At 39.0% G+C, this 72089-nt stretch overlaps 1 protein-coding gene across 1 annotated transcript; it reads right to left on the minus strand.

Moving 5' to 3' along the window:
• Window positions 1-554: 554 nt before the first annotated feature.
• On the minus strand, window positions 555-50737 carry DEUP1 (deuterosome assembly protein 1). Its single transcript, XM_054812710.1, has 14 exons — window positions 50681-50737; window positions 49552-49616; window positions 42306-42477; window positions 40860-40955; window positions 35339-35473; window positions 32318-32431; window positions 23680-23892; window positions 19370-19515; window positions 18640-18745; window positions 16919-17116; window positions 15799-15885; window positions 13083-13282; window positions 6738-7038; window positions 555-751 (listed from the first exon to the last, which is right to left on the minus strand). The coding sequence occupies exons 2-14, from the start codon at window positions 49593-49595 to the stop codon at window positions 581-583; spliced, it is 1983 nt and encodes a 660-aa protein (XP_054668685.1). The 5' UTR covers window positions 49596-49616; window positions 50681-50737; the 3' UTR covers window positions 555-580.
• Window positions 50738-72089: the final 21352 nt, after the last annotated feature.

Genomic DNA, 72089 nt, shown 5'->3' on the forward strand with positions numbered 1-72089 from the left:
ATACAGGTGGCTTCAATATGTGTGCTTTGTCTATTTGTGTTCCTCTCGTGGACCTGCATGGCTTAGAGTGTAAGAGCGAGCTCAAACTTCTCATTTCAAGAGTCCCAAGAGCTGTTTCTATAGCCAAGAATAACCAGAGCATAGATAAGCTCTTTATGCTAACAGCTATAACATGGCTAAAGGCCCCTGTTATTCTTGTTCCGTGCAATCTAGAGAATTTCTCTTGGCTGATTATATTTTCAAGGGAATAATTCCACTTATTAGCCCTCTGTACATCACAGAATTGAAAGTATCTTTCTTAATTTACAGTGCTGCGACAGGGTCTCTGCTGCACACAGCTTAACTATGCAAAACCAACCTGTATATTTTAGAATATGTTTAGAGTACGATATTTTGTAATATAGTCCAGTTACAATATACCTGAATCCGTACGATAATGATTATCTTATTGAAACCTTGGCGTTAAAAATACACACTATTGGCAATGTGCCTAAATATATTAAGCAGCTAGTTGCAGATTTTAGTTCTGAGAAACTCATGGGTGATTACTTGGTTTTATTTTCTTAATTGTGTGTCTGGCTTAAGTATGCCTGCTTTGCTGTATCCTGGCATATTTTTTTAGAGTATTTTCAGAATGTCTTTGCAGTTCTTCAAGGTGTGAATTTAAACGTTCTTCAAACTCTCTTGTATGTTTCTCTTCCTCTTGAAGAAACTTTTCTGTTGTTGCAAGGAAGGACATCTCAGGGGGAGACTGAGCAATGAATAGAAAAATCACAGTTAGTAAAAAACAGAAAGTACTACAACGTGTTTGCATTACCAAAATTTACATTTGAAAAACATTTTAACCTATAGCAGCTAATAACACTGCGACATGTTATATCTCTCCAAGAAAACATGAATTTGGGTGTACATTTTTAAAAGCATTCAGGTGCCTAAATGACATAATGTGAACATGATGTTTGAATACCTGCAATATTCACAACATTAGGATGTAGATTTGCCATTAAAATTTTAAATATACCATTAGACAGAATTAAGCTGCTTCAGAAATTCCAAAATCTTTGGATCACATAATGGTTATGTTAGTCACTTGAATAATTTAGACCAGGACAGAGGACAATAATCTGGTTTTTGGAATTACAGAATATAACTAGTGTCGGGTACAGCTGATTGCCTCTGTAATTTTAGCTCTCTGCTTTCTGAGGAAAGGAAGAAAACCTATGCTCATTTCAGTACTATCAACTTCAAGCCCTGACATTCTGGAGAATGTACTAAATTTTATTTGCTGCAAGTAGTTCACTGAAAAATCTTCTTTCCATTTAATGAGCATTTCATAGACTGAGACATAAACCCTACCAGAATCTGTTTTAAAATGGTTGTCATGGGATGCAGAGTTGTATAAAGCAAAGGACATTGAGTGAGTCTTTGCTGGAACAAGTTCTAAATTTTTAAGCAGCAATCTTTGTTAATTCTTTTTGCTAATACTTAAGATGGATTCATTCAAATGTCTTTATCAAAAGCAATATGAAATACTTCTTTGCCTAAAAATATTATTCTTGTTTAAATAAATTCAATGTTTATTTGTATAGATAAATACAATTTTATGACATGAATTTTTAACAGTCGACTGAGAAAAAACAATATAGGAACTGTATTACTGAGTAAGAGAAAGATAATTTTCTGTCTTTATATGATCATGTATTGAGAAAGATAATTGGCATTTATTATCTTAATTAAACCATATGTTAAATAGTTTTAATAACCGAGTTATTAGTCTAGAATCTCTGGTTTTGTTTTTCCTGGAATGTAAAAAAGAGAGTTTATCTGTCAGCACATCAAAAAGGAATGGCTTCCACTGATTTAAATATTCAGATGTTTTGTGGAAAAGGCCAGTTCTATTACACCCGTAAATTTTTATTCTAGGCTCCATAGTATCAGGATAGGGTATTCCCTATTTCCACGGCAACTAGAGCCAGATTTGGTCTTTGCTTTCAGCCTGGTTTAAAACTGCCCTTTAGCAGCTTTTCAGGCCAAGAGATACTAACTAGAGAAATGCTTTAAAGCACTATTCTATTCAAGCTCTTTGCAGCAGACCTTGAGACGAAATTTAGAGATTTCCTATAGGAAACCCCTTTTCTTTTCAAAGTACAGCAAGTAAGTGATAGGCAGAAATAAATTCTGAATGTAATACCATCCTCCTAGAGTGAGACAGGCTTTCTGATGTATAGGGCTCCTAAAATGAAATTCACAGATAAAGCAGAATCTTCCTTTTCTCAGTCCCTCCAAATTAGTGTTTTAACAGGGCAGGGAAGAAAAAGTGACTTAACTTGCCATGTAGGAATAAGGAACCCAAAGGTATTGGATCACTTCATGCCACAACACTCTTCGATCAATCCCTGCACTGGCAGGGATAAAAAAGAAAGTTAATGTTCCAATGTTTGAGAAACTCTGGAGGGAGATCACCTGCCTTCTGGTTTTCCTCACAAACGCATGATTTCCAATCCATAAATCATTATTTTCATATGAAGAGTTGTTCCTGAGATTTTGAATACCATGGCTACATGCACATTTATTCCTTCATGGGCTAGGTCGCAAATATATCTCCTTGTGACATTAGGATTCAATGATAGAGTTGGCAGTACTATTTTGAGGTATTTGAAGAAGGCTTTTATGAAGAAGACATTGGATTTGGATGCTTTACTTAAAGAATCACCATGTGTTTTGCTTATTGAATACCAGCTCTAAAATCACGGATTCAATACTGAGTAAATAAAATACTTTGTGAGCAGCATAAGAAACTGGGAAAATGTGAATTTGAAATATGAATTTAATAGGTGTCATCACCTTGAGAAAAAAAGTCATGTCGGGCTTTTCCATATGGACAGCAGATTTACATGACTGCTAGCCTTCAGAAATGTTCTATCAAGTTATGAGAGATTCTCAGAGATTCATTACAACGTTGTTTACAATTGCTGACTTGTCATTACAAACATATTGACCTTATGATCAAGCTATCTTCCTAAAATGCTAGTGTCCTTTGCTTCAACTGGTACTTACTTTGATGCGTTTTTTTCTTGAAATACACTGTAAACTCCAAATGAGACATTTCTGAATTTCCTCAGAGTTGAGAGAAGAATGTTTATCACTTAGAATAGCAGATTGTGGTTCCCTACAGCTGCTTATCCAAGGGTCAGACATGACTGACCATCATTTTAGATAGGTCCCTAATGCACTGGGTTTTATGCAGTTAGAGAGAAGGTTGTATCTAAACAGGTCTAAAAGGCAACATTTCTTGTTAGCAACTAAGCTTTGCTTTCCAAGCCTCTGGTCTGTTCTTTCACTATATTCTTTATCGTCTTTACTTTCAGTGCCTGAGGAAGAAAAACCATAAAGAAACTGCTTTAATCCATGTCTCAGATGAGATTCATGGTTCCTAGTTTTGAATTTCTTTTCCTCAGATAACACTTTATGTCTTTCGGTTTTCTAACTGGAGCTGGATAGAAATGGGTTCATTGGTAAACATTCAACCTAACTTGTTTGGGTAGTTAAACAACAAGGACTCTACTTTTTCATTTCTACAGTGTCAGCTGATCCCACATCTCTTTGGTGTAGTCCAGTAATGAGAATCACCTTTTTGCCTCATCATTTGCTGGAAATGAAGGACTGCACCTGATAGAGATGCATGTTTCCACATATGAAATGTGTGCTAAATATGTCTTCTCCTTAAGCAAGAACTACTCAAAGTGCTTATGAATTAACTCTGGATTGCCAGGGAGAAGCATTTCAGGAAGCTAGGTCTATTCTCTCTCACAGACTACCTAATTAATTTGCCTAGAGTTAATCTCTTCCTTGCCTCATGAATTGTCCCAGCATTCTTGGATGCACCTTCAGCAGGGCAGCAAGGAAGCTTTAACACTTGGGATATTCTAACATTTAGTGGTCAAGTCATGACTGGTCAAATCCCAGAGTGTTAAAGTCTTCTCATATTTAGCCCCTTCTACATTCCAGGACAGTTGTTTTAATACTAAGACTAGAAATTGGTCTGGCTAATTTTAGTCTCAGTCTGACTAAATTTGGAGGCTTTTGGGGGTAGTTTCCTCTAACCTTACACTGTAATACATCTTAGGTAGCAGGTATAGATGTCTGTCTTCAATATGCTTCTGCTGAATACATGAAAATAAAAATTGAGATGCCTAGGAAATTTCCAAGCCATACAGGAAGGTTTTTAGAGGGCCAAAGTACCTAACCAGCTAGGTAATAGTAATACCTAAGAGAGAGAGGCATGGACCACAGCATGCCTCAGGGTAGGATCAAGACTGTCAAAATCATTCTTATCATGTCCAGTGGTAGAATTTCCACAACTTTCAGTTGCAATCTGTTTATTAAGCAATTTCCCACCCTTAATGTTAGAAAGTTTCCTAATACATAATTTAAATTTTCCTTGCTACAGCTTAAGTCTTTCTTGTCTTTCCAAGTCCTGAAAGCAAGAACAGATAATGTGTGTCCATCATCTGAACAGAAACATGAGAAGGCATTTGTAACTAAAAGTTGAAGATCCAGACTGGGAAGCACAACGTACATAACTGCTTGCTCCAGCTGAAATGGAGAAATTGTGTAGAAATGGACTATTCTGAAGTGGCAAATAATCTTATTCGCTATTTTTTTTAATTTATTTTCTGAAGCTGGGCATTGGACTGTTGTATGGAATAGTCTTCCCAGAGACTGGGAATGGATCAGGCAACCATTTTCTGAAGTTGTTCATTTCAGAAAGAGAATACAGCCCAATGTACTGTTCAGAGAAAGAGTATTTCCCTAGATTTGGAAAGCCTTGAAACAACAATTTTGGGGGTTATGGGAATTTCCAGTAAATCCCAGTTGAGCTTTCTAGTTTACTCTAAGGCAAGAGTGGCTTACTCTACACATGCAACCTCTAAGTAAGAATGTGAAAGGGCAGAGGTGCCAGTGGAACATTTACTGTGGTATCACCCAATGTCGGTCTGAGTGATGATTTAATTTTGGTGATCTTCTGGACTTGTACCTGCTTCAATGCCACTGATTTGGACTTAGACTCTGTATGAGAAATATCCCTTGCTTAATAGTTTCATTATGCACTTTGCCCACACACCAGCTGGAAAGTGTTTTCCTTGTAATCTAGTCAACTGCCTTGGCATTGACCCTGTCCTGACTGCCAGGTGGGAAATAGTTTCCCTGCACCTTGCAAAAGTGTCTCAGAATGGACATTTTCCCTGGTCTGGATGGAAACAGAAGCTTTGTGGTCTGCTGTCTCTGTCTGACACTTCTGACAGAAGAGAGGAGGAGAATTGGTGTTTACTAGACTTTCCTGAAGAAGTCCAGACAATTTTTTTTGCAATTAGCAGTTTAAAGAGGAAAACTCCCGAGACATGAGAAACCAAAAGCCATTTACTTAAAATTCCTGTGAATTCCTAAGAATGTAAGAATTGCAATGAGGTCAAACACCCGGCACTGTGTGGTTCTCACTGTTCTCTGACTATTAGGACACAGCTGCTGGGCCCACGGTCAGCAAAGGGCTGTGCTGCAATAAAATCCTTGCTTCCCAGGCAGGCCATCACTATGGTCCTATCTACAGTGAAGACGGTCTTCCAGCAGCCACATCTCTGACAGGAAAGGATGTGCGTCCATCCCTGAAGTGGACAGCAGAACTGGTGTACAACAACCACAAACTGCTTGAAGATGATTGTTGGTGTCATGATGCCTCTCTGCTTCTACTTGAGGTGACAAGTGGCAAGCAAATTGCCTGTTGGTTCCCCCAGTAAATGCTGAAGTCTTCCCTCTTCTCTCTCCGCAGGCTCAGCCACACACCTGCAGTTCAGGATCCCCTGGGTACAAAGATGCACGTATCACAGCTGGACAGTGAGATGGCCGCAGTCCGTTCCTTACTAATCTTTTAGTTCCATTATTTAATGATGGTGTGGTTTGCGTGGTTTGAGGTCTGGAAAATAAGTGCTAAGTTTTCAAGTGGAAAAAAATAGTGGCCTGTAGTGGAGGCCTAAGGAAGAATAGAAGATACTAAGGAAGAGGATAAACTCAAATTTAAAGAGAGATCTAAAGTAAAAGAATTATGGAAAGTTTTTCCTAAGAAGTTGCCCTGGGCCAAGTGGGATTTATCGCACTTGTCATGGAGGGTGGTAATCTCCAGCCTATGAAGACTAAAAGGAAGAATGCTGCACTATTACTCTTTCATTTCAAGAAAAATAAGGATTACAGCAGTTAGAATTTCTGTTCCTTTTCAAATACAATAGCTAACACACAGAAAATAGTTGCTGCAGTTCCTCTAATTTCATCCATCAATCGAATGCTACAGAAACTTGATTTGCACTTAAGGCAGTAAGTTTGCAGGCATTATGGAAATAGACCTAAAGCAGAGTGCCCTTATAGAAGGCAATATGAAGCAGAGTGCCCCAATACAGAAGGCAATGAGCTAAAATGTAGAAATCTCTCTCACAGTCACTTAATGGCAGGTAATTATCACCACCATTATTAGAATAGAGGTATGGCCCAGTAGGGGATGTTTAATCTCCAGAAAAACTGCATTTATGTTAGGATAAGGTATTTCCATTTTTGCTGGGCTGGCACTGTATAAATACTAATGACAACAGGGATGATCTAATTCTCGGTTCCTCCAAGGCTGCATTTGGTCCACAGATGGATCTTTGAGAATATATGTGTTATAGTGTTATAGGAAAATAGTTACTTACTGATAATTTGATTTCTTCTGCATTGTAAGCAGGGCTCAGTAAGCTGCCTGTTCTGCTCTTTTCAGGAAACGGCCCACCAAAGCCCGAAGGATACCCCATTGGTGATGATGGGGATTTATAATCTATTTTCTTTTCATGACTTCTGTGAAGTGTATGAGAAGATAAAATGCTATCACTTTTTGAACCAGTGATATTGCCTTGGCTATATAAAGCAGGACTACAGTTTCTGTGGCATCCACTGGCTGTGAACATAGCAATCTGTTGACATTCCATTTCCCATGCATCTTTCTTTTGGAAAGTTCTAAAAGAAAAAAAAAAATCAAAGTATGAAAACCAGTTTAAACTCTTAAGTTATCACAGCAAAGCCAAGGTTTTTTAAATTTTAGTTGTTTGTGTAATTTTGATTACTTAGCTGTTCAAACTGCTTCATGCATGAAGTTACAGGCATAAGATTAAGCATCACCAAGTTGCAGCAATTTAGCAACTTTGCACCTAAGTTGCTGTAAATGTCTGAGTGTGCATTCTCTGTCTGCTTCAGCTGTGACTTAAATCACACTAATTTAAACCTTTTCACTGGAGCTTAAGTTGAGTAATGTTGCCATAGAACTGTGGCAGGGTAACAGCTAAAACACAGCCTTGCTTCAGGTATCGAAGATACCAATATTCCTTAAGTGCTTGTGATAACCTTTGCCAAAGGTTATCATCCCTTTAGTTTTTCAGAGGAAGAAGCTATGTCAGCACTCTTCAGCCATGTCTTGATAACTTAGAATCATAGAACCACAGAATGGTTTGGGTTGGAAGGGACCTTAAAGATCATCTAGTTCCAACCCCCCTGCCATGGTCAGGGACACCCTCCACTAGACCACATTGCCCAAAGCCCCATCCAACCTGGCCTTGAACACTTCCAGGGATGGGGCATCCACAGCTTCTCTGGGCAACCTGTTCCAGTGCCTCACCACCCTCACAGGGAAGAATTTCTTCCTCGTATCTAGTCTAAATCGACCCTCCTTCAGCTTAAAGCCTTTACCCCTTGTCCTATCTCTCCATGTCCTTGTAAACAGTCTCCCTCCAGCTTTCTTAGCTTACAGTGTGATGGGAACTAGATTGAATTTAGCCACACAAATAGAGGAAATGACATATGAAAGTGTAAGTAAGATGGGAAACAAAAATTGTTATCAGTGGTTGGATAATTAGTCAATTATGATCTAATATCACAATATTAAACAACTATGTTCAAATAGCTAGAATTTAGAATAATTGTTTAAGTTAAATAAAAAACAGTATCAGAATCTTTAATACTGCTTTTTTACTGCAATACTAATTTTGTCACTGATTTAATGATAACACATTGGAGATTAATATGAGAAATAAAGACATTTTTTAAATACACTTTAAAAAAAATTCCACATGAACATGCTTTTGTAACAATAAAAGAAATTCTCAAGCTTACAAAAGAACTTTAAAGTATTTTATTATGATGTTCCATAACTCTTGTATCCCACTTACAGTGATCAGAATGGATGTAAAAGCATAGATTTGTATTCATTTGTAGTTCTGCAAAGCAAAAACTATTATGGTTAACAGCAACTTAAAAAAAAAGAAAACTATGTTCTTCCCCTTCAAAATATATTCTTTTCCTGGCAGTTAACTGAACAATCCTGAAACCATATTGATGAGAGCAGAGAATTTTGAGACTAGCTTGCCCAGATGTCTGCTGAATGAGACTAATTTTCAATTGCATCTTTACTTATATATAAAAATATGCAAAAAAATTTAAATTATTTCAGATTTTATTACATTTCTGTTACCATATTTCTGACTGAAGTACAAATTTCCATTGTACTGAAGTCTGTGCTTATGATAAAATTGAAAATTTAGTCTTGGGAGGTAACTACTATACTTAAACATGATAGCTGTTTGAAAAGATCCTATCATTGCAAATATCCTACAACACTTTACTAATTTGAAATGCAGCTATAAAAGCTTTTAAAGATCAAGTTCTCTGACACTAAAATATAATTATTATAAGTACTCAAGAGTATGCAGTGCTGCTCAGATCCAAGAAAAACAGCCTTTTTTTTGTTTTTTATTAAAAAAGAAGGATTTGCCAAGCACAGGGAAAGGACAGTGTTTTCTGCAGAAAGATCACACCATCATTTTCTAATCTTAATTTAAATATTTGGTGTTGGGAGATGGTGGCTGTGCAGTCTTAATGGACCCTGCTTGTACATAAGCCCTGAAACATGAAACTGAGTACTCCATAAATGGACTGTGCAGAACAACTCAGAGAACTAATGAAGAACATATTTTTCTCTGATTATAAAAGAAGTAGTGATTAAGATAGTCTGAATGCTACAGGAAAGCAAATTATAAGCATGATGCTATAATATTATATATTCTAACATAAAACTCTGAGAATATTCACCAAACCTTCCAGTTTTCTAAATCACCTAAAATGTTTACCTTTGTGGGGGCAGAGTTTTGTCCTTTCTTTCATGTTTTCTTTAAATAAATACAGTCTGCTCTTTGGGCACAAGAGAATACCTTTCTTCTTCCCCCCCCTCCATTTTCAAGTCCATTCCATCTATTCTTTGGATGAAGGGCACACTGAAATAAACCTGCCAGAACTGAAGATAGATGCCATGAATAATAAAATCACAGATTATTTTTTTTTTTCATCTTGTGTTCTGACCTTTTTGGAAGTAATTTCCTCTGTAAACCCACAGTAAAGTCTATGTGATCTGTGTTCTTTTTTTTCCCCCAGCACTGCTTCTCTATGTATTTAATAACAGTTATTACTGTTATGTTATAGCTTACTTCACTAAGACCAGAATTTTCAGACTTGGGTGCCTAAACCCTATGGTAGCTTTTAGATAGTAAAGCCAGATACCCCCCCAAAAAAGGACTGATTTTTTTAAAGGAACTCCACTTCCTACTGTAATCCATAGGATTGCTGGGGCTGTTGCTGTCTTGGAAAACCATGATGCCTACATTTAGGTGCTTTGATATGGATACTATGCCTTCAGACAGATTTCACAGTTGGGGTTTAAATTTCTGCCAGTTTAGTGAAAATAGTATCTAAGAACAGAGTTCTACTTTGAATACAAATGAAAAGGTAGACAAATATCTACACATTTGTAAAAAAACCTCTCCATTTGTAGCAATGTCAGTGGGTTTACTGTCATAGAATGTAACATATGCACATACTTCACAAAAATAATATCACTGTTGACATGGCGACATATGGGACAAGAAGTGAAAGAACAATGTCCTCACAAAGGGAATTTATATAGACAGGATGGATTTTTCCAGACTCATATATCCAATCAGCCTGGCCCCTTCACGATCAATGGCTTCAGTGGTGCAAAGCAAATTCCCTACACAGACTGTGCTGGTTGACATACCTAGTCTTGAAAAAGAAAACAGATCTTTAATGACCAGAGTGTCTTCAGAATTTGTGGCGTTGCTTTTACCTTGCAAGCGTAACTGCTAGCTTGATTTTAAAAATGGTTAGAAAGTATTTTTCTGAAGAGATTGTTTTCGCTGCTTCCAGTTTAGTTATTGCAATAACTGATACAGTGGTGAGTATCACTAAGACTGTGTGACCTCCAAAGGGCAGTGGAAACCTCCTTAAGACCGATACTTCACTGTCAACACAGATCCTTTAAGCAATCCCCAGCTACCTTAGTAAGCTTCAGCCCTAGCCTCTCACTTTTGCCACATGACGAAAGAGCACTTTGGGTTGACCAATTACCTATTTTGCGTATATTTTTATGGTAAATAAATAGCCTTTCATTTGGGAACTCACATGCATGTTTTAATTTTGGAAGAAACAGGCTAAACACATCGGCTTCATCAGAGAAAGCCCTCTTCAATCATGCCAAAATTTTCATCAGCTAAATGTGGCCAGGGTTTAAATAAAGGAATGAAGTCTTGAGGGTGGGGAAAGCTTATGTAAACGGCAAGTAAAAGTAAGTCGATTATCATATATGAGAACATTAATTAATTAAAGCGGTTATAGGTAGGATGTAACCACAGTCCTTTTTAGGAAAAAGATGTCACTCCTGCATATCTTACTTTGCAATATTTAGAAATTCGCCGTACACTGAAAGAAAGAAGAAATCATGCCTCTTTCTACATCGCCACTGTAACTTCCTGCAATTTCCTGTATTTTCTCTAGAGGTCTCCTATCCAACTAACGACTGTGCCCATGCCTAGGATTCTAGTACTGACTGTGAGACATGACTGAAAAATATTATAGAATACACTTGATTGAAGACTTCTTTTTTTTCATCTTGCAAACCTTTCTAGGTTTCTGAATGCAAATAGGAAAAGCTTCTGAAAAGTACTATTTAAAACACAAACACACACACACCCCTTGCACAAACACCATGTTTTCTATTTTTTACTGTGTAAAAAAAGTCTTTGTGCCCTTTCTCCAGTGCCATAATTACCATGGAAACAGAACTGCAAATTAAAACAGAAATATCATGGTTTATGCTCACAATAAAATAAAACATACCCCAGAGTTTAACTGAACCAACATCAATTGCCTGGTTTATCTGCATGCATTTGAGGGTTGAAAATTTAATTTTAGTTTTCTGAGAAAATCTTGAAGTAGTTTCCTGTTTAGAAACAGAGAACTGATAGTATAGAGAGGGCCCAATCTTAAAGAGTGGCTGGCTGATGTGTATATACAGTACATGTGGAATTTGCACATTTTTTGAAATCTGTGTATGTATTTATTCAGCTGAATAGCTTTTCATTTAGGAAATAAAATGCATGTTTTAGATCCTGAAAAACTGATTCAATATATCTGTTTCATCAGATTAATTAGAATTATAATTTAAATTGTTGAGATTTCTGTGTTGAGAAAGGTTAGCTCTCCCAGGTTTCTCTCTCCCAATTTTGGTTTAACATTGGTCTTCAATGGCTATGAAATTAAAATTTTGCAAATTACCTGGATGGTTCTATTGTCTCATACACTTAAAGTCTCATGAATGAAATGTCACAGTTCCTCATGTACAGCAAGTGTAATTCCTGAGAAAATGGGAAAAAATCTTACTTTTTCTCACATAAGAAGAGTGGAAGCATGAGTAAAAATTGTGCTGACCAATTTTTGGTGAAATTATGAGACCTACAGGTGCAGAATAGTCTATATCTTGATTTGTAAATATTTGTTTCAGCAAAACATTCAACATCATTTGAAACTTAGTAGGAAAACAGCCATACTTGCCACTTCCACATATATATATATAAAAATGTATATGCGTATATATCTGTAACTACATATATATGTATGGTTTTTTACATACACATGACTACTACCTCCAACACTAAACATCATATTTAAAAGGAAATTTTAGGCAAGAATGCCAGGGGTGCTTTTCCATTTTGCAGAAGGAAAATCACTTTAAATTTTGCCAAAGACTGAATGTATGAGTTTGAAATCTTAACCTGCACAATTTTGGCTCCAATTATTTAAACCTTACTTCACAGAAGTGTTTTACATTAGTGCTATCATGTAAGCTCTTTATTACAAATGATTAAAATAGTTAGCCTCCTATTAATTTTTACTCTCCTGTACTGTGAAATATTGTTTAGCAGGGAGTTTAATTTTCTTTTTATTACTGCAATGCCATGATTATAACATGTTTGAAGGTAATTCAGTACTTCACTGAATACAGGGAATTAAGGAAGTCATCACTACAATGTTTTCTATGAGTCTGAGTATCCTTAAGTCTCATTATTTTTCCCTAACAAGGAGTTTATTGTAGTAATGATTTATTCAGGGCATCTGAAATTATGTTTCTTTTAAAAATCAGGTCACTCAAGAACACCAAAACTAGACAAAGCATTAAAATATATTTAATGAAACTTCCAACAAATGAAACTGGCAGGACACAAAGCTTTCCAGCAGGAGTTGTAGTTCAAACTGCTTATTAAGATAACCTCCTGTGGAGCAGTTTACCTCTCGTGTTGTTTTTTTTATCCTTTCCTTGTCTTGTGTTTATTTGCCAGTAAAAATACATTCTGTCCTGTTTTGCAAGACCTGGAACTAAGAATAACTTAAGCAGCACATAAAAAGTTTTTTAAGTTGCTTTATGTGACAAATAGTAAAATAATTATCAAACATTTCTGGGACTTCATTTATTGCCCAATTCAGTTAGCCACCCAGAAAAATGTAGGAAATTCTTACAAATATACTAACTAGGCCTGATATTTATGTTGGTGGGAGTTCTGAATGAACAGAAACAGAAAAAAAAAGCTTAACAGTTTGGCCCAGTTAGATGCTTCCAAAAAACTTACTGCAAGTTTCACATATGTGTACAATCTAAATATTACCTCTTTTCCTTTTCTTGCATCTTTGAATGGGTTTGGTAGCTGTGCTCTGTTTCTCCATATGTATCCATCTGACCCAATATCGATGTTTCTGTGTCATTTTGTAGTTTAACAAGACTATTTTGTAATCTTACATTCTCATGTTCCAGTTTGTGAATGGAAGCTGTGAAATTTCCATGTTCTTTGTTAGATAAATCTATACTCTGTGAAAGGAGATAAAAACATCATTAAATAGTTATTTTTTTCACAATAAATGGATGTTAGCATTTTTAACAAGCAAACACAAAACAATGTTCTATGCTAAAGAAAGACCTAGCTACCATATATAATCATGCAGCACTTATAGCAAACTAAGACAATTGCCTGCAGAAAAAACCCCCTGTAGATAAATGGAAAAGAAGGGATAACAGCCTCTATAACACAAGAAAACAAAATTTCTCTACAAACATGCATTCAAAATATTATTGTTGTAAATTCATCGCTTGCTTTGTAAAACTTATGACACAAAAGCAACCATAACAGCTATAGCTGCAGACTGTATTGCTCCCTCCAGTAACAATTCCACCAAAAATAATGAGAAAAATGATAGAAGTTCATTACTGTACTAGATACAGGGTATGTCTACAGGCACAATGTAACGTCTGTGTCGAGATACAGTCACCTTCAGTTTCAGAAGTTGTAAAGTCAAGCCATATTAGCACAGTGCTCTCTGTCTCCGTTACTAAATCCTGCCTCTCAGCTGGGTTAGCCCACATGGTATACAAGTCCAAATACTGAAAGTGCAAGCAACACGTGCACTGCGACCAGGGCCTAAGGAGGCCCAACCACTAGGGTATCAAGAGGGGAGGATGGAGATTAGCTCTGAAAGTTGACTAGCCAGGATACCCCATTCCTTTTTTGTCCTATCACTTATTCCACGAAGCCTGTGCAGCACACCTGAGCTAGCTCATCCAGAACTGCCTCTCTGCAGAATACTGCTGTGCATCGCGCAAATACATTTGCAGTAACAGTATCTGTCATCAACAGAAAATTCTCAAAAGATTTATCAGATTACATACAAAAGACTAAAACCCCATACATTTTATTAAGTTGTGCTTTCATGTATTTCTAGATTTACCTTATTCTTTTGGAAACCAGTAACTCGTGAGTATTAAGGATTTGGTTCTTAGTATACTGCTAGCACAACAGGGCTCCTGCACTGGAAAGCTTGTCTATTCCTTGCACTAACTGGTCTGATGTCATCTCTTCCTGTAAACCTTGCTTTGCTTAGCTAGTTTTAGGGGAAATTTATGATTCAAGCTGGCATGGAAGTGCCAGAAAGTATAAGAAAATTTAATATTTTGTGCAATGATGGGGGGGCAGGTGCTCAGCTATGTCTCCCAAGTGGAGAGAAGCGGCAGAACAGAGGAAGGAGGAGAGTGCTACGTCACCCTACCGCTAATAGCTCTAGAATCAGCAGTACAGTTACAATGGCGTGAACCCCAAAACAGAGCTGGCGTAGCTACATTGCTTTTGAAATCTAAAGAATGCATTGCACCATGCTGACTTGGGCTGGCACTAGTCTGAGGGGTCTGTGTAGTGCTCTACTGTACTGTATGAACACATCTGTAAAAATCTCTCCAGTCCCTGCAATCTTAATATCCAAAAACCTCACAATCTTTAATGTTTAGATCCTCACAATAGACTATTAAAGGAGGAAAGAACTATTAAGTCCACAAATGCATTGATATGTGTAGTGACCTTAGTTTATCTAGTAAATGGATTTTATTGTTAAAATTTAACAAACACATGATATCTACAAGGACTCTGGTGAGCAGCTCTTCTCAATCTTCATGAAGAATCTAACTGTAGAGAAGAGTTAGACATGCATACACACATCCCTCTATGTTTCCACAATAATATATCATGTATACACATACATATATCTCTAATATTGTATATGTATGTACAGGTAATACATCACTGATGGACATATACGCTATTTTAAGGGTGTGAACAATGGGACATTCTTTCATGCATTTGTCACTCTACAGTAAGACAATGAACAGGCTACAAATCCCCCAAAGTTGTATTTACAGCACTATTTACAAGAAACATTCCAGTGTTTTTTCTATTGATAGATACAATAACTGCAGATGTAAGCAGGGGATATTTTGAAGCTTTTTGTGGAAGGCAGCGTATATAATATTTATTATATCCATATAAACTATAGTGCTACATGATATTATGGCACACTTTTTATGAATTAGACTTTAAATATCCCCTGTTTGGAGAGAAATTCTAAACTCTGAAAATAAGCTGGGTGGGGGCAAAATGTGTCAATTTTTACATTTTTATTTAAATATCATATGAACAAAGGGGTAAAATAGTAAAAAAGGGACATATTTTTGTATCTGTGAGAATTATGAGTGTTTAAAAATAAATATTTTCTGAAATAAGTGACATTACTCACAAAAATAAGCTTCCAGAAACTGTTCAGTGTCTAGGCAGTTACTGAAAAATTTAGCTAACTTCTAGTTTACTACAATTGAGGTCAAAATTACTCCTAGCTATATCCATCTTCAGGCTGTGTGTGCATACCTCTTGGTTTTGATTGTCACACACCTTAGTCTTATTTATTTGTTTTACGCAAGCTGGAAATCTCTAAATCTGCCATGATATCAATCTACATTTACATTAAATAAAAGTAACTGTTCTGCATATTGCAGAGATAAATTACCGTGCAACTTTTACACTCCTGTTTTTCCACCATCTCTTTTAGATGTGTGTTTTCAGATTTGATAACTTTGTACTGGAAATCCAACAGCTAGGAAAAGATTCAATTCTTAGTTAAATGCAAGAATATTACTGTTAACTTGAAATAACACTGATTATAGATGTATGTAAGTATAAGTTTACAAAATATACATAAAGCATTATGAAACTAATTATAATAATTTTTTAAAATACAGCAATACTAAAGCAGAATAAAGTCTTAAATCATCTATAAAAGATATACAAATGCAATGCTTCTGATTTTGTTTACCTTTTTGAAAGAAGTAACCACTTGGGAAAATAAGGGAGTTCACATGCAGTTATGAGATACAAAGAGGGACAGATTTTGCAGGCCACTGAAACTGGATGAAATCCTACTCATGAAGCCTAGAAACAACATCCACTCTTTTAGTAATGCAATAGGGAATATGGCCTGGTAAAGAGTGCCATACAGTAGCAGATGTCTCTCGTTTTCCCAAACACTGACTCTCCTATTGTCAAAAGTAAAGTATTGCATTGGTCACAATTTTCAATATGCAGTGACCCTCTCAGAAAACTCAGAGATACCCAGAAACCTCTAAATATGAAGGTTCTTTTGGTTTACAAAACTAAGTAATGAAGATAACATATTTCCTTTTAAAACTGAAATTTGCCATTAAAACACTGGTATCTTACAGTTTTCAGCTTTAAAATTACCAGAAGTTTCAAAACAGATTTGTAACATTCTTCAAAAAGCTTTAAGAAAACCTGAAAAATTAAGAAACATTCTAGATAATCTAATAAACTGTTCTAATGACAATGTGCATGTAATAAAACGAACTGAAAGTTTTCAAGATCTTTTTCATGTTAAAATGGTAACTATGTTCGATGGTCAGAATGAATTGAAATTTTGATGTACAGTTGACATTTACTAGCGTTTTCTTGTTCCGCTATCAATTTGGCTGCTTGAGTGATACTTCACAAATATTACAGCACTGTGATGAAAACTCCAGCAAGAAATGTAATGTCTTTTTTTCACAGATATATGTGTCATTATCAATAGTGTGGAGTAAAATGATCTAGGCTGGTTTTGCCTGCTTGCATACCTGTTGTGTAGCTAACAATTTCTCTTTTATCTCTAACTCCATTTTTAACTGTCTTTCCAGAAGACTAGCTTTCTCCATGATAGTTGCTATAGTGATCTCCTTCTGATGAAGCTCTTCTGTCAGGTCAGAGATTTCTGTCTTCATTCTTTCCTGCTCAGAGCGATGGTAGTGCTCCTCTCGATAAACATGGTTTCTTATCTGTAGCAAATATGTTTCAAAAAAGAAAAAATGTTGTGCGGTAAATATGATTGCATCACTTGCTACCTACCAGTGACTTTTTTTGCGGTTGCTCGCAAGACATCAGCTCTTCTAACCAAATCAAAGATTTTTGAGATTGTATAATAAAAATGTCTTAATGAGTAAATGCACAGAGCTTTATTTATTTTTACATCTTTTTCAACCCTTCTCTTGTGCTTTCATTTGCCTATTTAGTATTAGAAATGATCAAAATACAAGGCATTTAAATTAACATTTAAAAAGAATGTAATAAAAATAATGTTAATTTTAAGAATCGGAATTTATGGCAAAGAATATCCAAGGAAATATCCATTCAATAAACCTAAGTATGATTTATTGATATTGCTCCTAAGTTAATTTAGGTTTAAAATAAGTTTAACGCAGCCTAAATTAACTTAGGAGCAATATCAATAAATCAATCTAGAGACTCGTTAATGAGAAACTATGTTAGAAATAAAGAGTATATATGGTAAATCACATTATGAGAATTTTTCCTGCCATTACATATAAAATTTAAGGTCAAATTTTCTGTACTATCTCCTGTGCAGAGTTTTCCAAAGAATCAACACTAAGATTGTTTTCATAATCTTTCAACTATAACTAACAATTTAGTACTGATAGATTTTATTATGTAAGAAACAAAACTACAAAAAACAGCTTAACAACCTTTGAACCCACTTTAATAATTCCTCGCAGTACTGTACACAATCAGTAACAGATGGCATTTTGTTTTTATTTATGCAAACTACACAGAATTGGAAACAAATAGATGTAGATGCAAAAAACCTAAGAGCTAGATCATGACTATCATGCCAAAATTGCTGCATCCAAGTCAGCTGCATCCAATTAGAGATATTCCTGCTTACATTGCTACTCAGCAAAACAACAACATGCCTGTAAGAGGAGTTCTGAGCATCCTCTGCTCCCAAAGTGTTTTGTCCTGCCAAGCCACATGCCGTTGCACGGTGCCATGCCACTACTGCTCGCACACAGCACTGCTGAAACGTGCAATGCAATGTGACACATAGTTCAAACTAAAGAGCGCTGTGCAGCAGGTGACTGATGAAGCTTAACCTTGTGTAGGTACCCACCAGAGTGATTTGTATCAGTTGATCTGTTGGCATACCCTACATTGGAGACCAACTACAAACCACTACTCACCTCCTATAGCCTATTAATTACTCATAGCCTTGGAGGGTTTATTACTTGCATGGTATTACCTGAACCACTGTGATGCTTAGGCATGGTCTCTTCCCTTATTTCAATGAAGTAGCTAGCTCTGTCATTAGCACACAGAATCCGAATGTCAATTTTACAGCTATACAACTACCTCCAGAAATGCCACCATATATGAAAACTTTTTCATTTATGAAAACTTTGTGTTCTCCCAAATCCACAATTTACACCCAAGATCAGTACTTTGCTCTCTTCTAAAAATCCTGTGTTGCAGTTAAGATCTGGAAATACCCAATAACATGAAATACCTTGTTTAGCTCTTCTTGTTGGTGTTCTTGACTTTGTGCTAATAGTAATAACTCAGTGTTTTTATTTTCTAGTTGCTCAGTAAGTTGTACACAAGATGATTGATGCCTTTAAATAAAAAATAAACAAAACATGAAAGAAGCAGAACATTCAACCTTTGCCTTACAGTATCTTCTCCGCAGGGTAAAACTGTGGAAGACTTGCTTGCTGTTGGAAAAAAACCAAACAGCCAAAGATTTGGCCTAAACCAGGTTGGATCTTGAGAGATTTCTAGAGATGAAGGACAATGCAAATGCATGCAGAAACAATCTTGAAATCTCTTGTAGATTGGTATTTCATATAATCTCAAATAGCTACGGTAGATTAGATAAACCATAAGAAGATGAACATTTTACTCAAAGGAATTTAGGGAGAATCTAAATTGCACTACTTCCAAAGTGTTTTAATGCCAAGAAAATGAAAGAGATTGTAAACATATAAATATAAATACAAAAATGCATCGATTTGTAAAGATCTAGGCAGCATTAAAGCCTTTTAACAAAGCCTGCATCTATTGCTTGCAATCTTGTCATATATAATTGCCAATGAAAATGTTTTTTCTAAAATTGTTTAGAATCTGACATTTGAATCCAGAGTATCTTTTTGAACAGACTTAATATAAATCAAATGTAAGAAAAAAGTTATTAGCTCAGAAAGACTTGTTAATTTAAATATTGTCTTCAACATACATACTTTATTTTAATTTCCTGCATGTCTTTATACTCTCTGATTTTCAATAATTCTGTATGCAACTGTTTGCATTCCATTTGTATCCTTCTCCAGAGAGCATCCCGTGACTGCAGCTCATTTCTCATTTCTGAAAAGCTTGCCTCCATGTTCTAAAGAAACAAGCAAATACATAAATAGTTAAATAAAATTAGACAAAAAGTGCTGTATTTTGACACATCATTTTCAATACCTGTACAATTTGTATGAAAGGACATACATGCTTTTATTTTGAGTTTCATTTCTGAAAAAGGTATTGCTTTCATGTCAGTTCTTTTTTCCAGAAATGTCATCTAAAAATCAGGTGCTGAATACTCTTTAGCTCTTGCAATGTTCCAATGCATCTGTCTCTGAAACTATCATAGGAAAGATCATTCAGAAGTTCTTTATTGTACTAACTGCATCTAAAATAAATAGTTTGCTTATTTCAGCAGCTTCTGCACCCTAGAACGTGCTTCATACGCAAGAAGTAGATCCATAAGTAAATTCCATTTTCTATTTTCCTAACAGCATTTCCAAATTTATAAGCTTGAAAACCGCAAGGCTACAGAAAGGCAGGATTAGGTGCATGTCTTCATTAAACATGGAAGCTTGGAGCAGATACATCTAGCTTTATGTACTTAGATAAAGTATGTGTTCAATCATCCCCAAAACTAGTTCTATCTGCATGGAGTTAACTGTTTATTTAAATGAACAGCATAAATTTTTCAAACAATCATAAAAATATTTTTCCTAAGGACTACACAAATGTTCTCTCTATTTTACCTTTAATTTCTGATTGATAATGTGATAGACAACCTGAAGATACATGCTACATTTGGCATCATAAAATCTGAATTCCCCAAAAAATCAGAATTCCTCCAAAATATACTGAAAACCTACTAAAGATAAAAACTTGGAAATATAACCCACAAATAACAAAAGTAGCAGTAATTATCAGATTCTTGCAATAATAATATCCAGAGAATATTTATTTCCTCTCACCCAAGAACCAAATTGTGTTCCAGATTTAAAAAATAATATTTTCCAAGGATGTTGATCATTTGCCTTTAAAACTATTATACTAAAGCCACTAGTATTGTTCATAATTTCTTCATGTCATTTCATTTTAATATTGTTTCCATGTTTAAAAGCAAAAATAAAGCCTTTAAACTTTCAAAAGGCAACTGGAATCCAGAAATGACACCACAGCAAGGAACTTCAAAGGTTTATTTCCCTTAGAGCCTCAGAATGACCTTCCTTCCAAGAAGCCTGTGGTTTTCCTCTGGCTGAAAGGGCTGCTGAAGACAGATATGAAGCGCTTTTGCATTTTTTTATAGGGGCTGCATATACAGATTAATTCATCTTATCCTTTGTTAAATTAAGGCTGAGAGCGCTTTTTTAAACTCTGAAATGCAAGTCTGGGCGTATTCATGTGAAATAAAGCTTAATGAATTGTTAAAATTGTCTGCAAGACTTGCTTATGATCATCTTTGTGACTTCAACGTTCAAGAAATGGCCACGATTATTTTATAACGTATGAATTTGGGGGAGGGTTACCCCTCTGAATTCACTCTGGGGTGGATAAGGGGAATGAATGCTACACAATTGTGTGGTGGAAGTCATATCATCTGTGGTGGACTGCAGTCATCATACATATTTACATAAATTGTATTTTCTTCTGTGAATTATAATAATAGCAGGAACAACAGCAGCCACAATAATAATTTAAACAGAACTTCAGGTCAAGAGTTTCACACATCATTTAAAAAAAATCATTTAGATATGTACCACTTATTATTTTAGGAAATATCTATTGCATCTAGTTAAAACATCAAAATAAAAATTAATTTTGAACCAGAAAACTTTAGGGTTTTTTTTTAGAAAATATCTAATGAAATATTTTAAAAGTCTGTTTCAAGCTGAAAAATTTACCAAATCCCCTTTTCTTCTGTGAAAAGTTTTGCTTTAACTAGCTGGCCATGTTTGATATCAAAAGGAAGTCTCAAAATTCTCCTGATCAGCTCCTGTTCTAATTCTACTGAAAGCTGTTCAACCTTTCTTATACAATTATATGCTGTATTTCTATGTAAATTAGTGTCCAGCGGCTGACTTAATGCAGACTTTCCAAGAACCAAGCCTCCTGTGTGATGTTTTCAGGCTGCCTCTCATGTATGGCTGCAATTATATTTGTCAGGCCATTCACAAGGTAGAGAAACAGTCTGCAGTCTCAGTTTGGATCTTCTAAAGTTTGTATTTTCTGTACAGTCAACAAATTGGTCTTCCATACATTTCACTTTATCACTGTTTCCTTGCTAATTAATAGTACGAGAAATATTTAGAAGCAGACATGAAATGGTCTTAGACATAGAAGATATATGTGGCACAATACTAGGCTTGCTGCATTGCCATCAGCCTTCTCCCTACCAAGGGTCCCATCTACTCCTCCCTCCCTCACCCACATCGGGTCCAACTATTCCTATCCTCCACCTAGCACTCCTTCATGCAAACTTGCTTACTCCTTCTGGCTGACAACAGGCCTTGCACTTCCTTCTTTCTCGTATCAACATTCCTAAAAAAATATTTTCTCTGAGCTACACGTTTTCACCATACATTGATGATGACTTTACATCAGTGTTTTCTTCTGCAGCTATTTGCAAATGAAACTTTTCTAACGAACACCACAGTATTCCACACCACCAGCACAGTTATTCTGCAACTTTCTGCCCTTTAGCTGATAATGTTACGTAGCTCTAGCTCCACTTCTACTTAAAATGTCTTCAGCGCTTCCTACAGCTCCTGTATTATATTCACACAATTCCAAAAATCCTCTTCCTTGACTGTTTTCTTAAAGGCTACAGCATGATGGCATCTACTCTCTCTGTAGTACAGCATCTATCCACCGGCTGCAGTTGCCATAGAATAGAATAGAATAGAACAGAACTATTTCAGTTGGAAGGGACCTACACTGATCATCTAGTTCAACTACCTGACCAATTCAGGGCTGACCAAGTTAGAGCATGTTGTTAAGGGCATTGTCCAAATGCCCCTTAAACACTGACAGGCTTGGGGCATCGATCCCCTCTCTAGGAAGCCTGTTCCAGTGTTTGACCACCCTCTTGGTAAAGAAATGCTTCCTAATGCCCAGTTGAAAACTCCCATGGAGCAACTTTGAACCATTCCCACGTATCCTATTGCTGGGTGCCAAGGAGAAGAGATCAGCACCTCCCTCTTCACTTTGATTTGTTCCACTCCATACTCTAGTTCCACTACTTTTGATGGCAGCTTTTTTAACAGGCCCCAAACCAGAAGTTTTTGCTTGCATACTGATAACTTGTATACAAGCAAATGACTCAGTGAACTAATGTGCAAATGAAATGTATCAACAACACGTGCTAGACTTGGCTGTTCTGACAACAGCTGAAATAAACCTCTGCCACATATATGTTAATTCCTATAAAGTATATTGCATATGAAGTTGTAATTCTGCAAGGTTGTCTATAAAAGAAATAGATTATCTTTCTCCAGAAAGAGTCGAAGTCACTGTAGGGCACTCAATATATTACTGAACCTTGAAGTACTTAAATAAATAAGCAAAACCATAATTTATATATGTTACCAGAAAAAAAAATAGCAACGAGAATCTCATTCCTGATCTGTTTCAAACATAGCTAATAAAAAAGGCTGTAAAGATCTTGTATTATCTCAATCTTGTCAGAACTCATATATCATGACCAAATGAAGAGGCCCAAATGGCTCTCTTCATAGATCAGTGCTGCGCTGAAAAACAGTACTCTAGGGATAAGATAAAAAATGACTTCACGTGGTTCTTCACATGGCTGGCAACTTAAAAATTCATTGACTGCAAAATCTTCTCACAATAATGAAGTATACCATACACTTTTCTATATACTTATTTACTAGCTATATGGCACAGTGTACAACAAGGTGTAAATCAGATAAAGAGATTTCATAGAAGTCATTTATATACAAGGAAGCAAGTGAACTAGGTCAAATTCCTGTAGATGATATGGATACAGGAAAGTTATAAACCCTAGATAAACAGACAAGAATAAAATATACTACTACATATCAAACATATTTCTGTTTTCTCTTTATGTGTTACTCAAAAAAATTGTACCGTTAACAGCTCATTCTGTGTTCCTGCCAAGAATATATCTAATGTATTGATCCTTTATATAGGCATGTCATTATAACTTTTTATAAATATACTCTTAAGTAATTAATGTTCCAACATTAATTCCACAGTCATCATGAAAGAGAAAAAGTATTGCTACCTGACATTGGTTTTGGTACATTTTTAGATCCTCCCGGAGTTTCAGATTTTCCTCTTCTAGTTTATTCTTGTTTATTGCTATTTCGTTCACAGTTGCCTTTAGTTTTTCAATAATCACCTCATCCTTTTCACTTTTGGGCTGGCCATAGGTAATTACCTCCTCTTGGTTTTGTTTCTTATTGCTTATTTGGACTTCATAATTCTGGGTCTGCTTCTGTAAAACAAGAAAATCTTTTAAATGAAAATCAAACCATTACTACTAAAATCATAAAGCTTTTTCCATTTTCATCAGTATTTGCTTAGAAAAGATGGCAGATTTGGAACAGTTTGCATTACTTCTCTAAAGGATACTTTTTTTTTTTAGTCTCAAGTTCTTTGCTCTCAGTTAGAAAAATGTTTCAGAAACTTTCAAGGGCACAGAATTTTTCCAAGGATTTTTCTCCTCTGCTGTGTATTTCCCTAGCACTTAATGTTAATTAGCCCCAAATGTGAAAAAGGTGATTATGATGACCTATTCAAAGCAGTTACCTATAAAAAATAATATTAGAGAAATGTTCTTCTTTGATTTATCGAACTCAGTAGGCGTTGTGTGTGTGTGTGCCTCAGGATAGATATTAACCTTTGACTAGAGAACTAGCATTACATAGTTCATGTATAAACAGCTCAGTTACTACAGTAACTGTACTTCTTTGATATCATTATCCTTAAACTTGGGGAAAAATCATTTGCACATTCTGCAGAGTCGCACACTCCATTCAGTTTCTTGTACTAATTAAAATCCTAAACCTAAAACTTCAGAAAATTGGTATTGCCAGTATTTGTGAATTCACATGCATCATGAAGAAGCATAATTACTATGGTAACTGTTTTTGCAGTTTAAAAAATTATCCACACGGATCCCTCTACTGGGAGATTAACAAGCAGCATAAATCTTTCAGAAGACTGAGAATTAGCTGAAAAATGACAACAAAATATAACCTGGAAACCATATATCACATGCAGAGATCAAGTCGAGCAAGAAAATTAATATTAAAAATAAATAGGGCTACAAATACCACATTTCATTGATAAGGACTGCAAAAAGGCATGCTTTAGACAGCCTTTGATGTCATTGACTATCTTCCCGTAATTTGTGTTGGCTGAACACCTAAGTAGAACTGACCACTGGCTGCATATCAAATAAAAAGCCAGAAGAAATTTGCAGGTAAGTTTAATTTCTATAGATAAATAAATAAAATTAATAAATTAATATCTACAGATAATAAATAATAAATTTCTATACATAACAATAATAACAAAAAAGTTATGGAGTCTGATATACCATAATGTCAAAGCATCCTGTGAAAAATACAGTGCAAGACTCTGTAGAAGACCGCTACTATATGTGGTTTGTCTTGACATTGCTGTCGCACCCCCACTTCCCTATATTAACATCCTGCCCCAGAGGACACTGCCCTCGCGGTCTGCAGATGAGTGCCACTGTGTGCTTGCACAAGAGCCGGGGCGCGAAAAAAAGGAGAGGGGAGGGGGCAGAGGAGGACTTCCCGAGGGGGCAGCACGTATAGCACGAACTGCACATACACAATCGCGATCTGTGCATGAGCATGGGACCTGACCCCTATAAAGGAGCACGTGTGCTGCGGTGAGGGGGCTTTTCTCCTTCTTCCTCTCCTCCTCGCGTATCTCCCAGAATCTGCTTCGACAAAGCCTGTGACGCTTGGAAATCATAGACGGAGCTAACGGAACATCACTGGACTCGGAGCGGTGGTAGCTAGATTCCTCCCCTACTTGGACCCTCTTCCTCTCTCTCCCTCTTTTTCCCCCCTCTTTCCTTTACTCTTCCCCACTCTCCTGGTTGTCTCTTTATATAGTTCTTTTCTCCCCGTTCATCAAAAATAAAGCTGAAAGGTTGTATGACATTTGACTCAATCCAGTGTCTTAATCTCGTCCCTGGGATTGTAATGAAACCTCTCCAATATCGGATCGGGACATTTTATTGGTGTCACGGACAGGATCCCTTGGGACGAGAGTGTCGTACAACCTTGTTGTGGTGTGCTGTGTGACTGTGTGTGAACGAGACGTACGAGCAAGTATGAAGCGAGTGCGGAGTTCCGATCCACGGTTCTGCTCTCCCGCGAGGGAAGCAGCCGGAGACGAACGAAGCGTAAGAAAGGAGCGGATGTTGGTTCCTTTTTATTGGTAACTTGTATATTAGAATATGGTTTGGCCTCCTGGGAGTGTATAGGGGAAATTTGGACTTTATGGTGTGGCCCTCCCGGGATGATATCCCCTTTGTAGGACATGGCTGCCCAGAAGGCAGGTGGTATTTATGACTGTGCACCCATACGGGCTGAGGAAATCGATAAGTTATATGATTTTTTGGAGGTATACTGATCTCGTCCCTCACCTCCGGGGCAAGATTGGGCAAGGGACCATTGGTTCCAATTGCAAAGTGTAATAGACACAATGACAGTAGTGCAGAAGGAAGGTAAGGTTAAACAGGGGAAGGGAAAGGCTATAATTTGCGCTGTGTTGGGAGCGTGTGTGGCAGCTGTGGTGGAGGAAAGGAAGCGGAGGTCCTGTCAGGCTGAAGCTGTGGTAGCTTCTCTGCAGGCAGCGATAACAGCACTGCAGGAACAGCTACAAGAAAATAAACGGGCACTGGAGGAGGAGAAGCGCCAAAACCTGATACTGAAGGAGGAGTTGAGAAACCAGCTCCTCAGGGAGACAGACACTCTAGCAGAAGTACTGCTCGAAGAGAAAGGGATACAAGTCTACCCCTGAGGAGACCTAAAGGGAGTAAAGGAGGCCGTAAAAAGCGCCCCCCATACGTGCCCACTAGTTAAAACGGCATATGTATATGAAGATGACAGTGACAATCGCCCCCAGGTTATTACCAAAGAAATTCCTTTCACGGCAACCGAATTGGCAAGCTGCGAAAGGACTTTGCAAGGACTGCGAGAGAATCCGAACCTGAGTATGTTTGGAGGGTGTCCCTGTCGGGGGGAGATGGGATCTTGCTGTCAGAGAAAGAGGCGGAAGGATATTGGGGCCCAGGCATGTTTTTAACCACTGGTGACCACCGAGCCCCATGGTTGTTAACTCAGAGGGTTGCCTATTGGGCAGGAGGGTTGAACCCCTTGGAAAGGGGAGACCCCCTAGCCATAACAGGCTCGGTAGATCAGCTGGTGGAAAGTGCGCAGAAAGCGGCTTGTCTGCAAATGATGTACGATCGGGAACTTAAGCCCAACCTGAGCTCTCCAATGCTGTTGCCAGTAGATCCCGAACGAATGACGCCCCTGATACGGGGACTTCCCAATTCTTTAAAACCTATCGTGATCCAACTGCAGGGGAGAATTCAGAATACACCCGGTGAGGAGAGAATCGCGGCTGCCCTGGAGGGAATGGTGACCCCTGAGCATCGGCGGCCAGGGAGGAAGGTGTGGACCGGGGGGAGATAGCGCAAGAGTTAATCAATTATGGGAGAAAGTATGGAACTGTTAGCCGATCATACCAGAAAGTTGAAACCAGAGACGTGAGAGCGGCATAACAAGGAAGCAGGCGGGTGCCATTCTCTGGGAGGAGCCCAGATCTAACTGGAAAAGAAAAGCCCCTAACCTGACAAGGATTATGGCAGTTGGGGCTGCAAAAGGGCGTTCCCCGGGATTTGATGGATGGACTCCCGACTAAGAAGTTAGAGTTGCTTGTGCAGAGATAGTCCGGACAGGGAACTACTCCTAGGCCGAGTCTTAATACGTTACCAATAGTGAACATGGGGGAGGAACAAAAAGGGAACGAAAGAATGGCGGGAAACTAAATCCTCCACCCCCCTCAGGGTGAGGGGGGAGGCGGAGGGTGGATGTTAATAAGGCAACTCACCTGCAACGAAAAAGGGGACTTATTGATTATGGTGGCAGTAGGGCCAAAGAAAAGGCCTGTAACCTTTTTAATTGACACCGGAGCCCAAATTACAACGCTAAGACGAATTGAGGTGGAACAGCGTGGTATCTCGATCTCATCCAAACACTCATAGTCCTAAATGGTCTGGGTAAAACCCAAACCATACCTATGACCGTGGTGACGTGGCTACTGGGAGAAGAAGGTCCCGTTGACACTATGGCAGCAGTGGGGCCCTTCTGAATGAACCTCTTAGGTATAGACGTCCTGAAGGGCAAACAATGGCAGGATACCCAGGGGAATTCGTGGTCTTTCGGTGTCCCCCAAGTTAGGCAGTTAACCGGAACCTTCGGTGTGGCAGCGCACCTGCTACAAGCGGTGCCTCCCCTCCCCCCTTCCCGACTAACCAATGTAAAACCCTATCCATTACCGCTGGGAGCAAGAGAAGGTATTGCGCCAGTACTGGAGGATTTGAAAAAACAAGGAGTTGTAGTCCCGGCACAATCCCCCTTTAATTCCCCTGTATGGCCAGTCCAGAAGCCAAATGGGAAATGGAGGTTGACGGTAGATTATTAGAGATTAAACAGCAATACAGGCCCACTAACAGCCGCCTACCAACTATTGCCAAGTTGATAATGACTATCCAGGAACAATGCCACCCCATCATGGCAACGATTGATGTTAAAGATATGTTCTTTATGGTCCCTTTGCAACCTGAGGACCAGGAACCTTTGCCTTCACTTGGGAGGGGCAGCAGTATACCTTCACTCGACTACCCCAAGGGTATAAGCACTCTCCCACATTGGCCCACCACGCTCTAGCACAAGAACTTGAAACAGTCCCCATAGGAGCAGGGGTAAGAATTTACCAATACATAGATGACCTGCTTGTGGGAGGGAGCCAAACAGAAGAAGTTGGGGAGACAAAGCGGGACATTATTGCCCATTTAGAAATAATAGGATTAACAATTCCACCTGAAAAGATGCAAGCCCCTTCAAGTGAGGTGAAATTTCTGGGAATCTGGCGGAGAGGAGGGATGACCTGTATTCCCCCAGATACTTTGTCCTCTCTCGATTTAATTAGAATGCCAGAATCAAAGAAAGATCTACAACATGCACTGGGATTACTCGTGTTCTGGAGAAAACACATCCCTGATTTTTCAATTATTGCTAGACCTCTGTACAATTTATTGCGAAAAAAGGCCCAATGGGAGTGGACCCCGGTCCATGATGAGGCATTAGGACTGCTAATATTTGAGGCAAATGCCTACCAAGCCTTGGGGCCCATCCACCCAATAGATCCTATCCAAATTGAGTGGGGGTTTGCCCGGACCGGGCTCTCGATTCATTTATGGCAAAAGGGGCCAGAGGGGCCCATTCAGCCCATTGGGTTTTACTCGCGCAGTTTTAAAGATGCTGAGAAAAGATACACAACGTGGGAGAAAGGCCTATTTGTAGTTAGTCTAGCTTTGAGAGAGGCCAAACGAACCATTCGAAAGCAACCCATAACTCTTCGGGGCCTGTTTAAGGTGACTAAAGCAGTCCTAGCAGGAACCCAACCCCCTGATGGGGTGGCTCAGAGAGCCTCTGTGTGAAAGTGGTATGCCCAAATAGAAGTGGATTATTCCTTCCTTCTAACCCGAGGAGCGAGTTTGTTTCTGTTCTTGTTTCTCAGGACAGAGCAACTGACCCAGACACATACCCCCAGAAGGAGCCAAACAGACATCGATTGCGGTTTAATCAGAATGCGCATGCTATTTTTGATCGTTCTAATTCAGAAATGTGTCTATGAAGGTGACGAAAACCCAATTCCTCTACCTTCCCCCGGCCCATATGATCCCTTTAAGGACAATGAATTTGTATTATTGGCTAAAGCAGTAAGCTGAACTTTCAGTTTGAGTCATTGTTGGGTTTATGGAGGACCTCTGGGGTTGTTGAGTTGGCTGTGGATGTCCACGTCCCTAACCCCAGACCAGATTGTAAGCACCTATAGTGAAACTGCGGACGACACTTGGGGCGACAGTGGGACATGGCCAATTCAATTTCCCACTGTAGGGCGGTATTGTCTAAACCGTACTCAAAGGGGAGGGATCTACGTGGGGAAAAGTAAATGTCAATGGACACTCACTTGCAAGCTAGTTGATAAAGACAGAGGTGTCCACATATGGATGTGGCTTAATGACACTGGGCACAATCAGGGATTCAAGGGATATTGGTCAAACAAAAATGAAACCTTCTCTGTCCGACAACCCAATTATCACCCTTATAAGCAAATTTGTGAGTGGAAAAAGAATTCTGGTGCTTGGTATTGCACCGGCCAAATAAATAATTGCCCAACCGTGTTTTTCAGCCCTCTGGGAGATGGGAACACAACTTACTTTCAATTCCCAAAAGGGGCAGCCGGACCATTTGCTCATGGTGTCAGGGCTAAGAAAGGGCATTATTGGATCTGCGGACATACCACATATAAACATTTACCCGCAGGATGGTCAGGAATCTGTTACATAGGGATTTTCCGGCCCTTATTTTTTCTTTTGCCGGAGATAGGCGGACCTCGGTTAGGAATAAAACTATATGACAGCCTCAGAGATAGAAGTATTGCCCGTAAGACGCGATCTATTGAGGTCAATCTAGGTGGGACGCAAAAATGGGGAAACAATGAGTGGCCTCCTGAGCAAATAATTCAACATTACGGACCTGCTACCTGGAACCCTAATGAACCAATATCAGGGGCAAGAGAACCAATTTATAATTTAAATCAGATAATCAGACTACGAGCAGCTCTAGAAATTATTACCAATAAGACTGCCGATGCAATAGATCTTTTAACACGGCAGTCCCAACAGATGCACACGGCAATCCTTCAACACTGCATGGTCCTAGATTACCTGTTAGCTGAAGAGGGAGGGGTGTGCGGGAAGCTAAAATCTTCCAACTGCTGTTTAGAAATAGATGACATAGGTGAAGTGGTCCTCCAACTAACCAAAGACATTAGAAAATTAGCCCATGTCCCCCTGGAACAGTTGGGATGGTAATTTGTGGTCCTGGTTACCAGGAGCGCCGTGGGTAAAGCAGCTGCTATTGTATTTGCTATGCGCGGTTGTCACTTTAACATTTTTGCCGTGTGAAATCCCTTGGTTTATCCAATTAACCTGACATGTAGTATCTAATATGCAATTTGTTCATAGATGGAGCTAACGGAACATCACTGGACTCAGAGTGGTGGTAGCTAGATTCCTCCCCTACTCGGACCCTCTCCCTCTCTCTCTTTCTATCTCTCTACCTCTCTATCTCTCTATCTCCCTACTCTCTCTCTCTCCCTCTTTTTCCCCCCTCTTCCCTTTACTCTTCCCCACTCTCCTGGTTGTCTCTTTATATAGTTCTTTTCTCCCCCTTCATCAAAAATAAAGCTGAAAGGTTGTACGACATCCAGTGTCTTATCTCGTCCCTGGGATTGTAACGAAACCTCTCCGACATTGGATTGGGACAGAATCCAACTGGAAATCAAAGACCTCACAAAAGAAGAGTTTGAGACAAAGACACAGGACCAATTAATGCTTTTGGAACAGTTAAGAGGTAACAGTCCATCAGGCTTCTATTTAATAAACTAGTCGGTGTTATGTTACAGTTGTGAAGAAAATCATCTCCAAAGAAAGTTCACTGATGGCAGTGATGTAAGCTTCAATAAAAAAATGTGAGTGATCACCTTGAGTACTCTGTTTTGACTTGTCTACCTATATAATCAACATGCATCAGTCAGTAGTGTTGTCTAGTCAAAGCCTTGCTTTTTTAACACATTTGCATGAAAGTTCAATAGTTGCAATATAATGCTTTCGGCATCTAAATCCAAAACTTACCTGTCACCCTTGGAAACTCTGGATATGGGTAAAGAGTCTTATAGGAATTGCTAAGAAAGTGTCTCACTAGATTAAGACCCAATGAGCTTAGTAACAGTGGAAAAGGGGATTACCAGTCAGCAACGTAACTGGCTTCTCTTTAATTTTCGAGCTGTCTTGTGGCCCATTTAATTTGTAAATTATCTTCTAATTTTTTTTTAGAGCAAGATAGATCATCAAGACATCATTAAATCAATGTTTTGTTCTGAATTTGAAGGAATTAAGAAAATGCTAGATCAATAGGCTATATAAAAAAAAGTAATAAGCAAATTGGCAAGTAAAAAAGAATCACAAAGTGAACCAAGGACTGAGAAGTAACTTGAAAGCTGAAAAATATGATTAAAAAAGGGATCCAACGAACAACTCCAAGTGTGATTTTGGAATAGCATATAGAAAATATTTTTTCTGCATAAATCATATTAATGTATATTTATGATCTTCAAAAACAATGAGGACTGTCTTAGATTTGAGGGAACTTTATATTTGAGTCAACACAGTAATGGCATGTACTACTTACTTGATAAGGTACATTTCAATATCTTGTCATCACAATTAATAGCATATTAGTATATATCATCGAAGATAAAAGTATCTCCACTGTATACTTGAAAAAGTATTTTTATCAGAAATACTGTCGTTTTCATCATGATACTTATTCATTTTTTCATTTTCATGAGAAAGATAAAATGACTATATGTATCATTAGATCTTTCGGTATGGGTCTGCCTTACCTAAAGCAATGTATTCACTACCAATATATCCATGTATTGTGATTTTTTAAATTAAAATAACTCCAGCTGAGCTAACAGCTCATTTTGTTCCTAAAGCAGAGAGGTAGGAATTTTACCTGAAATAAATTACATTTCTTGGACAATAATTTTTGTTGAGCATCTAAATAAATGAGATAATTTTGGCAGATTGTCCCCTTCTTATCCCATTCTTTTGATTTTGCCTTAAATTCCTGAAAGACAGCAAAACAAAGCTAGTAAACACAGGGAAAATAGCTTTTTTCCTTGATCTAAATAACTTTGCATAGTTTTATAATTTTGGAAAGAAGAAAAAAAGAACTATGATATAAACCAGCCATCCAGCCATCCCCACCAGAAAAAATCCAGTCTTAAGGACTGTTAATCTGAAAAAAATGGGTGGCAAACATAATCATTGAATAAAAATTATAAAATATTTTACATCACTTCCATTGCTGTAGATCTTAGAATTATGACTGTAATACACCCATTTTATTGGAGGGTATTTCCTGTGACTTTAAAGCTATATCAGTGTCAAGCAGAGTAATCAGCAGGGAATCAAACCCTTAGTCTTCAGACAAATGTTTTGAGTGCTCACTTTTTTCCTTTTTTTTAAAAAAAAAAAGGGACAGCAGCTACTGTGAATAAATTTTACTTCTTGTTCTCTTTACAATTGCTGCTTCTGGTTCTGTGTTCACCTAGTTTAAACAAAATGTTTAACAAATTCTTTTATATCAGATTTATCTAATACTGGTTTTGTATTTGCACTTATATTCCTATTCATAGTGTATTTAAATTTGCTCTTAAATCATACCAGATCTTATATGTTCACAACTAGACTTTAAAGGCAGTATCCTACATAATAAGTAGGAGAACTCCAGTTACTAGAGCAGTTGCTCTTTTAGTTTGAAGAATTAGCAAAATAACAGTATACTGGTTTATACTGTGAAAAGTATAATACTTATAAGCTGTTATGACAAATTCCTTTTTCACAATGGAAATGTTGGTTCCCAAAAGATAGATGATTTTTTATAATTATCCTAAACTGGCATATTCTTTAAAAATAACATTTTCTTTTCTATTGAAACAAAATTGAATGCTTTCCAACATAGATTAATACAAATCTTCTCTTATAGCTTCCCTAATATCTGCTTTGACATTTTAAACCAATAAACTTCCCATTTTACAAAATGTGATACAAATGGAGTTTCAGTCTACTTAATGAGGACTGCAGGTTCAAGGCCTTACTAAAGCACTGCTGAGCTCAGTAGATTTTCAACGCAGTAATTATTTCCTGAATACTAGAATTTGCTGAATATATTCCAAGCACTCATTTTTCATACTGCATAATTAATCAAATTATAGCATTGTGTTACATTATTTTCACATTTTAATCTTGAATAAGGTCATTCTCAAATTAGCTGGATCAGACAGTTTCACAGTTGTGATATATTTAGTCAACGGTAGATGTATAACCCATTTATTAGTCTTGTAGTAACAGATGTTGGCAGCTATGCTGCAGTCCAAAGTGTAGTAGCTTTTCTGATGGTAAGGACTCTTCCATGTGGAAGAGACAGCAACATTATGTAGAGCTAGAATGTGTCCTATTATGTAGGAACAGTCAGCTGAAAATCACGGAAGTTAGTCCTATATCTTACAGAGTAACACAGAAGATAGCCAAGTCCAAAATAAAGATCCTAAACCCCTGCTTAATTGCAGCTTAAGTATGAAAGTACTTAAAATCTATTAAATCTTAAATTTTTAATTGTAAAGTTCTCAAAGTCATCTAGATCATAAATCTACATAAATCTCCATCGTAAGCCTGTAAGTCTTCACGATGCTTAGCAGCTAGGCAACTAGCTCACACTTTCAACTGGTATTCCTCTGCTTACTTTCCCTACAGGACCCAGTTTAGCAAACACTTGAAGCACACACTACTTTATTATGCTCTCTACAAAAGATAACCAGAAAAAAGTAATTTTTTTTTTTTTGTGATCCTCCTATGCTTCATCAGACTAGTGGTTAGACTGTTCTCCCCATATGTGGAAGACTCAGTTTAATAATCTTCTCTTCAGACAGAATCTGAATTGGATTCTTCTCATGTTAATTTTCTATCTAACAAATGTTTTTTTTCAACAGGCTCTGGAATTATTCCTTTTGAAGTTGTTTCACTTTGCACAGGATACCAGCAAATTTATCACATAAGTAAATAAAGGAGAAGCAAAAATTAGTACAGCTAGAGATTACATCGCTCAGTTATAAGAAGTGAGACTGGATATCAGTTTCTGCACCAGTGAATGTGGCCAGAAGAGTATTTGGGGAGAGGCACACTCTCTACATGCCAGTTCTCTGCGGTGGCTAACTGTCCTGTTGGCCCAATAAATATTTGATTATTCATAAAGTAACTTCTAACTCTAAGAAGTCAAGGCAAGCAATTCTGACCAGAAATCAGTATCTTCCTGTATTCAAGCATAAGTCGGCTAAAATCCATTCTGTGTCCAGAGGAAAGGGAATATGACCGAATGCTGTCCTCAGCATCTCATATTATCCAGTCCCCAACTCAGGGTGCTGGATTCTGTGGAATGTATTTTTAAGTGCCTAATCCTTCCTCATGCGTTACCTAGGGAAATTAGCACTGAGGTCAGGGTTGTGGATTGCCTCAGGCACATGGGTGCTGACAAGATATGTGTATAACAAGTAGTTTTCCAATCCTAAATACCTTTTTTATGTAGCCCTGCATGGCCAAAGTTGTCCTGAAATCTGGAAAACTAGAATTAATGATAGGCATTATGTGACAGTATCCTGCATACGTAAAAGGCCTCATGCCTCAAGAAATTATATTATCCAGTACACATATATTAATCATGAAAAAAGTAAAATTTATCTATAGTTACACTTCTGAAGAAAATTATCTATATTAGCTCATAAAACTGCTAAATACATTAATAAAAATTGGATAAAAGAACAAAACCTGAATACTAAACTATGCACCTTTTCTTGCCAGAGCAAGAAAACTATATAATTTTTGTAGAATTATCAGGAAATTAAATTTTAAATTAAAAATTAGAATATAATAAATTATAATAAATTAAAATTAGAATATAATAACAAAGTATTCTTACCTCCAGTTTCTTGTATAAATTGCTCAGTTCAGATGCTGTCTCTAGGCTTTCCTCACATTTTTCTCTACTTTCAACCTTTCTTTGTTTTAACTGATGTGACTGCAGCTTTTCGTAACTATGTGCCAACTTTGAAAACTAAAAATGAAAGCAGAGTCAAACATGCTGAATCTATCAAAGATGACCACGTGGCCAAAGTTTTCTTTAAACTAGAATTGGCAACTGCAGCTTCAGCATTCTAAATATTTAATCAATGTAACAAAGAATCAATTAATAAAGTCAATTTCTTAGAGATAAACAAGACTAAGCTCTTGTATAAATGTTAACTAACTATTCAAACGGGTTCATTTGACAGCTATTTAATTGTGCTGAAGTTCTTTATGGCACTGTTACCCATAGGGTCATTTCCTCTACAATGCTCATATGAAATGTTCTATACTTGTTTACTGCCATCTTGTGTTGAGATTTCTAAAGGGTGCATCACTAGTCAGAATGAAGGATTATCATGAATGTATTTTAAACTTACATGTTGCTTTTTTATCAAGAAAATTGTTGAAATGTTATGTATGTCATAATTGCATTCTTCTGGAATCATGAAGTACCAAAGAGTGTCTATGAGAATTAGACACTATATACTGTTTTGCCTATTGATCTTACCATGACAGCATGGCTTAGGAGTCAGAGGCAAAGCAGTCACAGGCCTGGAAGGGAAGGTACCAATAGAAGTACCAGCCTCTTCAGAAGGTACGAGCCTGTCCAGAAAAATGGCCATTCGGATCAACAGTTAGCTATACTAACGGGGGTAGTCACCATTAACAGGTTTGGTACAGCAAACTGACATTGTCTGGTAGAGATATGTATATCTGGGTTTGAGGGGAAAAAAAAAAGGAAACCCAAGGATATTGACAAAGGAAACACTAAAAATATGGTCTTGAGGGAAGCCGAATGAAAGAACTTTGCAAAGAATGTTGAGTAGAAAAGCTTACAACTATGAATACTGATCATGTCTCTTGTTGTTTTGTTTAAATTCAGGTATATAGGATGGTTTACATTCTCTGTAACAATTATGGCTTCACTGAAAAAAATTCTAACTCTAACATAGAGTTCTTTGTCTAACCAAACAAAATCCATAAAATCTCACATTTTTGTTAACTGTTCAGGTGAACTACTGTCTGGAAAAGAAATTACTTCCAAGGAAGTAATTGAAAATGGAATAGAATCCTATTGAACCAAACCAGAATGAGCAATTGAGGTCTGTGCGGGTAACAAAGATGGCCAAAGAAGTCCAGAAAGGATACAGAACAGAAACCGGAGTTAAAAAATCATCATGTCTAGAGACAATTGAGATTATTTTGGGAACTCATAATACGGAACAGCAAAAAAGAATTGTAAAGATGACCAGCAGATAGCTTGTTCTAGATTAGAAAGTTTCATGAAATGGGGAGGTCCAGGGGTAGATTTGACCAACTTGGAATTTCTGAATAGAAATCCTGTAACATGGACTTAGAGAGCTATCACCTTTGAAACAATATAAAAAGTCTCACAGAGAAGCTGCCTATATTTGAAGTTGACCTTGCCAGAGAACACAGTTAAGATAAAATATTTAAAATTAGTCAGATTATCCAGGCTCAAGCAACATGGAACTCATTGCCTTTGGAACAAAGATATTGTTTTTCAAATAACAGGAGTTTTGCTCTTGAATATATTATGGTATATATGAACTACCCGGGAAGAGCAAACTCAGATGAAGACAGGTATTAGACTGTTCATGCTAAAAAGGCTTCCTGGAAATACAGGATCCAACACTTCAGTAAATCAATCTAAAATGGAACAGAATGGCCAAAATGAGAAAATTTAGTTGGAATACTAGATTTATTTAATGGAAGTAGGATATTTCAGATAGACTATAGTTTGGATGTTATCATGACTGGAAACTAGACTAAAAGTCAGGAATCCTTCCATTTAACACTAGATATTTGCTTTAAAAATAAGATCTAAGTTGTCCTGTTTGCATGTTGTACAAGTGAAAAAAAAAAGGAGGCATTTTTGTGAGTTCAGGGGTAAAATTCATGTAAGTTTAGATTTCTGAAACCAAGACAACCAAGCCTGAGCTACACTGCATTAGAAACAGCTGCCTTCAAATGCTTAGTCATTTCAGCTATCTTAAATTCTCATCATAAAGTGACATGAATTATATTCTAGGGGTGTCCATTTCCCTCCACTGATTCTAAAGGGAGCCTGAGGTAGCTCAGATGTAGCCACCTAGCTTTTAAATGTCTAAGTGAGGCAATTAGTTGCTAAAGTGCTTAGAGCAAGAATGGATTCTTGTTCATTTGCTGAGGGATTTCTGTCATTTTCAAAATGAGAATAACTACTAAACATTAATATAGAAAAAAAATGAAGGAAGAAAGTAATGAAGATGAACCCTTGAAGTTTTTGCTATTTAATTATGACAAAATGTTGTACATTTGAATGAGTGCATAAGTGTGGCCTAAGAGTTTCAGGCTACGTATCAGGAATCATTTCCCTAACACAAGAAAAATACAGGTTTTACTGCATTCGACAGGCATACAATCAATTTGGTGGGAATCTTGCTCATTAAACAGCTGCTTTTATCAGTAGCAAGGGTTAAAAAGCACTGAGGACCACAGAAGCAGTATATCAGAGAGAAATTTGTTCTGAATAGCCTAGCATTCTTCGAGCAAGAAAAGGTCATCCTTTCTATTTCTACCAAGATTAGGGAGGAACAAAAATTGGGAAGGATTTTAAGAATACATCTGTAGAGAACAATGCAACGCTACTGGTAAATAGTAACACTCACACCATTTGTGCAAAACTAAATTGTAGCTCTTAAGATTGTACAGTGTAGAAGGAGGTATAACTTTCAAGTGAGGATAGGCACCAAAAGAAGGGAGACAAAGGATATAAGGCAAAGATTAATATTGTTAGGGAAGCTCTATATTTTAGATATGAGTTTGTGCAGCTGAGAAGTGGGGACATTAAAGTCATTCTATTGAGACACCGCAGCACTGTAATTTAAGAAAGAAACTCAATAAGGAGACTTGGTAAAAGCTAGAGGAGCAGAGTGGGATAGTCCTACTGTCTAGCACAGGTGCTTGGAATTGTTCTGACAAGTAAACTTTCTGTTTATCACACAGAGAATCTAGACAGCCCTCCTAACTTAGGCACCTAACAGTTTACTTCTTCGGTCAATGTGTACTGGATGGATATTTCATGAAGGAAAATGGTTTGGTGAAAGGAGAGGAATGGGAATCGGAAAACAAAATGCAAATGGCATCAGTGCTGGAACCTTCAGTAAAATAAATAAGATGACTGACAGAGAAGGAAATGTTTGGAGGCATAGATTGGGAAAGTGATGTATATTCTTAAGAGCTAGAAATCCAAACTTCTTGCATAAAGATAAAAGGAGAAGCAATCACGAAACTCAAAGAAAATTAGGTGGTCTGAGTGGTAATTAAAAAGGAGAATCTTGGCAAGAAGTATAACCAGGTTTACAGGAGCAGCTTGTAAGTTAGGAAGTGCCAGATTCTTTAAAAAAACCCCACAAATTAAAAACAGATTGTATTTGCCCAAGGAAAGGACTTGTAGGGTAATTAACAATTTCAAAATCAAAATCTTTATGAAAAATGACCTGGAGTTTCAATATCAGAAAATTCAATTTCAGTGAAGTTCTTATCAACAAAATATAACATAAACACAATCATTTTTAGCATGTGATAAAAAAAAGTGAAAAATATTGCAGCAAATGTGAAAAAGGATGAGAAAAGAGAGATCGCCTATATTTTGGGGGATAGTTCTGCATTGCTAATGGTATCTTACAACTTATATGTAGAAAGTCACACCATTTTTCATTGTATGATGTTTATCTTCTCAATAATCATGCTTAGATGTTGTTTCTTTTTCTGTAATTTGTGTAAATTATAAAACAGCTTTTGTTCCTAGCTACTTTCCCAAATGATTAAAAGTGTTAATTACATAACAATCAAAACATTATCTGCTTACTCACAGAACTGTGCGCCAAATCAATTTCCACATGTAAAAGAAAAAAATAAAGACAATGTAACCTTAAAAATAAGTTATACATTTATTGGTTTGATGGATTTGAGTGGTTAGTGTTATCACCTCAAAATGAAAATAATGATATCCAATTTATGCAATCCAAGATGATTCTATGATAAGTGTGCTGACTGGAAATTTTTAATTATAACACTAAATCTCTGGTAGGAGAATCCACTGAAGGAAGCAGTAGAATAGCAGGAAAAACAATGCAGATTTGTGTATGTTAACTTGTTAAAATCTGAGAAACAGGATAGACTGAAGTTCACTAAGAATTTAGATTTGTGATTGAAGTGGAAAATAATGAAGAAACAAAAATACAGGCACAGGACAAACACAGCCAAATAGAATCAGAACCATACAATGGTTTCGGTTGGGAGGGACCTTTAAAGATCGTCTGTTCCAACCCTCCCTTCCACATCTTTCACTAGACCAGGTTGCCCAAAGCCCCATCCAACCTGACCTTGAACACTTCCAGGAATGGGGCATCCACAACTTCTCTAGGAAACCTGTTCCAGTGCCTCACCACCCTCATAAATAAGTAAAAATTCTTCCTTATGTACAATCTAAATCTCCCCTCCTTCAGCTTAAGGCCATTACCCCTTGTCCTGTCACTACATGTCCTTGTAAACAGTCCCTCTCTAGCTTTCTCAAAAGTCCTCTTTAAGTACTGAAAGGCCACAATAAGGTCTTCTCAGAGCCTTCTCTTCTCCAGGCTGAACAACCCCAACTCTCTCAGCCTCTGATCATCTTCATGGCCCTCCTCTGGACCTGCTCCAACAGCTCCATATCTTTCTTGTACTGGGGACCCCAGAGCTGTATGCAGTACTCCAGGTGGGGTCTCATGAGAGCAGAGTAGAGGGGCAGAATCACCTCCCTTGACCTGCTGGCCATGTTTCCTTTTATGTAGCCCAGGATACAACTGTCTTTCTGGGCTGCAAGCACACTCTGAAATAAATAAAGCCAAAACAAATTGCCAATGTCAATAATACAGGTTATTCTAGTTTTGATACTGTGTTCCCTTATCGAAAGCTATCAGACCACTTTAATAATCCTTGTAAATCAGGCAAACTAAAACCAGAAAAAATTATAGTGATGACATGATGAGAACAGTTTAAGTCTTAAAATTCCTAATGTGCATGAGTCTTATGAGCATGAATCTAATTATCTATTTTATTAATTCACCAAGGTTTTAGTTTATTAGTCCAAAGTCAGGAAACTGAGTATCTCTCTTCAAAACAGGTGTCACACTCACACCAAAATCCATCCAGAGTTTGGACATGTCAGTAGAGAAATGATAATGGGGCCTGGTAGGCAGCTGTAGTCATCCTCATTTGTATGACATGATTCATCTTTCCCAAATCCATAAAGATACATCTATACCATTAGGCATGTATAAGGTCTTTATACTGCAATCATAAAATAATGAAACTGACATTTTTCTTACTTGAGATTTCAATGCTTGAAGGTGAGTTTCATAATTCTGAGCCATTTCATATTTAGTTTTCTGTAAGTCTTCCAGTTTCTGTCGAAGTAGTCCCACCTACAGTTAGAATAAGCATTCAAATTTACCTTTCTGAAGTGTTCCATAATATGTCATTTTTGGAATAGTCATTTGAAACTTTGAAAGAAGACCATTGCTTAAAAGACAGATATTAAAAATATATATTAATTCAGTAACTTAATAATAAAACTGGATACCACAAACCCAGATTGTGTCAACATCAAGTTAGGGATTTTATAGTAAAAAATCACATTGTATGCTTAAGTTACGATTTAATGATATTGTATGAATCTGTCATGAAAGACCATTTAATGAAAGCATTTCTGACCCAACTATATGAATGAACTGCTGTGCCCCGTTGTGAAATTTTTGCTTGAATGGCTTATATAATCATATAAATGACTTTCAACTACTTATGTAAAATTACCAGGAGACACTGTAGACTCATTTCAGCTCTTTAAGTATAGTGCCATTTGAGATATCTTGAATTATCTGAGAGTTTCACAGAGATCTGAGAAATATGACAAAGAGCATGCATGACACCTATGTTTTTCTGGAGGCGCAGCTGGAAGCTAGGTGGAATATGCTAAAATATTTCAGATAACATCTCTGTACAGGCAAATAAATTGATGCTTTAAGGATTGGCTAGCTGAATTATTCTCTTGGTTTCTCTGACTGCAATGACTAAGGGCAAGTTCCTAATTGCTCATTAGGGAGAATTATTTTATTTTCAAAACTCCCACTGGCAGTTTAGACACCTAGCTCACACAAGGGTGCCCATGTGTAAACACCTAACTTCAGATGTCCTGAACTAGAGCTGAATGCTGTGGTAGGATCTACTGGTGCTTCTGAATGAATATTCAGCAGACAAGACTGTGAAATACAGACAACATCAGGTACACTGGGGCTTTCGGTTTGATAAGCAAGTGTAAGTAGTAATTCAAACCTTCACTATTAATAATAAAGTTATCATACAAAGACAGTATATCATGTAAAATGATAAAAATCAGGTATAAACAGGAATTACAAAGATAATTTTGTGAAAATTTTTGAACTGTACATTTCCATTTAAAATTTCTGATGAAACTAGAAGTGTTGGCATTTAGGAAAAACATCAAATTATCTTTTTACAGCTAAACTGAGAATATTTGATTTAGACTTTAGGGAAATAGAAGAAATATGAGACTTTCAATGACATTTTTACAATCACTTTTCAGAACAGAAGCACACTTTAAAACAAAACACTGAGGATAATTAGTGACCTTTAAAGGGTGTTTGATATTTTTACATGATAGAACAAACAGGTCTCTTTATAGAGCATTTAGAGCATACTATTAACTAACTCCCAGAATAAATACTTTCCTTATAGAACATGATATTCTTAAATACCTCTTGACCTTTTTGATCCAGTTTGCTTTGGGCACTTGCTAATTCTTGATCCTGGATATCCATCTTTGCTTCTAAAGCTTTCATCTTCCTTTCCCATTCCACTTTCTTTCTGTTTACCATGATGTCAATTTGATGCACTAATTCCTGAAGTTCAGCTTCACATGGAGAAGTTCTAATAATATAAAGGAGAGTTATTTTTTCAAATAAAGAATAGGGGAGAAAACAATTTTTTATTTACATTGCTAGGATTTTATTTTAACTCTGATGTAAATAATCACTTTTCAACGTCAGAAAGAAAGAAATGGAAAGCTAAATGATGCCTTCACACGTAGGTGGAATCTCACTTCATCTGTCTTAAGTTTGCTTGAAGTCAAAATCAGTATTAAGCATATTCTGGACTTTTTGCCTAGCTTCAATGCTGTTTGATATCTTCTCACTCTTTCAGGGATGAATTGTCAAATAAGCATTAAGTTGAGTTGAAAGTATCCAGGCCCAAACCTCAATGGGCAAGAGTGGGAGAAGATGAATATTAAGTTGCTTATAGGCACAGGACTTCCCACTAAGGATACATAATGAGGGAAGCAGAGTTTGTTGGAGGAAGTTATTAAACAGCTGGCTTGAAAGCAAGCCACAATTCTTAATTGCTAGTTCAACCTATGAGGAGAGGCTGAGAGAGTTGGGGTTGTTCAGCCTGGAGAAGAGAAGGCTCCGGGGACACCTAATTGCAGCCTTCCAGTACCTGAAGGGGTCTACAGGAAAGATGGTGAGGGACTGTTCATCAGGGAGTGTAGTGACAGGACAAGGGGTAATGGGTTTAAGCTGAAGGAGGGTCGATTTAGATTAGATGTTAGAAAGAAATTCTTTACTGTGAGGGTGGTGAGGCACTGGAACAGGTTGCCCAGAGAAGCTGTGGAGGCCCCATCCCTGGAAGTGTTCAAGGCCAGGTTGGATGGGGCTTTGGGCAACGTGGTCTAGTGGAGGGTGTCCCTGCCCATGGCAGGGGGGTTGGAACTAGATGATCTTTAAGGTCCCTTCCACCCCAAACTATTCAATGATTCTATGATAAATTTTCTATAAAACTTAATTTTCATGGAGTCATATGGAAAAAAAAAAATCAGGCTGGTTTTTTTCACTATGATTAATTACACATCAGAAAAAAAAAATCTGTTATTTGTCAATTATTAAAGACTTCAATTTGATCTCAGTTTACTTAAATTAAGATACGAGATCAGAATTATTTAAGATGGTATTTTTGATAAAAGCCTTTAGCAGACCTACTCACCACTGTAATGCTTGCTTCATGTCATTTATTGAAATAAAATTATTCTTATCAACTTCATTTTTTTTAAAAATACCACAACTTCTAAGCATTTTTAGTGTGTTCAGAGCCCATAGAATGTTGGATATAGATATTTTACACTAATTACCAAAAGGGGCATATATCTCTTTGAAGTGAAGGAAAAACTTTCACTGACTGTTTTTAGCTAGTAGAATAATGTGTTGAATTTTAAAACTTTTGAGAGTAGCATTTCTTTCATTTCAATTTCTCTAAACATTTACTTTCCACACAATTTTCTTAGTGGCATCTGTTAACTGAATATCCTGTTCTCATATGAGTTAATGGTTGATAAACATTTCTACTTCTTTTCCAGTTCTTTTATAGAGCTTTTTAAATAGATTTCCTGTTTCCTGTTCTAGTTTTAATTGCTTTATTTTTTTCTAAATAAGAGATTCTATTTATAAATTACCCTAATATACAGCTTTATTACTTTCTTTAGAAGACATACTTTTATCTTATCTTTGTAACATATTGGAATGTATTGAAATGTGCCATCTTTAGACATTGCAACCTTATCTCCTGTCCAGTTGACTGTCAACTCTCTCTCCCTTATCTCAACCAGTTATACTGTTAGTAAACTGTTAGTGGTACACCTGCTTTCTCTTCGCTTTTTTCATCTGTCAGAGTGACTATTCATTGTACAACTGAAGTTTAATCTGCATTTAATTTCCATTTCCTCATACTGTTGCATAATTTTCAAGTCTCTTTTTTCTTTTTTTTTGTTTTAATTAGAAGCCTATATTGATTTTCCTGTTGATAAAACCAGCAATTGTATTCTTTCATAAATTTGTTAATTATCCCTCCTGATATCTAAACTGATGCAAAAAATGTATTGTAACCTATTACTTTTCATGATAATAAATTTAGCTTTCTGATAAACAAGTTTCTTCACTTAAAATAATCTAAGAATGACATTGTTTAGAATTATGACATGTTCCGTTTTCCTTTTAATAATATTATTTATCTCACTGACATTTCCCCCAAAAGGAAAAGTGATAGCCACTGGTTATAGTTTAATTGATTCTTTAATTTATACACATTTAAAAGCTATGTATTATCTTGACTGCTGATGGTACACACCTCTGTGTGCACATAAAATGCCTTTATGATCACTAATAATTTTGCAGCCATTCTAATATCTCTATGGCAAGATGGTTTGTTAAAATGAGCATAGCTATTATGTTATTTAATAAACTGCCATAGAGACAGTCACACAGAGACAAAAGATGGTGCAGCATCTGAATAATGTAGCAGCAACCTACAAAAGGGTTAATGATAAAAAGCACAGCAGTATGCCTGTACCGCTCCATCCTAGGAAGTGTTGGAGAGGATTTCAAAATTAGCACAAAATGCCGTTTTGTGTCACAAACATTACAATCTGACATAGTTTTGGGGGCACATTGCAACCAAGAATGTGCCAAGCAATCAGGAACTCTACTTTAGCAGAGCTGCACTTAACCAAACCCAAACTGAGCCATGAATGCAGAGGCAATATCCCTATAGACAGTGAGCCTTCAAATGCTGAGCATGCTGCCTGAAGAACAGTAAGCTAACATGCTCCTCTACTGTAAATGACTTTGCAAAATAAGCCTTAATATAAGCAGATGCTTTTATTCCTGGTAATTGATACCACCATCTTCTGTGAATACTAGCATGAATCATAGAATAATAGAATGGTTTGGGTTGGAGCGACTTCAAAGATCATCTAGTTCCAACCCCCCTGCCATGGGCAGGGACACCCTCCACTAGACCACGTTGCCCAAAGCCCCATCCAACCTGGCCTCGAACACTTCCAGGGATGGGGCATCCAGAACTTCTCTGGGCAGCCTGTTCCAGTGCCTCACCACCCTCACAGTAAAGGATTTCTTCCTAATATCTAGCCTGAGTCTACCTTCTTTTAGTTTAAGAGCATTACCCCTTGTCCTATCACATCAGGCCCTGCTAAAAAGTTTGTTCCCATCTTCCTTATAAGCCCCCTTTAGGTACTGGAAGGTTGCAATAAGGTGTCCTCGGAGCCTTCTCTTCTCCAGGCTGAAGAACCCCAACTCTCTCAGCCTGTCTTCATAGGAAAGCATGAAAATGCTTCCTTTCTTTTCTGGCAATCTTTTGCATCCCAGCTTTTCAGCCTGCTCTCCAAACGTCTGCCTTCCTAGTGCCTTGAAGTCCCCTGTCTGTAGGTTATGCTCTGCGTCAAGTGCTGGTCCCACACACTCTGCATTTCATACCCTGTATGCTCAACTTCTGACTGCACTACACTAATAAAAGAGTCCCTTAACACAGAATCATAGAATAGTTTGGGTTGGAAGGGACCTTTAAAGGTCATCTAGTGGATGGATGGATGGATATGTGTTTCTTGACTGTCTTTTTTGGTGTTTAAATGGTGCATATCCCTCATTTGGATAATTATTTCAGGAAATCGGAGTGAATTTGTTAGATTTACACCATCATAATTACAACCCAACTTTTTTTTTTTTAAAGTAAAATTCTTTAAAACTTTGAAACTTTAAGATTATCAATGTTAAGCTTGGAGAGGCTTTTTAAATACATAAATCTTAATGCCATTTTAATGTTAAAACTGTTAGCAATGCCATTTTAAAATTTGAGTCAAGGAATGATAATAACCAATGATAACCAAAACTGTGATATACATATCACAAAACAAAAATGCCCCCTCCCCAAGTGCCTGAAACTCATCTCAAAATAGCATTAATGATGCAGCAAACTTTGATTCCTTCTGGGTGGAATATAAAATGGGATTTTAAAAGCAGAAGATGAAGCAATACTGCATCAGGACTACCTTTTCTTTGATACTATTATAAGGACCTGTGCCCTTCAAGCCTCATGTAATGTCAGGTGGCAACACTTCGATGAACCACCAGCAACAACAGCTATCTGATTTTAGCCTTCAGAAATAGGTACATACTTTATTGTGTGTCACGTGGATCATCTAAACATTGTTATGGAAGTGCAATTGCAACCTCTAGCCTGGATCATCAGGTTACCCTTTCAGATACACCATGGCTGACATCTTTCCCTCTTAAGTTTCACCTATTTTTTCAGATCATCCTACACAAAGCTAGAAAATTTTCTCTCAACAGTTCTTGCATGTTTATTGAACCTAGAACCACTAATATATAAAAGGGAGCTGTTGAAGGAAAAATCCCTTCTGAAACAGCTTCTCAGTCTACCTCCACCTTCTCTGTCTACTTCCTTACCTAGATCCTCTACGTACACCTGCAGCTGAAAAAGGAAAGCTGTACCTGAAGCTGTAGATTACTGCTGCTGTTCTGCTACCAGAACTACTCTGTATCATGGCTGTGGTGTTACAAACAGATCTGCATAGAGATGTATTTGGCTGTTATCCCCACCTACTAGCATAGAGGTACTACTAGCTGCTGTAACTTTTATTTTAGTCCCTTCAGTGTTTTGAAGAGAGTGCTAACTATCCCCCTCAGAATATGGCAAATCATATGGTATCACAATCATGAGAATTTATTTTGATCACTGGATGTGGAATGTGGAAAATTCTGGTATCTTTAGTTTCATATGCCATCAGGTAAACAAACACACAAAGAACAAGTTTTCCCATAAAACGAAGAAGTATAGATATGTTTTTTTGCCCATATGCATTCAGCATTCCCACTTTGCTGAATGCATACATCAAATGGATTCTTCATACATGGAAGTAATGACTGGTACTTAAGCAAGTGGCAGCTTTTTTTTTTTTTTGTGGCATTTACTTTGAAACAGCTCAAAACACTTAAAGATATCTCATTTTTAAAGTGATGTAGGCAAGCTCTTAGTCTTCTTTTATTCTATTTCCATATTGGTGAAAATAGAGATGATTCATATTCTGCTGTCATTACTAACTATTTGTCTTCATGTAAAATCTAGATGTTTCCAAATTTAGACAACCCAAAATCCAGATAATAACTTTTACCAACTCCAGGCCTTTATCACAAATGATTTTTGCACTAGTTACAGCTTTCTAGCTCTATTTATCTGCCTTTTGCTTTGGAGTTCTGCAGAGATCTGTATTTTTCTAATTGTTTCCTAATAGACATAAAAAGAATATTATTGTCCATACACTTTAGAATAAAGTTGTAATTTAGAAACTGACATTTTAAGAAATGTTTGGTTCATACTGTCTCTCTACTTCATGCCTTCTTCCCTTATTACTCTGATTTGCTGACAAATAGGAAAATATGTATGACTATTTATGGAAAGACAAGTAAAACCTATGCAGAACAATGTTAACACAGATTTCCATCTTACATAGGACATTCATTAGATTTTGATCCTTAACACAGCTTCTAGACCCAATATTAATTCTTCTTTTCTTAAAACTTGCTTTAAAAATAGGAAATATATAAACCGGTTGTGATGCAACAGTCCATTAGAATCTTCTACCCCAAAGTTCCATTATATGAACTACTACTAATTTATTTAACAATCTTCAGCCATACAGAATCATACACATCTGTGGATGGGTAATTTGTGATTTATGAGTTCTCACAGCTGGGATGTAATTGTCATGATTTCTACCAGCATCATTCAGCCATCTTCCCAAATTTTAAAGCTATCTGTATTATCTCTGGGATACTGTCAGCATAGACTGAAACGAATGTCTCCTATCATTGGATGTGTAGCCTAAACTACTCTTCCAGATTCTTTGTATAGTTAATGGAAATAAATAGCTACCTAGAATACCTGGTTTATGATGCGACAAATTACTCTCTAGATTCATCTGCAATGGCCTGAAATTTCACATATGTCAATTACAACAAGGATCAGGCAGGATCTGAACTTGAAATAAGCTTCTGATTTGTTAAAGAAGTGTCCAAATAATAGCAATATTTTGGTATTTTAAATTCAAGTTTTTACATGACCGTATCTACCAGTCATATCATTAACAAAAAGAATGCCTCTCAAAGCAAAAAAAAAAAAAAGGGCCACATTGTTCAGAATAGAATATTTTAATGCAGCTTTTTTTTTTCTGTTATGAAAAGCTCACACATTATTCTTCAGTACAACAGAGCACACTTTCAAATCTTATTAAAACTTTATTGGGCCAGAATGGTGTGTTTCTATTATTTTAAGAAATACTTTTATACTTAATATGCATCATATTACTTTGAAATGCTTCTTCCTAATGATGATGAATTGGTTTATATGAAAAATAGGTAATAAGTTTACTTATAAATTTTTCATAAATAAATATTCTATTTAGCTCATTATATGGGGAAATACTTTTTATATTGCTGTGTTCCTTGAACAGGCTGGATGGGATGAGGTCCTACATCAAATCTCACCCATGTTTACACTTCTTTAGAAAGGTGTTGTGCTGTACTAACATTTTTTTTAGATTAACATTAAAAGAACTAAACTTGGATTATGTCAAAAAAGATGATTGTGTTGTGATAAAAAGTACACTTAATACTGGGTAAGAACAATTGTGGTTATTACCAGTGCAAAATAAGACTAAGGCTTTAGCAATTAATAGCCTTGTTTTTAAGATTTTTGACTGTTTTAAGAGCTGTGATATGTAAGTTTATACTGCCGTAGCCTAGCAACTTCAACTATTTTTTAAAACAGTTCAAAATAACATTTCTTAACATTTTAATAAAACCCCACATAGCTTTCATTTTCTCCTCTTTTGTTCAGATATGAAGATTTTAAAAATTTAAATAACTAGCAGAAACAGTCAGTAGGTTATTAGCTAAAGCAATAAGATGTGTTGCCTTAATTATCAGTAACCTCTCCAGTTTGCATAGAAAGCAGCAGAAGAAATAGAAAAAGAATCACATTTGCTTCTAAAAAACCATTATTTTGTTTCACATTTTTAATAAACTCACATAATTCAATTCCATTATATATTCAACTCCCAGACATTAAGTAATCACGTACTTAGCAACAGCTTGTTCCTGAAACACTTCTAAGTCCTGCTCCATATTACTGGTTGTTGTTTTAACCTGTCGAAACAACAAATATCAAGTAATTCAGATTCTTAAATGTGTACATTTACACAGGCAAGTAGTGCACACTGCATAGTTCTATGCTTTCCTTTCAATTTCTGTAATTCTCCCATCACAGGGGAATGTCGCTCTAATTACAGACTGGGACGGGCAAGACGAACGCTTCTGGAGTAAGCTTAGTGGCTCTCGCACTTGGTATAGCACCGAGATTACTGATTACTAGAGGTGGTGCTAGCTTGAGGATAGCCCTGGTTCTGTAAGGAACTGTTCATTTGGGATCATTCCCTGTTGCGTGATGTCAATGATTTGCTAACACACTCTATAACACCTAAATTTGTCATAGATTCATTGCTGCATTCATCAACTATTTCTCATACCTTCACACACCCTAATTAACCTATACGCAGGCTATAATTGCTCTCAAACACAATTTTGGACTCCCACTGACTATTTGCTCCCTTGCTTAGCAGATGAGGCGCTGAGACACATGGCCCTCAAGCACCTTGGCAGAAAGACCAGAACAATACACTTGCTGGGACCAGTCTGGTTGTGCAGGTCCAGCAGGACAAAAGGATATGGAGCAAAGCCTGGCTGCAGAAAAGAAGAGGAACCAGCCACAGTATGGGTGACAGGGTGGCATGAAACAGCCCAAATTCTTAATGGGGGGGACCAGTGGGGTTCTCCAGGGTCTGGGTACCAGTACATACAGAGGTGTGGACACTGTCACATGGCACTGCAGCCTTGGCTCCACAGGGACCAGGCACCTTAGATGACACTGCCACTGAGGCACTGGCCCCACAGGGGACTGGCACCTGAGGTGACACTGCCACTGGACCACCACCCTTGACTCCATAGGACACCAGCACCTGAGGTGACACTGCCACAGGGGCTCTGGCTCCACAGGGACCAGCACCTGAGGTGACACTGCCACAGTGGCATCCTCGGCTGTGCCCGGCACCTGAGGAGACCGGGGCACCCACGGCGGCCCGCGGGCCCCCGCGGAGGGCCAGGCGGCGAGGGCGGCGGTGCCGCGGCCACCCCCTTCCCCGACTGTTACCTACCGCGTTCCCCCCGTCTCTCCTTCGCACCCGCTGTCGCTGTGGTGGCGGCAGGAACTCCGCAGCCCGATCACCCCCGCTCCCCCATCCCGCCCCAGCTCCCGCCCGTCGCTGTCCTCGGCTGCCGCGCCCAGCGGCCGTTTGCGGACAGCGCCGGGCGGCTTCTCCCGTCGCCGGGGTAACGCGAAGGGCGGCAGGGCGAGGCGGGAAAGCCGGGCGGCTGGCTGGGCCGCCCGGGGCCGCGGGGTGAGGCGGGCCGGCCAACGGGCCAAGGCAGGCGCTGAGGCGAGGCCGGGGCAGTGGCCCGAGGAGCGGACACCGGCTCCGACTGGGTGCTGGAGGGGGCGGTGGGGAGCTGCCCCAGAGCTGAGGGGAGTGCGGCAGGGCTGGGGCAGAGCCTGGAGGGCTCGGGCGTGAGGGGGCTGCGGCTGCTTTCAGCGAAGGGAGGGAGGGTGCGAAGAGGTCCCGCGGGGCCGCCGCGGAGCTGCCGTGGCGCAAGGGGGATCGGGGCAGGCGTCCCGGTGGCAGCCGTGTCTGTGGCGGGGCCCTGGAGCCTCCGGTAGCCGCCCGTCGATTGGGAGGAAGGTGGAGTGAGTTTCACCTCAGGCACTATCACCCGGGATAAAGAACATTTACTTTTGCTTTACCATAACTTAAGAAATCAGTAGGCAAGGAGGTTTGTTGTGGGTTTTTTCCTTTAAAACGCTATTATTACTAGATAATGAAAAGGCTGAACTTTACCATTTTCTTTCTGAATGACTGGCTATGCTTTTGTAAAATGTCTTCAAATGCTTTTCAGATTATTGTGCAAACGACCTAGATTTGGATTAAACTTCTCTTTACATTTTTGTGGACTTTAGTCTGTGTTATTCAACAACACAACACTTTTAAGAATCACAGCTATTTCGACTTTTTACAGTAATAAATTGTGCTTCCAAACTTAGGGTTCATAGATCTCTTCAAACACCGTGGAATGGGAATTTTTCTACCAGGACAGTACAATTCACTTTGTATTTATTGTCCTGAAATTGCACGGAGCATTTTCAGGAGCTGCTAGTCTATTTATGCACACTAAATGCTGAGCTTTTGCTTTGTTTTGCTTCGACTGTTTACTTAAATTAGCCAAGCGAACTGCATTTTTAATATCGATTCTGAGGAATAATCTATTGCATTTGTTTCCTACCTACTGTGCTAAGGCACATGATTTTCATGTCAGTAGAAATACTGTTTCAAGCTATGAATTATGAAAAATATTTTTTAAATGAAAGATGAAAATAAAATTATATGCAGTTTCAGGAAAGTTCCTGATAAAGTTTACTTACACACTCTAGAAAATAACTGACAATTTTCCTTTGTAGTTTTCTTAAAGATTACTAAAAATGTTTTTATTTTTGCTTTACACTTTTTTCCTGGCTGCATTTCATTTCAGGAATGACCCAGGAGCACTTTAGATCTTTGTCAGGCAGCAGCAGGAGGAGCAGCTGCTGGGTGAGGGCAGGCGAGCGCAGCGCTGAGGCTAATGGTGAGGGTAATGTCTTCCTGACACAGCACAGTCCCACAGCACCCAGCCAGAAGAGCAGAGCGGGGACAGGGACGGTGACCCGGTGTGTTGGGTTTGCGTGGCCAGGTTTTGGTAGCGGGGGGTCTACAGGGGTGGCATCTGTGAGAAGTTGCTAGAAGCTTCCCCTGGCTCTGATAGAGCCAATGCCAGCCGGCTCCAAGATGGACCCGCCGCTGGCCAAGGCCAAGCCAATCAGTGCCTCTGTGATAACATATTTAAGAAGGAAAACAAAACAGTTGGAGGAGCTTTTGCAACCGGAGAGAGGAGTGAGAAGACGTAAGAAACTCTGCAGACACCAAGGTCAGTGCAGAAGGAGGGGGAGGAGGTGCTCCAGACACCAGAGCAAAGATCCCCCTGCAGCCTGTGGAGAAGACCATGGTGAGGCAGGCTGTCCCCCTGCAGCCCATGGAGGAAGGATGAGGGGGTGTAGAGATTCCACCTGCAGCCCGTGGAGGACCCCACGCTGGAGCAGGTGGAGGCACCTGAAGGAGGCTGCGGCCCGTGGGAAGCCCACGCTGGAGCAAGTTCCTGGCTGGACTGGTGGACCCGTGAAGAGGGGAGCCCACGCCAGGGCAGGTTTGCTGGCAGGACTTGTGACCCCATGGGGGATTCCACGCTGGAGCAGTTTGCTCCTGAGGGTCTGCACCCCGTGAGAGGGACTCCATGCTGGAGCAGGGGAACAATGAGAGGAGTCCTCCCCCGAGGAGGAAGAAGCGGCAGAAACAACATGTGATGAACTGACCGTAACCCCCATTCCCCGTCCCCCTGTGCCGCTGAGGGGGGAAGGTTGAAGCCGGGAGTGAAGTCGAGCCCGGGAAGATGGGAGGGGTGGGGGGAGGTGTTTTAAGAGTTGATTTTATTTCTCATTCCTCTACTCTGTTTTGCCTAGTAATAAATTAGATGAATTCCCTCTCTAAGTTCGGTCTGTTTTGCTCGTGACGATAATTAGTGAGTGATTTCTCCCTGTCCTTATCTCGACCCACAAGCTTTTCGTTATGCCTTTTCTCCCCTGTTTGGTGAATGAGGGGAGTGAGAGAGCGGCTCTGGTGGGCACCTGGCCTCCAGCCAGGGTCAACCCACCACACCCGGGTCCGTCACAGCCACGGGCTGGCCAGACCAGCCCCCAGTGATGGGCAGATCTGAGGTGCCTCTGGAAGGCAAGTCAACAAAATTAGGAGCAGTGAGGTGCCACGCTGAGCACAGGCACAGCTACAGCGTTGCTCAAACAAGGCCCAGGGGCATGGCCCTGACTTAAAATGCTGCTCCTGAGCTGAGGGCTCAGGCTCCCAACACAGCATCTCACAGCTTTGTCTTGTAGCAGCCTTGACCCCAGGTTATGGCTGGCCTTGAGGACAGGCAACCAAACCCTTGGGGAAGAGGGGAGGAGGTTGTTGGACCTGTTGTTGTACTCGGAGCTCTGAAAACATTTTCTTCATTACACGCCTGTAATTACACTTTTCTTCATTATTTACTTACTGTAATATAATTAATGGGAAGAAATCACACTGAAGCATTTGATTTTTGATACCTGAAATGTTTCAAATACAATTTTGTCTAACTGAAATACTGTTTTAAGATTTTTTTTAATTGTGAAATTTAGGATGATTTATTTTAAATACTTAAATTTAGGATGATTTAAAGTATTACGTACTAGAAATTATTTTTAATGTAACTGCCAGCATGTTTCCATTTGTTCATCTGGAGCAACTGAAGTCAACTTTTCAGCCATATTCCCAGTGCATATATTTTAATTTCCTCCCTGTCTCATCATCTCTCAGTGGTGATCAGTTATACAGAAATTTAACTTCCATCTGTCAAGCCTAAATAGAATTGGGGAGGGGGGCAACTTAAAAAAAACCCAGAAAAATAATTTTAAAATTACATATCAACATTTTCAATGCTTTTTAGAAGGACAATTCCCACTGCCATAAGCCAGAGCTGTGTTTCAAACTCCTTGATGTGCTTTTAAATATCTCATTCACTATATTAAAAGAAAAACCCATATCAAATTGTTGACATTTTCTATTTGCTTTTGCTCATCCACATCATCTCTTGACTAGAGCTTATCTTACGAGACCCAAAACTTTTACTTGTTGACTTTAAAGAACATGCTTTACACATGCTTTACAAATTACGATAGCCAGTAAAAAAAAAAAAAGGAAATTACTTTCAAATTGATGTATAGATTAAAATTAGTGGAAAACTATAAGCATACTTCTGCAGAAAAAAAGGCAGTAGATCAGGGCAGGGACACAACAGGGTATGATCAAATGTCAAACAAGACAGGGTCCGACACTGATATTTATATAAAACCAAGGGGAATTAGCTAGGAAGATACCCACTGTCACAACTACCTGGTAAGAACAGAGTACAGGGAAAGCCAAGTAATGATCCAAGGGGTGTAATGTTCTCTCTATACCTTCAATAGCATACTCCTTGCTCAGCCTGGTCCTGGGATGCCCGCACCAAGGAGGGATTAACAGATCCAGTAGAAAAACTGGAAGAAGTAGTGTAAAGAGAAATGTTGATCTTTCAATATCCGCGACTGAATTTATTTTCCACTTTTTGTCTTTCATGTCACATTGCAACACATTATTGACAGGTATCCTGCCACCAACAGAGCATATGCCACACCCTTTCCTATTTTGGAGAGAACCATGGAAAGTGAGTCTCATCGTACAAGATGTCTTTTGTTACTGGTGCGGGCTTTACATGAAGTTGTTGAGCTCTTGTCGATAATATTTGTGAAGCACATACATAGCTATTTTAACAGACTCTGCTGAAAGGAAACAGTAAGTCAGTTAACAAATCTATTCCACCATCAAATTGTAGTATGACATTTTAAAGAAGTCCTAAGTAAAGCAAAATGCTTTTAGTCTAATAATCATTCTGAGAATTTGGACATTTGTAATAATAAATCCATAATCTACAATTCAATATAGCATATTTTCAGAGCAGAATAAAAGAGGTGTTGTTAAGAGAGTAGCACAATTGAGTTGTAATGTGAGTGATAAATGATTATATACCTACTGGTTATCCTTCCTAGATATTTTTCACTGGAATTCTTCAAGATGTGTTATTTTTATAGCGTAATATGTAATGGTAGGTAAAAGCTAAGTGCATTTGTGTATTTAACTTTAAATACAGTTTTTATTTACAGGGTATATTCACACCTTACCTTGCAATCTCAGATGACAAATTTGATTGAATATTTTGTTGCAGTAGGCTCAGTGTACCTCATTTCTTTAGCACAGAAATCGCATGGGTTCAGTGATATTTATGTGATGGATTCATAGCAGCTCTATAATAGTTTAATAATTACATTCTGTGTGTTAGTTTGGATGCTTATGAACATACCAACTTAATTTACAGAAGCTCTGTTAGAAGTGACAGAAAAGAAAAGGAATAGCTCAGTATATGCCATCCATCAACAAATATGCACAAGTCACTGAGAGACAATAAAACCTATGGAAAAAATCCCTAAGACATAAGCATTAAGAGAAGAATGACATTTAAAAAAGAACCTTTGCAAGAGGGATTTCCGTTTGTGAAAATTAGATAGGCATAAAATCTACCTGAGGATTCTGAAGTTGCCTAACTAATTTACTGGCAGGAGGTGATAAATCCTGATATAATACAGACACAGAGGCAGAGTGCTGTTTCTAAATATTTTGTTTCTAGTTTAAACTGAAAACTACTCTTTTCTTAAGCAGCTTATGAGATCACTGAAAGGAAGAACAGAAAGAGCTTGGATTTAGCTGGATTTGCCAGATAAACTGATTGATAAGTCATATTGTAGGCTGGGACCTAGTCTAAAAGTGGAGAATTGAAAGAATTTATCCTGTAATAGGAAACCTGAAAATAAAACGTAGTGCTCTGAGAGAATGCAGAAAGGGGATAAAGGTGCCATTAGGCCTGTTGCTGTAACAATTCCAAGTTAATCTTTCTGTGTCATTCATTAATGATGACAAAAAATAGTCATAGAATCATAGCATGGTTTGGGTTGGAAGGGACCTTAAAGATCATCTAATTCCAAACCCCCTGCCATGGGCAGGGACAGCCTCCACTAGACCACGTTGCCCAAAGCCTCATCCAACCTGGCCTTCAACACTTCCAAGGAGGGGGATCCACAACTTCTCTGGGCAACCTGTTCCAGTGCCTTGCCACCCTCACAGGGAAGAATTTTTTCCCTAATATCTAATCTAAATCTACCCTGCTTCAGCTTAAGGCCATTACCCCTTGTCCTATCACTCCATGCCCTCGTAAAAAGTCCCTCTCCAGCTTTCCTGCAGGCCCCTTCAGGTACTGGAAGGCTGCAATTAGGTGTCCCCGGAGCCTTCTCTTCTCCAGGCTGAACAACCCCAACTCTCTCAGCCTGTCATCTTCATAGGAGAGGTGCTCCAGCCCTCTGATCATCTTCGTGGCCCTTCTCTGGACTCACTCCAACAGCTCCATGTCCTTCTTATGTTGGGGACCCCAGATCTGCATGCAGTACTGCAGGTGGGGTCTCATAAGAGTGGAGTAGAGGGGGAGAATCACCTCCCTCAACCTCCTGGTCATGCTGGTTTTTGATGCAGCCCAGGATATGGTTGGCTTTCTGGGCTGCAAGTGCATGGAATCATTTAGGTTGGAAAAGACCCTTAAAATCATCAAGTCCAACCTTTAACCTAGCACTGCCAATTCCACCACTAAACAATGTCCCTAAGCACCACATCTATACGTCTTTTAAATACCTCCACGGATAGTGACTCAGCTACTTGTTGGGCAGCCTGTTCCAATGATTGACGACCCTTTTGGTGAATAAATTTTTCCTAATATCCAGCTTTCCAGCCACTCTTCCCCAAGCCTGTAGCATTGCATGGGGTTGTTGTGACACAAGTGCAGGATCTGGCACTGAGCCTTGTTGAATCTCATGTATCTAATGCCAGATAATGTATGCACAAAAGAAAAATCTCTTTTGTAAAGCTTTTTGCTTATATTTTTCTGGAAACTCATAATGTTTAGTATTACCGCAATATCTTTTAGCATGGCAAAGTCTTTCCTTTGCAGCTATTGCTACTGCAGCATAAACATAATACTTTATGGTTTAGCAGCATGGGGATGGTTTCCAGTGCTCTATAGACAGGAATATTTCTTGGTTAACTTGTTTTTACTTACAAATATAAAATGAAATAGTATCTTGTCTGTGATCTTGTCTGCAATTAAAACAAAGAGAAAAGACTCTGTTAAACTTTGTATCATGCATTTCCTCTGTTGCTGTGTACAGTCCCATAGTTGCTTCAGTTGCTATATTTTGCCACACTGACGTAAGGATTTATTAAAAATTATTCTAGTTAAAATAGGCAAGTTATAGAAAAATATAAACTCTCTAAAGCATAAATATGTTTGTATTGTCTGAAGGGATTACAGCAAACAAATTGCATATTTTGTTTCATTTTAAATTTAAATTATTTTATGATATGATATCTCTACAATTTTAGTTTTCAGTTGCACGAAATGTGATAAGGATTGGAGAAGCTACTTTTGGTCACATTTGAGTTTGTCGGCTGAAGGGTGGATAATTGGAACTTTTGTAATCTTGCAGATTTAAAGCAAGCCTACTATTTTGACTCAAGCACATTAAGTGAATATTCTGTTGAAATAACTTGTAGAGAAATAATTAACAATGCTGACATTTAAGTTGTCATTCAGGGTTTCAGAGTTAGCAATTGAGATGACATGGAAGTTCACATTACTCACTTGCATAAGAATATATTCATATAGAATGCAACACTATATTAGTTGTATTAAGATGGTATTTTCAGGTTATGCTTGGATGATCACATACTCTGCCCTAACTAATTTTATTTTGCTTATGTTTGGGTTTACCGTTTAGTTTTCTAATGATCTGAATGTCCTTATTTTTAGAATTAGTATCGGGGCACAGTGCTAGAGCAATTCAAATGTATTGCTATGTTGCCTTCTACCGAAGTTTATTATGAGGCCTGAGCTATTTGGCTTGTCTTGTAAAGTTAAGTCCCAATTTGACTTGGATTTAAAGGGATATTTGGTGAGTCAGGTTAGGGGCTCAGAGGCAGGCAGATACACTACTGGCTGTGTCACTCTCTTGTTTTGCCCTGGAAACAGAAAGCAGTGCTTTCCAACAATCTGACATCTAAACTCAACCTTCTGACCTTGAAAGCTGTCATTCTGTTTAGAGTGCAAATAACAGCAATGCAATATTTGCTTACTTACTTTGCCTTCTGCAGGCTTTTGATCGTTTACATACTCAAGGCTGAGTTTAGGCTGAGCAAATACTACATGTACTTGAACAGCAAGTTCTGCTTAACCGTTGTCAGTTCACAGTGATGAAACTTGGGTTAGTATGAACGGTCCTTGCAGAGCCAACTGCATTCAGATACATAACAGCAGCAATGGAGACTTTGCTTCACCTTGCTGGAAAAAGCAAAAGCAAGCAAGTCTAGCCTATTGAATTTAAGCTAACAGAAGTCCTCTACATTTTCTAAAAGATGAAAGTGAGGGTTGGAGTGCTCTCCTACTCTTCAGCAGAGGAACCAGATAACTTCTAAGGGTGGACACTTAATCCTTGACTTTCCCTCCCAACCTGGACACCACCACCTCGTAAGACCACATTACAACTTTATCTCAGGCATCACTAATTAGTATATTGTAAATATTGCACTGTTATCTGAAAGAGTAACTGGTCAGATATAAGCCACAGTCAATTTAGTTTTTATTGAGAGTAGCTGATCAAATTACAGGAGAAAAATGTGCAGGATCCATGGGGAAACACACAGACACACACATGTATGGAAACATACACCAACACAAACGCGCACTCTGAATCTTACACCAGTACTGGGTGATTGACTGGCCAGGGCAAAAGATTCCTGGAGAGGCATGGCTTCTGAACCATCTGATCTCCCAAGTCAGTAGGTGCAGCAAGACAAATACTATGGCTGACTCTGGTCCCTGCCCTTTAATAGCTTTGGGGTTGCTTGGCCAAGTTGCTGCTGGACATTTAGAGTCCTCAAAGCAGCTGCTCTTGCTCTGGCCGCACTTGGCCAAGCCCTCTTGGGCTGGGGCTGTGATTTTCCTCGCTGGTACATTCAAACCTGCCTTCTTCTGGCACTTGCTGGTTCCAACCCATCCTTGACCAGGTCTCAGGGCAAAGCAATGAAGATAACAGCAAAGACAGTGTATATCCAGGGAATGGATTTCTGATGCTACTGATATCAAAGGCTGATTTTACCTGGACATTGTCAAATTTTATGTTTTTCTCATGAATAAATAGCCAAGGTTTGAGCCAGTTTTTCAATAGCATGAGAAGGAGCATCACTGTTGAATTTCAACAAGATCAACCTCTGATTAGTCACCTTTTCCATTGTCCTTCCTAGGAAACAGCAATTAGATCTGTTTTTCTTTTGTGTGCACACTTTAGAAACTGATAGTGTTACTGTAAAATGGTGACAAGAAAGTAAGAAAGAAGTCAGCCCTGGTTTTATTTCTGTGTCTGGCCTTTGAGCAAAGGGATTTATTTTCTGCTTCCTTCTTCCTCTCTGAAACACAAGACTTGAGAAAGAAGATGGTCCTGTAGCAGCCCTCACAGACATCAGCGTGGTGTGTGAAAAACGCCAGGATTAAGAGAAGAGCTGAGAAAGGCTGAGGAAGGACCAGGTAGATGAAAGAGTAAGGGGAATGGGAGCAGTGCTGGTGCAGACAGGGTAGATACAGAGCGCACGTGTGAGGGGAGCTGGGAGAACAGTAGTTTGCTGTAAAGCGAGGAGGAATGAGATTCTGACAGTATGGACCAAAATCACCTTTGTATATTCAAGGCTGTTTGGAATGCTAGTTATTAGCTATACACACACTGGTGCTGGGTGAAGGAGCATCCAAAAGACAAGTTGTATCCATAATACAAGGTTTATGCTTTTTGATCCAATTTTATAATGTTTCGGTGTTATGTAATTGTTGAGTTCATAGTGCATGCAAGCACACTGCCTTTCATGAAGCAGGAAAGGATTACGGGTCAGCTGCAACAGGGGACTGAACAGATACGAACGAAGAATCAATCCTCCTTTCAAACTTTTGCAACAGGTATGAAGGAGAAGGTTTGCATGGTGAATATTGCTTTATTTCCAGAACTTAATTAGCTCCTCTCATAGCCTTCCATTAAAACCATATGTACCGTGGGCACAGGTCTGCAGAGAAGATCTTGGTTCAGTAAGGACTTAATTGTTTTCTAAATAACTGAATAACATGGTTATTTAGTAACATGAGAGCCACCGTGGAATTGTTCTATAGTGATCCTTTCACAATCTTGAATAGTCTTCTTCTGCCTTAAAACAATTCTCCATCTCTTTAAAATCTGCCATATCAATCCTTCACAGCTATCTTGCATGTTTTTGTTTAGGAACATTCAGATAAAAAATTACTTTTGACTAGAAATGCTATATTCTGCATCCTCTACCATCTCAGGAAAGGCCGCACTTTTGTTCCCTTTCTGGTGCCACTTACTTTTCAAATTCAACTGTAGAATAATTAAGTTATTGACTTTAAGGGTTGTCTAATCATATGCTGTAGGCACAGGGGTTTGCTTATGAGATCAGTGTCCAAAATGTCCTTGTTTACTCTCTTGTGCTAACTGGTTTTATATTCCTGACTAATATCTGATTGCTGTGATCTATGATTGAGTGAATATACTTTTCTTTATGAATAGCTTGTCAATGTCCTAGTATCCTCTGGGACAAAGGCAGCTGCATACATATAAGGTGATATTAGTATTTTCCATCTTATCAGAAAAAGACCACAGCTGGGGAGATATTAAAGCAATATTTTCAGCTCTCCACATTCCCAGTAGTTTAAATTGAAAAACCAAATATAAAATTGCTGACTAAAAATAGCTTTCCCCCCTCGATTCATAGTATTATAAAGAACCTCCTGCATTACCTACTTCTCTCAAGGCCATAATGATCTTTAAAGGCCAATTCTAATGATCTTTATATCCAGCCTAGATTTTATTGACTGAAAAAGTGGCACCCTTCTGGAAATTTTCTTCAACAGGCAGATAGAGCTCACTAGTGTAAATACGTTTTGAGTCTTTGTCCAAGATTTTCTTTTTCTTAGTTTCACTTCTCCCACCCCAAAAATTCCTTTTCCTACATAATGTATAGACCAGTGAGATGGGGTCAGCCACACCTACATTTCAGCAATTTTCCTGAACCATTTCCTGCTTTATGACAAAACCATGTACTTACATCAATGGAACTATTTAGCAGGATAACTACTCACCTAAAGCATCAGAGGATGCTTGAAAGCTGTCAGTCTGTGTGGATTTTAGGACTTCTTATATATGGTTACTGCAAAAAAAAAGAAACTCCGAAGGTCAAATCTATACAATCATCACCTTTAGCAAACAGAGAAGGAGGGTGGGTCTGTGAACTCATAAGTTCTGGACTCAACTCTGAACTTTGTCATAGCCTTCACAGGCTTTTCAGCAAGCCGCTTGGATTAATTTCCATATGTGAAAAATTGATACAATATTAATTATATTCTCATTTGTCTATCTATCCTTTATCTTTGGCTGTTGCAGCAATCCTCATTTCCTATTTATTGTACATGCAACATTTAGGAAACAGAGTCCTGGCTTAGTTAGCAAGTTTTCCCATTACATCCAATAATTCTCTTGGCTGGGATTCAGTAACTCAGTGGCCATGATATTAAATATTCATATACATTCTTCATTCACAGATTGTTCTTCTTACTCACTTCAGCAAAAGTAGTTTAATGCAATTTCGTCTTGCCTGATAGAGAAAGATAAATCTAAGCCAAACTAATGTTTCTGTTAATATGCTGTAATGAAAAGGCGTTCTGCATTCTCATCCTGTTTTCCAGTGCGGTTCGACACATTTCATTGATCATTTTACAAAATGACTGTTAGACACATACTGAAGTCAGAGGGATTGCATTCAGAATTAGTGGGATATTGGAAATTTTTATATGGCCTTTAAGCATTACCACATCTGGAAATTGAGTTTTTAATATGCTTTTCAATTTCTTTATTTAAGTAATAGTTTATATGTGTAGAAATAGAAATTTTGTTAGAAAGAAATTCTTTACTGTGAGTGTGGTGAGGCACTGGAACAGGTTGCCCAGAGAGGTTGTGGATGCCCCATCCCTGGAAGTGTTCAAGGTGAGGTTGGATGGGGCTTTGGGCAACGTGGTCTAGTGGAGGGTGTCCCTGCCTGCAGCAGGGGGGTTGGAACTAGATGATCTTTGAGGTCCCTTCCAACCCAAACCATGCTATGATCCTATGAAATATTGTATTTAGGTCTGGATTGCTGTTTAGCATCTTTGTTGTAACAAGCAGCCAGTTTCGACCATTTAAGATTAAGCTGCTTTGATGGTTCTTGTTATAGAGTGTAAAGGGTTTTTCCCACAGAGTTTTCTGCTGGAAAAAATTCACAGATCAAAGCATCAACTGACATGCTGATAAAGATTTTTTGTGTGTTCTCCTTGCATTTCTTCAAACCTTGGGAAAAAAGGCTTGCATTCTTTTGAGGTGTTGAATTCTTTATCAGTGCATAGAGAGTAACCATATTTGCAAATTTACAGTGTGCTTTCTGAAAAGATTCGCAACATTGCTCTCCTTTCCTTAAGCTTTGGGAAGTGAATGTTACTTTTTTTATTTTTTTTTTTTTAAGAGCACTCCCAAGCCACATGGCTAGTCATCTGTTACTGCCACATGGAGCCAAATCTGCAAACATTTCTGTTTCTGCCTGCTGCATCTTTTCAGGTTATTTTCAGGTCTAGGAGGTTATTTTTCAGAGTTATAAAACTTGACATGTGTTGTTGTACAAATGGTGGATTTGGAGGTATCTTCTACCACTTTTAGTGTGTACTCAGGCTTATAATTCTGCATCCTCCTCACTGTCTGGAAAGCCAGTTATTGTTAGTATATGTTGGGTATGTGCATATGTAAGGTATAGTGTGCATACCCGGTGTAATACAAAGTGGCTTAAGGTGAAATTTTTGAATCAAGAAGAGGATTTTACTTAACTGTATTTGAAAAAATGCCTAGAGGAATCACTGGTCAATTGATAATGCATTATTTCCTTATTAAGCAGTTCCCTGTTAAAACTCCCTCTTTGTTCTCTCTCATTTTGCACATACAACCCCTGTACTATTAGCTTCAGTAAAGACAGATTGCCTGTTGGTACTCAGGATTTTTCTCAGGATTTTATCATAGAATCATAGAATCATAGAATGGTTTGGGTTGGAAGGGACCTCAAAGATCATCTAGTTCCAACCCCCCTGCTGCGGGCAGGGACACCCTCCACTAGACCAGGTTGTCCAAAGCCTCATCGAACCTGGTCTTAAACACTTCCAGGGAGGGGGCATCCACGACTTCTCTGGGCAACCTGTTCCAGTGCCTCACCACTCTCACAGTAAAGAATTTCTTTCTAACATCTAATCTAAATTGACCCTCCTTCAGCTTAAACCCATTACCCCTTGTCCTGTCACTACACTCCCTGATAAACAGTCCCTCACCATCTTTCCTGTAGGCCCCTTCAAGTACTGGTAAGCCGCAATTAGGTGTCCCCGGAGCCTTCTCTTCTCCAGGCTGAACAACCCCAACTCTCTCAGCCTGTCCTCATAGGAGATGTGCTCCAGCCCTCCAATCAGCTTCATGGCCCTCCTCTGGACTCGCTCCAGCAGCTCCATGTGTCTTCTGTACTGGGGCCCCCAGAGCTGGATGCAGTACTCCAGGTGGGGTCTCACAAGAGTGGAGTAGAGGGGCAGGATCACCACCCTTGACCTGCTGGTCAGGCTGCTGGTAATGCAGCCCAGGACACGGTTGGCTTTCTGGGCTGCCAGCGCACATTGCTGACTCATGTTGAGCTTCTCATCAATCAATACCCCCAAGTCCTTCTCCTCAGGGCTGTTTTCAATCCATTCCTCACCCAGCCTATAGTCATGCTTGGGATTGCCCTGACCCATGTGCAGGACCTTGCACTTGGCCTTGTTGAACTTCATGTGATTCGCATGGGCCCACCTCTCCAGCCTGTCCAGGTCCCTCTGGATGGCATCCCTTCCCTCCAGCATTTCAACCACACCACACAGCTTGGTGTCGTTGGCAAACTTGCTGAGGGTGCACTCGATCCCACTGTCCATGTTGCCGACAAAGATGTTAAACAGTGCCGGTCCCAGTACTGACCCCTGAGGAACACCACTCATCACCATTCTCCACTTGGACATTGAGCCATTTACCACAACTCTTTGAGTGCGACCATCCAGCCAATTCCTTATCCACCAAGTGGTCCATCCATCGAATCCATGTCTCTCCAATTTAGAGACAAGGATGTCGTGCAGGACAGTGTCAAAGGCCTTGCACAAGTCCAGGTAGATGACGTCAGTTGCCCTTCCCTTATCCACGGACGCTGTAACCCCATCATAGAAGGTCACCAAGTTTGTCAGGCACGATTTGGCCCTAGTGAAGCCGTGTTGGCCGTCACCAATCACCTCCTTATTTTCCATGTGCCTGAGCACAGTCTCCAGGAGGGTCTGCTCCATAATCTTGCCAGGCACGGAGGTGAGACTGACCGGCCTGTAGTTCCCTGGGTCTTCCTTTTTTCCCTTCTTAAAAATGGGGGTTATGTTTCCCCTCTTCCAGTTGGCAGGAACTTCGCCAGACTGCCAGAACATCTCAAATATGATGGAGAACCTTCGTACCTGAATGATACCTTGCAGTGAGATACATGAAAAATTAATTTTGTAGCTGTTTAAGTTACACAAGGCCAAGCATAGATTTTAAAACTATTTTATAGTTCTTTGGAACCAATTGTGTGAGCATTTTTTATTTCAGTCAAGTCAGGTTCAATTGCATTATTTTTATTTCATTAAATATCTTTTCTATAGCAGTAAGTTCTGGGTGCCAAGTTGTGGTCTAGACATTTCAACAAGTTACTGTCTAGCAGCTGGTACATAGTATAGCAGCCATTTCATAGTAATTTCACATTTTTGTGTTCTTGATACACAACAAATGGGAAGTAATTTCAGTTGGTTTAGCCCTCAATGAAGGAAGCTTCTGGTAAGAGATTCCTCCCATAGAAATTTTATAATTTAGGAAGACCAAGAAAAGACAAAGGAGGAAAAAAAAGAGATTGTAGTGATAATAGGCTCGCTGTTAATTCTATGATTTTTCCACTGTCTTTTTGAACCCAGGATAAATGATATACAGGAAGTAAGGAAGAATACAGACAAGCTATGTACAATTTTTTCACTTACATTATATCAACTTTATAATATACATTATTGCAATATATTTTATTGCATAAAAATGTATTCAGTACATGCGTGTTTAAGGTACCTATACCTTTAAAACTACAATTAACATCAATACCAAGATGTCATTTACGTATGCAACAGATTTCTCAAAATCTGGTTAAAAATAATGCTTCTTTTCTATTATTCTAGGTCAAATTAAGTTAATCAAAGTCTCAAGACCATAAAGGTCTACATAGTAATTGTCTACAGCTGACACTTCTGACTTTCTGTCCCTTGACAGTCCACAAGAAGAGACAAGCATTTCTAGGCTAAATTAATCTTCCTAGGTATGTATTTAAAATGAGGCTGATGAAACTTGCCTTGAGAGTCCCTGTTTCTCTCCAATAACTATAAAGGGAAGTTAGGATGCCTCGTTCACATATAAAACTGTCTATTATATGTCTGAAGCTAAGTGAACTGAATCTTAAACTCAGGAAACACTTTTACATCGATGTGATACTTTCTACCGTCTAAAGTAATTAGAATAGCAGCAAATAGTGCACAGGCAGTCTGAATATATAGTCCTGTTACTTAATGTGACATTTCTTTCTTTAAAAATGTTGCTGCTAATGAAATGATATAGGGAAGCTGGTCAAAACAATGTCTCAGGAAGTGAAAAATGTGATTTAATAGAATTTTGATTCCTTGACTTGCTTTTTTTTTAAAGACTGCTTTTAGAATACAGTTTTGAATGCAGGGGAACAGGAAGTGGTAAATACTTAAACCCAGCTTGAAAAGTAACCTTGTGACATTTCTAAGAGTAAGTTATTCAAGTATTGTTTATTTGGTTTAACTGTGGAGGACTGTAACCTCTCAGAGGACTCCAAAGCCAGATGATTATTGACATTTTATTTCTACACATTTCCTTTTGAGATCTGAGACTATAGTGAGGTGTTTCTAAACAGCATATAATGAAGGAGAAGGTTTCCCAACTTGGAAGTCTTTTTAGAGGCATTACACATAACTAATTCTGATTAAAAAGACAGTTCTGCAGTTGGGGTTGTGTGACTTCTTTAGGTATTTTTACATTCTATCATTTTCATACTCTTTTCTGATACTTTCAGAAAGGGTTGCTACTTAGATGTGGAGTGTTTAGCTAACTTGGTGTCACAGAACAAAACCAGCAACCACCAGAGATGAAACCAAACTTACTACAATTTATTGCAAAGAACAGATATCCATACAGTTCTCAAGTTCGGATGCCACCGGAGCTAGCTCACGCTTAGCTATAGAACAACAGCAAAACCAAGTGTGAGCAGCTTTTAGGGTTTAAGAGGGGGGGAAAGGGAGGACCTGTAGTGTGTTCACTCATCAGTTAAAGTGAGGGCACTCAACCTCGAGGAGTACCTGTGGTAGGTATCTCTTGCCACAGGGAGAACCTCACACCACAAACCTGCTGCTCCAAGGAGGACTGAAGATGCCCTCTGGCAGGACTCCACTTCTACCCAAGTCAGATCAGGGCTCGTGCGCACACACAGTGACTCACTAGAAACTTTTTTTGACTGAGGCGCCTCATTGGCCAAGAGCCATTTCCATCAACTGAAGGAGTGTGGCCTGTGGGGTGTGGTGTGCACATGGCGGCAGGCACTAGGGAGTGCTGTGGCTCACTCATCGAGTTTCTGGTGGTGTCCGGGTGGCTGTGCCTGCCACACTCCATCCCATGACCACACTCACGATGTGACTGGTGTCCTTGAAGTGGTGGCAGAGTCGCCTCTTGCCTTCAGGGTTAAAAGGGAGTGTGATTGTTGGGTGGTGGTTTGCTATTGCTACAAGTCCTCCTCCTCAGGGATGTCTATGGGTTTCCAAGGCACATTGCATATCACATTTAATAACTTGTATTTAACAACTGAAACAGATTTTAACACAGTTCTTTTCACACAACTTATTATAACACATATACAACTAGTATTACAACAATTATAGTGATTAGGGTTTGCAACAAACTGGTAATCCATCCCGTTAGTGAAATCCCAAATTGGTTGACCGCTTGCCCTAGCTGGCTATTACCTAAGCCAGTGACAATGGCTCGTCAGTCAATTGCTACCTTTCTAATTCTCCTAAGTTGTTGATTAAGGGGAACAGAAACATTTGGTATATGAACACAACATTCAGCTGGCGATAAATTTAGTATGCCACAAACACCCGCCTTTTCCAACAAAAGTAGATCTAGTGCCGCTCTGTTTTGAAGACTCATGGTAGCGGTGATCTGCAGTTGTTTATTGAGCAGTCCCACAGTGTCTGCGGTGGAATTGGCAAGCACGCCGAGTTGGTAGCCTAAGTCTAAGATGGCTTGGAAGTTATGGATCGGTGCACTCCCGAATCCAAATAGTCCTTCCAACCACCAACCTATCTGTTTGGGACCATCTTGCCATCCTTGGTGTTGCTCTCGAGGAACTTGACCCCACCATTGATGAGGAGGAGGACCATTTATGTAAGTGGGGCACAGGGTTACAGTACCTAATGTGCAGGTCAGATCTGGTATGGACGGATAGAGACGAGAATAAAGTGTTCCATCTGAGCAGGCCCATAGAAGGTTGCGGGGGGAGGGGGGGCGCTAACAGAGGAGGTTTTACATGATTTAGTTTTGGTAGTAACCGGGGGACAAAGGTTTCCATCATCCTTATTACAATTCAGATGATGGGGCTGACTGTAACTCTTATTACTGCAGAGGCATCCTCATATTATAGCCTTTTGAATGGGCTTAATTAGCCATAATAGAGGAGCTTCATCTATATTGTTACATCAGATTTCTGTTTGGCATGACCAAAGGGGTGACACTATAGGTGAGGGTGTCCTTTCATTACCTCCTATCCAACTAGGACCTTCCCTAGTCGATGCCCATGTACAGTTGAGAGGACAAAAGCCATCCTGTTCATTACACGTAGATGGGCAGTCATTGCCTAAGCTAGCTGGGTGTCTAATACACCAGCTAGCATTCAGGGGTTGGGTATACTTTAAAGAACGGTCCTCTACGCTCCATTTGGAATAGTGTAAGTTAGTGCCTCATGGGATGTGGACACAGGGTATAGTACCACTCATATCCCACCCTGAGCCCTCTTCAGTTGGTTTGAATATGTAACGACATTTCTCATTCCATATCGAACTGGTGTCTAGTCTGCCCCAACTATATTCTATATAGGTATAATTTTGTTGGTGTGGACCTCTAACACTGGCTATATCGTAACTTCTATTTGAACTGGTTTTCCATAGAACCTCAAGGGCTGCTTATACATTTATTTCCTGGGCTAAAAGTGGAAGAGGATTGCCAGTGGCAGTAGGTATACAAGCTGTGACTGAGGTGAGATTCATTAATTTTCCAAACCCCTTTATCAGTTATGCTACCATATTACTGTCCAGATCAGAAGGGTCTGATGGGCTCATTGTGGCGATTATGGTGCACAGTGTAAGTCCCACAATGATGTGTGTTCTTGCCATCCCCTTTCCTGCAATACAAGCACAAGGTTTGGGTCTCAGTATGGGAAGCCAAGCCGTTGGTGTTAAAAGCCTGGGATTATCCATTGCACACTGATTTGGTAGATTTCCCACTCCTGTCTACTGTCTCCCACGCATAAAGTCCTCTAGGCTTGTGCGGGACCATTGGGACTACACCAATATCAGGTTGGCCAACATAGGTTTGGAGTGGGAATTTCACCCTTTGAGCTACACTTTCAGGTTCCCCTTTATTTATAGGTCCTGTGGGGGAGAGAGCGTGAATTTTTGGATTTCCATAGATACCCCACCAATTGTTTACTATAAATACTGCCTGTGTCAGTTGGAGGTCCCATCCACCCTGTGAAACATTGGCTTGCTTTTTAATCATTCTATTTGTCTGCTCAACAATTCCGCTGGCCTGGGGATAACATGGGGTGTGAAATATCCATGTTACACCCTCTATTCGAGCCCAGTCTTGTAATGTTTTGGCTGTGAAGTGGGTACCATTATTGCTTTGGATTTGTCAGGTGTAGGGAGGAAGCTAAACCACTCACTCAACACTTTCACAGTAGTCTCTGTGGTGGTGGTTTTGCATGCTGTTGCCATAGTTAATCCCGACATCACTTTTACCCCCACTAACCTATACCTTTTTCCATGGGAGGGGATTAAGGGCCCCATTTAATGAACTTGCCATGTACTCCATAAGGTTTTCTGGTCTCTAATACGTCAGGCTGGTGCTTGGTTCAGGTGGTTTGCCTTTAATTTCAATTTATACTGGGGACAGGAGGCTACTGTATTTTCACACGCCCTTAGAGATGGTGGCCATCCTCCACTCTGACACTCATAGAATAAATTGGCCTTTCCTCAATGCCCTGACTTGATATGGAGCCATTCTCCCAGGCGGTCCCACTCTTAGTGGAATGATGAAAAACATGTTTTTGACGCCTAAGCCTGTAAGGCCTAAGCCTGGTGGCTTGCTGCCTGTAAGGAGGTCACAGCCTCTACAGTATTTGGCACAGCAGCAGTTAGAGGTAGTGTGTTGCTGCTTAACATATGATAGTCTATAGTGAGATGCCATCTACCATCCGGCTTGCCAACTGGCCACACTGGTGAATTATAAGGAGAATGTGTTCAGCTAATAATATGTTGTTACTCAAGATCAGCCACAACCTCAGAGATTCTAATCCTTGCCACAGCAGGCAAAGGGTACTGGGCAACCAACATGACTTCAGACTCAGGCAGTGGTGGTGCAGTCTGTAAAATGTTGATTTCAGCTTGCGCTCAGTCTCGGCTTCCAAAACCCCAGACTGTTCCATTAGGCAGTAACCACAGCCGCCCCTTCAGAACATCAAAACCTAGAAAGTTCCCTCCTTTAGGGCTTAAAGACACCTCTACTCTAGTCATTCATTTTTCTTCCAACATCCACAGGTGTGTAATGGCTATCAGACAAATCATCGATTTGCTGGTTACACCAGTTCCATTAATAATTTTCCTTGAGGGCCTAGTACCTAAAGCATCAGCATTCTGCTGGTTGATAACACTTATTTGTGCCCCGGTATCAATTAAAAATTCTAAACTTAGTCACTTTGGTCCCACTGGAATGTGGATATAAGGTTCGTTGATTGATGTCCTCTGATGGGCATTTATCACATGGATTGGGTTGCCCTCTTTATGGCTTTTAGCTTTTTCATTTCAGTATCTTCTCATGGAGGGACGTGAAGGGATTCTGAGTTGCGTTTAGGGCGACTGGTTGGGACCCTGAAGTTATTCTGGGTTTTTCCGCTAACTCTGCTATTTGCTGCAAGTGTTCAGTAGTCTGTCCGTGCATGGCTGGGGGAAGCCCAAGCTTGAGGGCTCTTTGCCACAACCTATTTCGATCTCGGTCAAAGCCAGAGGTTCACTCGTTCTGCTGGGGCAGGGGCTCCCTATGGGGTTTATTTGTTTGCTCTTGGAGTAGCCTTTCTAACTCGTCTCCCCTCTTCAGGTTCATCAGGTATACCCATCCATCCCATATCTCAGCCACACGTCACTATCAAATGCAGTAGTTCTGCCATGTCATTACATGAATGGGGGGGTATTTCGATTCTGCTGACTGGGATCAATAGTTCTCAGAATCCTCTCATAAACTCGGTAGGTATATTTTTAAAGTATCCGGCAACCCTTTTATTAAAGGTCTAAGGTGTCCCCGATCTATAGGGGCAGCCATAGGTAGCCCATTCTGTCCTTGTTCAGGCATGGCTTGAATACAAGCTGCTTTTTGCACTCCCTCGGCTAGATCTCATAATCCCTTCACGTGTATCATCACTGACTCTCTGTGCTTGAGTCTATTCTCCCTGCCCAGTAAGGCACTCAGGCAGTAACAGATTGGTCACCTCCTGGCCCTTCCATAAGGAAAGCTCCAGGTCCCCAAAATCCTGAAGCTTTCTCATCACTCAGCAAAATTCTCTCTCCTCCTGAGAGGAAGACCCACCACAGATACTCCATCTCAGCCTTCCGAGGTTTTCAGGCAAATTTATCCTGCAAATCAACTAGTTCAGGTCCCGACCAGGGTTTTGTACACACTATAGTGTGAGGATTGCCTCCTTGAGGGCCTGTGGGCCTTTCAGTTTTTAGGAGCGGTTGCACCCTTGTGTCTTCTACAGTTTCCTCCACTTCTTCACTTCATCTGAATCTCCCCATCTATCTCCATCCCAATCAGAGTCAGCAATCAGTTTACACATCTGGAGAATACTGGGGGGCTTTTTCACTTGTGCTAGCATAACCTCAGTTCTTTTCCCCAATAACCTTGTACAAGCTCACTGCTCCTGTTCTAATTCCCTTTTCAGACACTTGATCTCTAGAGACTTTATAAGATTGTCCTTTTCCAGCTGGCTTATATGATCATGATATTCTTGTGCAGAGATCAAACAGGCACCTAAGATGGCTCACATGGGCCCCTTATTCTTTCCATTCTTAGTTTTCCCTACCATTCCTCTATCCTCTGCACAGTCACATCAGGGTCTGCACCCATTTCATACCTGGGGAAGAAGGGGTGTACCCTTGCCTCCACAGTAGCTCCATAGTAGCAGTAACTCCTGCTGACTACACCAAGTC

This window comes from Grus americana, chromosome 1 (genome assembly GCF_028858705.1).
Source record: "Grus americana isolate bGruAme1 chromosome 1, bGruAme1.mat, whole genome shotgun sequence".
Classification (NCBI taxonomy): domain Eukaryota; kingdom Metazoa; phylum Chordata; class Aves; order Gruiformes; family Gruidae; genus Grus; species Grus americana.

What these genes read in the sequence shown, in the direction of transcription:
- DEUP1 (XM_054812710.1), bottom strand. Translation starts at nt 49,595, where the DNA reads ATGGAGCAGGACTTAGAAGTGTTTCAGGAACAAGCTGTTGCTAA. An exon ending in AGGAGTGTAAAAGTTGCACG is followed by an intron (nt 13,283 to 15,798) that starts GTAATTTATCTC and finishes CTCCTTTCACAG; the next exon opens with AGTATAGATTTATCTAACAA. An exon ending in ATGCAAGAAAAGGAAAAGAG is followed by an intron (nt 7,039 to 13,082) that starts GTAATATTTAGA and finishes TTTTTCTTTTAG; the next exon opens with AACTTTCCAAAAGAAAGATG.